At 34.6% G+C, this 72,089-nt stretch overlaps 2 protein-coding genes and 2 long non-coding RNA genes across 12 annotated transcripts; 2 read left to right on the top strand and 2 right to left on the bottom strand.

Annotated features, from left to right (window-relative positions):
• Window positions 1-8,217: 8,217 nt before the first annotated feature.
• On the top strand, window positions 8,218-9,247 carry LOC130461947 (uncharacterized). Its single transcript, XR_008922005.1, has 2 exons — window positions 8,218-8,554; window positions 8,934-9,247. It is a non-coding gene; the product is annotated as an uncharacterized lncRNA (long non-coding RNA).
• A 10,610-nt stretch (window positions 9,248-19,857) lies between these two features.
• On the bottom strand, window positions 19,858-24,671 carry LOC110794498 (uncharacterized). 6 transcript variants are annotated; one of them, XR_008921087.1, is made up of 4 exons: window positions 24,301-24,581; window positions 22,329-23,152; window positions 21,550-21,642; window positions 19,858-20,408 (listed from the first exon to the last, which is right to left on the bottom strand). XR_008921087.1 is itself a non-coding variant. In XM_021999479.2 (3 exons), exons 1-2 carry the CDS (start codon window positions 24,366-24,368, stop codon window positions 22,372-22,374), a joined length of 849 nt encoding a protein of 282 aa, XP_021855171.2. In that variant the 5' UTR covers window positions 24,369-24,581; the 3' UTR covers window positions 19,858-21,642; window positions 22,329-22,371. The 6 variants fall into 6 exon arrangements, 2 of the variants coding, with proteins under 2 accessions (XP_021855171.2, XP_056684595.1); XR_008921086.1 differs by having other exon boundaries at window positions 19,858-20,275; XM_021999479.2 differs by having other exon boundaries at window positions 19,858-21,642.
• LOC110794499 (uncharacterized) lies at window positions 21,192-22,329 on the top strand. The gene is made up of 3 exons (XR_002535046.2): window positions 21,192-21,330; window positions 21,613-21,781; window positions 21,904-22,329. It is a non-coding gene; the product is annotated as an uncharacterized lncRNA (long non-coding RNA).
• Window positions 24,672-37,857: 13,186 nt separating the features above from the next.
• LOC110794500 (alpha-L-arabinofuranosidase 2) lies at window positions 37,858-44,573 on the bottom strand. 4 transcript variants are annotated; one of them, XM_056828861.1, is made up of 18 exons: window positions 44,477-44,573; window positions 44,132-44,351; window positions 43,435-43,489; window positions 43,140-43,342; window positions 42,924-43,045; window positions 42,193-42,346; window positions 42,038-42,107; window positions 41,802-41,947; window positions 41,151-41,196; window positions 41,013-41,065; window positions 40,777-40,921; window positions 40,559-40,677; window positions 40,388-40,468; window positions 40,133-40,242; window positions 39,678-39,734; window positions 39,032-39,233; window positions 38,798-38,938; window positions 37,858-38,535 (listed from the first exon to the last, which is right to left on the bottom strand). In XM_056828861.1, exons 2-18 carry the CDS (start codon window positions 44,324-44,326, stop codon window positions 38,392-38,394), a joined length of 2,043 nt encoding a protein of 680 aa, XP_056684839.1. In that variant the 5' UTR covers window positions 44,327-44,351; window positions 44,477-44,573; the 3' UTR covers window positions 37,858-38,391. The 4 variants fall into 4 exon arrangements, with proteins under 4 accessions (XP_056684839.1, XP_056684838.1, XP_056684841.1 ...); XM_056828860.1 differs by having other exon boundaries at window positions 44,132-44,550; XM_056828863.1 differs by lacking the exons at window positions 37,858-38,535; window positions 39,032-39,233; window positions 44,477-44,573 and having other exon boundaries at window positions 38,800-38,938; window positions 44,132-44,462.
• Between the last annotated feature and the right edge of the window lie 27,516 nt (window positions 44,574-72,089).

The raw sequence follows: 72,089 nt of genomic DNA, 5'->3' as shown, positions 1-72,089 counted from the left end.
TCAAAATTAGTCCATCGCCTCAAGGCATCATACACATGGTGAAAAATTATATAAGGTACATTTCTCTTATTCATATCATAGCATGTTTTAATGTGTTATATTGTTTACTTATTAATTTAATTGTACAAGTCTTGAAATGCATTATGTGATTATACTTTCCTTATGATTTCATCTATTCATGGACTGTTTAGAGGATCAATACTTAATGAAGCAATGACATGAGCATAACATAGTCTTTTCCATGAGTTTTGTTGATTTGGAACTCCTATACATATTTAGATAAGGCAATTATGTATGATTAAAGTAAATGTGTCACACTTATATTTTGTGCTGTAAAAGGCATACTCACTTGCCCAAAGAGTATTAGAGGTCTCATAATAGAACTATATGGATGCTATCAAACAAGAAAATCCTAAGTTGCCAAAGAAACAATGGAAGAAACATTGATGGAACTAGACAAGTAGATTCCCATAAAAATATTTCTTTATCTTGCTTAATATTGTCAGAGGGAACAAACCTATATTTTAACCAACTTCCACTTATCCACACCATATGTATTCGAAGAACAACATCTTTCCACAAGACTGGTTTGTGTATTATACTACATTCGCAAAGAGTGTTCTATTGTGCCGAGCCATTAGCATTATTCTACAACCTTTGGGTTGTGTGTCCGTGCTAAGTACAATCATACTCTACAATCCAGTATTGTATCTCTACATTGTATTCTTTATTCCTATCATTAACATTTCATAACTTCGAAGATCCTTATTTCCAAAATTATCATTCCACTCATATCCCGACACTTCAAATATACTACTTCCCACGAGCTCTAAGTTAATATTCATTGATTTGTATGGTTTGATGATACATAAAGAGTTATAAATGGATGAATACATTTTGAGGGGGAAGTTTGTGGAAGAAGTGAGAAGCAAGTTTATTATACTTTATCAATTGATATTTCGAGGGAAATCATTAGATGGAGCTACACTTACAAGCTCCAAAATGAAGAGAGGAATGGTAAGGAACTCTGGGGGAATAAGGGAGGAACAAATGTAAATGATTCATATTTGGTGGTGGAACTCAAGTATGTATGAATATATTTTCTCTTTACTGTTGTACTTAAAAACTCTAGGAAAGTGCCACAACGTGTAATGACACCCTTGTTTCAAAAAAAAAAAAAAATGTATGATGAAAAAAAAAATGAAAATGAGAAAAAAAAAAAAAAAAAAAAAAAAAGAAAAAAGAAAAACAAGGGTGATCAAATCTTTATTATTTCCTAGATGACATATGATTCTGAAGACGTTTACTCATGGAATCAGTTGAAAGGGGAACATAAACAAAAATTGAAAGAACTTGATGAAATACGTTCAAGTTCCTTTTATCAGTGTGTTTCTCAAGGAAAGTTGGTGGTTGAAGAGAAGTGAACTTGATTGGTACATATCATGGTGAACGTGTGTTATGTTTAGAAGAAATTTCAAGATTGTGAGGTAAAGTGATAAACTCTAATGATTGTTAAGAACCTCACTTTGAAAACCTAACTATAGAGCACACTATCTATCTCAAAGTTCCCTCTATTCAAATTGTTCCATAAATTTCTCTCATACTTCTTTGAGCCCGATATTACAATATCATACTCTCTTAATCCATTTTTGACTTTCAAATTTGATCTATGCTTGACTTTAATTTATTATTTGTCAAGTTCCTTCAGTAATTTTAAAGTTGGATCTTTGGATTGTGAATTGGAAATTCGTGTAGCATATGCATCCTAAGTTTGAAAATTGAGCATCTTGAGACTTTTAGGACTAACAAGTGTTTAATCTTTATGGTGGTAATTGTGGCATATAGCAATATGTATATATGATTTACCTAAAGCAAATATGTGTAAGAATGTCCTTTTCGATAATGACAAAAGGGGGAAGATTATGTATAATGCTTATTGTCTAATATAGTCAAGTCTAAATCCTCTTATGCATGACTTGTTCAATAGTTTCCAGTCTGTATTATTAAGGGGGAATTAATGTACATCTTTAATGTCTAATTTGCGATAAGCATCATTTGTTTGTCATCATCAAAAAGGGGGAATATTATTGAGTAATATAGTGTTTTGATGATTATGAACAAATGATGATTATCTAACTAATGTGTGTATTGTTTAGATGTGCATGAACAAGTAATGAAGGTCAATAAAGATCATTTAGTTGGAAATTTCTGAAGATATATACAAGAAGAAGTGAAGTTCCTGAAAGGAACTCAAGAAGTGAAGGGAACTTCAGAAGAGAAGTCTAATTATATAAGTATACCATTAGACTTAGAGTTTGTGTCCTTAACTACTGCATACTTGTTTATTAGTTTAGTTTTCTTCATCTTGCTTGTATTGGTTGTCATCACTGACTTTATGGTTTTGATGACAACTAGCAAACGACTAACCTATGTTTGAGTTCCAATATGTATACGAAACAAATATAGGTTTGATGAAGAAACAAACATGAAGAGTTCAAGTCAATAAATCAAGTATCCAAGCAGCAACAAAGTTCTTCAAAGGAACACAAACAGATCAGTTCCTCAGCAGATCCTACGAGGAACAACGAGTATAAAGTTCCTGAGTAGGAACAAGCATGGAGAAGTTCCAGAGGCGGAACTATCAACATGAGGCTCTTGAGTTGGAGCATCATGAAGCATGAAGAAGAAAATAAGAGTTTATTTTCTAGGATTCATGTAAGTATGTAGAAACTTGAATAATTGAGGAACACGGTGCCAAAAGGAACTTGTCGGAACTTATGAGAAATAACGTCAGTTTATCTTCCTAGAATACTCCTAGTTTTAAGGTAATTTTAAGTGTCAATAACGTGGCTTTTAACACTCCTAGTTGTTAGGGATTTACCTTTGACTTTGAGTATTTATCTCCTAGTAAAACTCTATTTATTTATGTTTTTAAAATAAAAGATAATTTTTATAAAATCTTATTTTAGTTAGGATTCTGATTTTTATATCATATATATATTTATTTATTATTTAAAATTCGTTTTTAATAATGTCCTATTCATTCTAGGATTTGTTTTGAATATCTTTTGTAGTTTAATGTGTTTAAAATTTTATTTTTAATAAAAAAAAAATAATTAATCTTTTTGTAAAATAAAAATCTGATTGTTAGTTATTTTATTTTAATAAAATTTATTTTTCTATTTTATTAAAATCAGATTTAAAAGGTTTTGTTTTAGAAAATTAAAATCATTGTTTTACGTTGTTTTGGAAAAACTACATTAGTGGAGAAATAATAGGAGATCATGGAAAACCTGATTATGCTTAGCCCTAACTCCATGATTTTCTCTACTGACTAAAGTCATGGGATCATGCCTAAATTGAAGGGTTTAGTGGTTGTTAGTGGAGAAGATTATGGAGAAAGTGGTTGAGGTTTCTTCCTCTATAAAAGGAGAGCTTTCTCATTCATTCAAGAGTGTCTGACTTGCGTATTCATTCCAAAAAGGGTCTGGTTTATGTGGAATAATTTTACAGAAATTATATTTTGTTTTCCACGTTTTTAGAGTCAGTTCCTACAGTTCCAAGTTCCTGTCAGTTCCAAGTTCCTTTACAATTATTCATTTTCTACATATTAGAGTTTAATCAATTATCAAATGTCTATATTTTAAGAGTTGTTCAAGGGTTGAGTGAGCTCTTTTAATGGGTAATTTGTCAAGGGTTTGAGTGAATTCTTGTATAAGTTTTGGGCAAGAACTTGAGTGAGTTCCTGATGTGTATGGGGTAGGAACTTGAGTGAGCTCCTGTTGCATTTGGGGAGACTTTGAGTGAAGTCTATGAGAGAGAAGCAGATAGGCTTTGAGTGAAGCAAAAGAGTCAAGAGAGACTTCTAGGGAAGTTAGTGAGAGCGTAGTTGTTTGAGGAACAACTATTGGGAACTTGAGTTCGTAGAGGAACTCAAGTAATGCCCGAGTTTCTTATAGGTTTGTAACTGAGTTGTTGCCCTATAATGAAAAGAGTTTAAGTTGAAATCCCTAGTGGGTCGAGGTTTTCTTTCTAGCTGAGCCTAGAAAGTTTCCACGTAAAATCTCTCTTGCATTGTTTCCCTACTTGCTTTAAGTTTCTTTATAATTCCGCAAAATTGGCTAGCAAGTTCCATACTACAATTCACCCCCCCCCTCTTGTAGTGTTCCATTCGAATAACAAATACGTAGCGAGAGCCCGTTAATTCTAAGTCTATGATTAGTATCGACTTGAGAGAGCATGCTAATCTAATTAATTACTTTGTTGATTATCGTGATTGTTCAATGTCCTGGATTATTATTTGTTGGCAAACCTATACCCTAGATTCCTTAATATATTGATTCATTCTTGTTTAATATTCGTTCGTAGTCTTAGTATACAAACCATCAACCAACTTTGTTCACAATAGTCTAGATTAATTAATTGATAGTAGAAAGAACGCCTGTTTCCCTGTGGATTCGATCCTGACTTCCCTTGCTACCTAGCTAGTGGACCTTAGGTTATTTTTGATTAGGTAACACGACTTTAGCCTGTCAGTGTGGCAAGAAGTTTGATAGCCAAATGTCTAAACCATTTCTCAATTTCATGACTCACCATGTCAATAAAGCTTTATAAATAGCCTTCTAATTTTCAGTAATTTGCAATACCAAAACCCAATTCAGAAATGAGTAAGAAAAATAAATAAACCATTGATGAAACTTAAAGCTTTTCCACCATTTTTCTCTCTCCTCCGTTTGACCACCGCAGCACCGCCACCTCCGCCACCACTTTTTTCCGGCGACTTATTCCTTCGCTCGGACCACCTCAATGAACCCGGCGCCACCTTCTGTCGTCGCCGGAAGACCCGCCTCTGTTGTTGCGTGAGTTGCTGTTTTGCGTGGGTTTCATTGCCATTGCTACCTTGATTTTCTTGATAACCAAAATGAAGTATAAATGGTGAATGAAAGTGGGTCTAGGTGTTGTAAAAAAAGTAATGGACCGTGAGTTTACATAAGGAAGAACTATTTTGGGCTTTTCTCCATCAAGGTAAAGGTTTATAGTAATTATCATGATTTTAAGTGGACCTTTAATGAAAGAATCATAATTTATTATTAAGCACATGATTAATTCTTATCCTCTGTTATGATTTGAAGTTGTTATGGAGTCCTTGAAAGTTAGATGGCGTTTGAATGGGCTTTGGAAATAAATCTATTGAGGGGTAATACGATCATTAAGGAATGAGTTGAGTGTTGGAATGAGGGAATTATTATGTCTAGCATTTTATCTTATATGTCCGTATATGTTATGTAATACTTATGTCCAGCAATTATATTTATGTGCCCGTATATAAAAGTATTATATTATGTCCAGCACTTAAGTTTATATGCCCGTATATGAAATGTGTGACTCTTATGTGATTATATGTTTATTATGTGTTTTATGTGATAATTGATATGATATATGTTTATGATTATGATCATGTTGTTATGATGTTAAAGACCTTGTTCGGAAATAATTATAATATTTATAAAGTTATTTTAAAAAGAAAGACGATGTTGCTTTTGTCGGCATGGAAAAGTGAACTGAACTAGTAAATGGGCGAGTTACAGGTAGAGGCCATGTTAAAGTTAAAGTTGGGAAACAGTTCCCCCCTGAATGATGAAAGAAAAGTTCCGCCAAAGCCTGTACTTGCCAATGAGCTGTAAAGGAAATGATTCCTTGCCGACACATGTTTTCCAGATAACAAGATTAAGTTATTTCCGAACAACAAATGCTAATGATTGATATGTGCCAAATGATTTTCAAATAAAACCGTTTTGACGGGCTGGAGTAATATTACTGAGTTTTCCACTCATTTTTGGATTTTCCTGTGTTTTACTGTTTTCTATTTTTATGATGATGCACAGGTTCGATTAAGGAGCCCGAGTTGCTCAAGTCAAAGTTATTACTGGAGTTGGTAATTTATTATGGAGATTTTGAGACGAGAAATTATTTATTATGGAAATCCTATTATTGGGTTTTTGATTATGAGAATAAAGAATTATATTTATTTTTGGGAAAATTGTATTAATTAAAGTATTGTTTTGAGGAATATTTTATTTGTGGGCCCATACCCACAGGTCCCAGGATTAATTATGCCTAATTCCGCTGCTAATGATGAGTTAAGTAAGGTTTATTACCGATAATTAAGGTACCGAAGGGTCGGGGCGTTACAGTTTGGTATAAGAGCAAAGGTTCTGGACCATAAGTGCTAAACCTTACGGGTTTTGCATGTAATAGAATTCAATAGGCTTTAAGCAAAGAGTTTTAAGGAATGAGTTAAAAAGAATATGTTAAGATCAAGTCAAGTTAAAATGGAATGAGTGTAGGAACGGGATTAAAGGGATTTATTCTCATGTTATTTATGTTTTCCTGATTGAATATGTTATGCGAAATATCGATTATCAAGTTTACTAACGATGCCACGAACGAAGCTCACAAGCGCAACATTCACGATGGCGCCAACGCTAATATTATTTTAATTTTGCTCTCTCGCTTTGGATCCGAACTTCCCTCATTTTCATGTTTATCATGTCATGTTATGAGTTTCCTACCCTAGACAGACTAGGAAAAGTTTAGGCATTACTGATTTCTTGGAAGAAGTTAAGTTAAGCACGGTTCGAACTCAAAGATTTTGTGGATACGAATTGTTTTGAGGAATTTTTATGGTTATGAAATCTTTAAGGATAGTATAAATTTTTAAGGAAAAGTTCCGCTGCTAATGATGAGTTAAGTAAGGTTTATTACCGATAATTAAGGTACCGAAGGATTGGGGCGTTACCGCTAACCTAACAATCTTTATTTTGTGATCTGCGACATAAAGGTGAAGGTACACAAAATAGAACAACTCTAATTGTCAATGTTTATTAAAGACTTCCAGCAAACCAGTCCCGCCACACATTGAAGCTGAACACTAACAACTTTGCAAATTTAATTTATTTTGGGCGGCAGGGATGGAAAACAAAGAAAAGACAAAAAGAAGGATAAATAAAATTTACGTGAAAGTCCTATTCCAGCCCACATTTTCCCTTTTTCCAAGTGGTTTTTATATCTTCTATCATCAATTGCAGCAGCAACATACGTTATCCGTGGACTATAGGACGACAGTGTTAGGAAAATGACCCCCATTTCCAGCTGCCTGAGCAACAAAGATACCTGCAACAGCTGAGAAAAGCACAACATCAAAAGGATTTAGAAAGGTCAATTGTGTTGATGCTGGCAGACTGTTTGGTCAACTGAAAGATTTATTAAAAGGCGTTTATGTGCCATGTGGCCCGTTACTTATGGGTATTTCATTTCATATAAATGTCATTTAAATTTAGAAACACGGCACGTATAAGATTTGAACCTCTAACATCAGGTTTAGATAATAAAGTCTTCACAACTAAACTATAACATGTTCTATATTATCATCGCAAAAAATTTTTTGTACATTGGGATAATTTGCTTTTTACCAATAAATTAATGTTGATTGACATATAACATATTTTCAAGTTAATACTAATGTATGTATAGTATTAAATGCTAACGTTTTATAAAAGATCTTTCACACACAAGGTTCTTGTGTACAATAAATTATTGCATATGGGGGAAATTTTTTATTTTATTTTTTTTGTAACTTTTAACGTGTTTTGATTAATAATTTTTATATTATGAAAAAAAGTTGATGAATCATTTTAAAGGGTCAAATGGCTATTTTTATACATTATTAGTGATTTTAAAGAGATATTTTTTTATTATAATGAAAAAAATTATCACCAAAAAATATATAACTTTTAAATTATATTAGTGTAACTTTTAATCATTATGAGTTAACTTTTACTTCAATGTATAATATTTATTGTACACCACCTTAAAATAAGAATTTTTAAATGCTTTATTGTTCAAAAAACTAAAGATGGAAAAAAATCACATCAAATCACAAATAAAATAGGAAAATAAATGTTACTTTTTTATACAATATGCAAAAAAAAACACAAAAAATACGATATTGCATTATCTTACCCTCAAAAACCAAAATCAAGGCAAATGATAAATTTACTTTGAGAACGTTGATTTTCTTAGAAGAAATAAAATTTGTCATTGAATTTATCACCTTTACAAAAAAGAAATAAAAAAAAGGAATATAATATTCCTCTAGAAAAGGAAAAGTAAATGAATCAATAAAATATCAGAAAATCAAATCAAGTAATTAAATTTAAGAATGGAATATATTTGATCCCTGATTAATACAAAATCAATGAATTAAAATTAAGAATAAAATATATTTGATCCCTAGTTAGTACAAAATCAATGCAAAATAATATCAAGTTTTTTTTATGTTTTTTTTTTTTTTTGTGTGCTGAAGGGGATCAGATCAACTATATAAAGAGGCTAAAAGTTAACATTTTACTCTCATCTCTTTACTTAAGATTAAAGTTCTCCATCACACTAAAAATTTCGAAAGAGAATTGAAATTAAGCTATATATTTTTAACAAATGGCCGCTGGAAAGACGTTTGTGTTCATGCTAGTGCTACTAGTCATTTGTTCATGTGGTAAGTTATTTGTTCACGTATCACTTTTTGAACAGTTCTCAATGCATTCGTTCAACTACGCATTTGCTCACATGTCCTGAAATTCCTTGTTTTGCATTTTTCCAAAAAATGCGGCCCACGATCTACGACTTTGTGTTCGTGCCGGCCGTGCTTTTTATGTGCCAATATAAAGCTGTGTTTTTTTTTTGTTGGATCGGACATTGCTTTTTTATGTTGGGCCGGTTTTTCTTCGGGTCAGGCTGACCCAATGACATCTTTAGTTATACATCAACAAGAATCAAATGAGATGTTGGATAATAAACAACTCCAATATAATATCCCGCTTGCATGATTATATATGTGTTTTTCTCGTATTTAATATTTGGTTAAATGATTGCAGGTGCAAGTGCTATAAGTTTAAGATCTGACAAAATGATATCTCTTCAACATATTGGAACAAATGATAGAACTGGATGTTTCGAATTTCCCAATTGTACACCCGGTAAATGTCGGGAAACTTGTGGTGGACCGAACTTCGGGAAAGGGTCGGACTGCAGGGGCGATTCAGCCTCTGCTTTGTGTTGTTGTTTACATTAATTTGTACTCCGATCGTTGGTTACAATTACCAACGCTTTTTCAAATAATACTTGGTATTCCAAATTTATGAATATCTTGCAGTTTCCTGTGATTTATTAACAGACTACCTTTATTTCACATTGGTTGAACTATGTATTCGATTCCTAGTTTTATGGGTGACCCAACCAAGGAAAACGGTCCTAATATAAGGCAAATGTGTACTCTGTGGTTACAATTTACCAACATTACAAATAAGGCTTTATGTAAAAATAAAAAATAATTACATAATTTTCATTCACAAGAAAACTTAAATAAATTATAAATTTCACAACAAAATGGAAGATTAAACAAGTTTCAAAATACATCCGAAATTCTAGTTATTTAACCATCTATTTACATGTACTTATTAGTACAAGTACATAGGAAAACAGTGTAACAAAGTATCGATTTTGGGATTTTTTTTCAGAGACCTTGTACGGTGGCTCACGTCATACAGTTATACTGATCAATCAGATCGATTCGAATTCATCGGTCTAGTACATTTATGAACACGGTACACCCCATGTTTACTTGTTAATTTGGACGTGACTTTAAATTGGCCATCTAATCTCATTGGTCTAATTTTAGGTTAAGTTTGTTAAATGAGCATGACATGTTTTAGGGGTGCAAAAAATGAGTCGATACCTTCGTGAATCTTGTGAACAAGCTTGGTCAAAACTTGTTTGGTAAGTTAACAAACAAGATTGAACAAAACGTTTAAACTCGTTAACTAAACGAGTCAAGCTTGAACAACTTCATGTTCGGCTCGTTAATATTCATGATCAACTCTTTTAAGTTCTTTTATAAGCGTGATTATGTTCTATTATAACTCGTTAAAAACTCATTCAATCTCGTAAATATACACGACATATTATAACTATTTTAGTTTCGTTCTATATATTTTAAATGAAATCAAATTTTCGTTACTTTGGCCATAATTTTTTTTATTATATCTTATATCATTTTTGTTGTTGAAAGATTTGAAAAACTTAATAAAATTAAATGGATGCATATAAAATTTTGTTTTATAGGTAATTTAGGGATCGTTTATTTTATCAAGCTCTAATTAATCACGTTCAAGCTCGAAGTGCAAATAAATTTGTTCCTTTTACAAAGTTCGAACAAACCAAATTCTTAACGAGCATTTTCAAGCTCGTTCAACCTTGAGTTAGCTCGAACATTAACAATCCTTATCAAGCTCTGTCGAATTGAACTCGACTCGACTTGTTTGCAGTCCTAGTTTCCTACATATGTTAGAATACACTTGAAGCACACAAAGATAAAATTGTACTCCGTTTGTAACAATATGTATGTCTCTATGAGCCTATCTTTTTTTTTTTTGGTATACTTTTTCCTTCTTTGATAAAATGTTGTGCCCCATCAAAAATAAGTTTTGATAATAACACGACGCTACTATTGAGAAAATCTCATGTATTACTTACATGACATAGATTTTTCAAACATCTATATCAATGCAATATCAAATATCACCTAATAGAAGAAATAAAAAGAAGAGAAGATTAAAGTGGAATTTATCATTTACATTTGGAAAAGAATAAGTAATATCAATAGAATGGGAAGACCTTGGAGAGGACGAGGCTAGAATTTATGCATAAGATCGACAAAGTCTAATGGTAGAGATCTTTGTATGCATTGTAAGTTTGTAAAACCAAGAAACCTGGAAATTATTAGATGTATGGGAGTGTATCATGCACTAAATGTTGTTTTTAAGCCAATTGATGGTACATCTCACTTTTTCTCCTCACGTGCAGGGGGTAATGTGAGAGGGTGTTTCGTACACCCGAGTACACTTTAGATATACTTAAACCATTTTATGGGCGTACATATGAGTATAGTAATCAATTTGGTGAAAAACAATATCTAGAGTCGATTGTGAACAACCCGATCCAATTTGATTTGGAATTTTGGATAATTGGTGATCAATTTCATGCACAAAAAGTTGGTTTTAGGTAGACCTGATTAAATGTCAGACAGAGCCATGCTCGGATTGGGCCAGGCCTCCACGATCTTTCATCCAATATGATAGGGCGGGCCAACATTAAGGGTGACAATTTTTTAAGCCCCAAACTCGCTACCCGGACCAAAATAAAAGGTTTTTAGGATGGGTCAAATTTCTAACTAAACTTCCAGATTTAGCTATAGCCACCCAGAAATTATTAAATAGGACCAGGACGGGTTGGACCCAAAACCTGCCATTTTTGGGTTAGTTCGGGGTATGCTAACGGGTCAGGCTGCACACAAACATATTTAGTTTTAGGCTGTTTTCTAGCCCAACATGTCGCAGTCCAACCAATGGCCAACCCTTTGATAAAATTTATTACTTTAAATTTACAAGCTAAGGAATCTAATGATGACAAGGTGTTAAAAATAATAAATAACAAATAATAATAGTAAAAAATGAATAAATAGATCAGAATTCAGAAGTGAAGTAGGGCAATTTGGAGAATAAATCTAGTGGTGGAACCTTATTGGTACTCTACATTCGACATGACACATACTGTAAGCTAATTTGGAGAATTTTAAGTGGTTTTGTCAGTATTTCATTGTGTTATTTGTAGGTTTGGTTCTCATTTAGTTCTTAACTTGGATTATGTTGGTAGTTGGATTCTACCATCATTGTGGAATGTGGGAATATTTTCTAGACTCATATTTCAATTTTAGCAACTAAATGAAGAATAACTAGTGATTAGCCCGTATTACGGCCTTATTTAAAAATTCGGTTATGTTGTCTATTGTACTCTGTAATATATTGGAACCTTGGAGGATACAAAAAGTTTAAAACAATATAAAATGATGAGTTTTGAGTATAACGAAAATGAAATTGGAATGTGAAACCAATAAATCACTAATAGACAATCATTAGTCAATAATCTATAATCAATGATAAATACAAATAATAAATAATACCTCACAATAAATAATAATAATAATAATAATAATAATAATAATAATAATAATAATTAAATAAATAAATCTATTACTATATAGCGATGTGTTTAAGTCACAACCCTCGTTACCAAAGGCGATGTAATTAAGGTAATCGCACAAAGGGAACTTCATGTGGAATTTGGACTACCTACAACAAACGCAACACTATGTAACAATTTCTGTTTTCCATAAATCATTTGTAACATAACATGACTTACAATTATCAGTTGTTTAGTGTACTGGTGAAACGGTGAGAAAAATATTGTTTTTCTCCTTTTACAATATATGTGCAATATTTCTTCAATACAGAAAAAGTGTATGGAACTGTTAGCTATTGGGTTCAGACGTTCTTCAAAGAATTGAATCAAGCGAGGGGTTTCTTTGTAGGTTAATTTTCTCAATCAGACGCTTCCCAACACATTTGTCACTGCAATAAGTTGAACTAACCACCGGGACAAACAAGATTATATTACGGTCAAGGTAATAGAAATTTCTAATGAACATCAACGGAGTTGACCCAAACTCGGTCCAACTTCGGAGGAAAACCGTGCTCTCATGTGAAGACTTGGACGCTGACAACACTTTGGATAATCCCACCAAGGTACGTAAATTTCCCAATTAATCAAATTTATTTAAGACTCTAAATTTTAAAAACCAGCCTAAACTTATTTGTATAAAACTTTATTTCTTATACTACTTCACTCAAAGGGGATATGTCAATACGTTGTGAGAAAATCTATACTTCGTACATTGTTTATTACTAACGTAAAAACATGCGATTATATTTATTAGGTGGTACGTGCTTGTGTCGAGTATGGTAAAAAGTGAAGCAGGAAAGCACATCGTCCTGGTGATAGAACATTATTCATTCCAGGCGTTCGATATATCATACTGTTGGTATTCAGCATGGTATTCAGCCTTGCACCACACGAGCAACCAACATATCACAGCAAAGCAAAACAAGCAGCAACAACCTTGTGCACACAATGATCAGCTCAACAACTTCTAGAAGCAGTGGCTAACTGATTCCCTAGATTTAAGGAAGGTTGTTAGAGTTGTTAGAGCTGTTAGTTGATGATCTATTTATGCAATAAACTGAGAATGATGAGCTGTACATTTAGAGTGTTTTGATTGGTGGAAACACCTCATAGAAGTTAGCATACAGATTGTATAAATATAGTTCTTGCTGTAATTATTCGAATTCATTCAATGAAATAATATCTTCATTCTTCTTAAGCATTTTCTCTCTAATTCTCTCAAGAAGTTTTCATCCTAAAGAGGTGAAAACTGACATGATCAATGTCTCTCCCATGCCTAGTTTGAGGGGGGGTGTTGGTATTCAGCATGGTATTCAGCCTTGCACCACACGAGCAACCAACATATCACAGCAAAGCAAAACAAGCAGCAACAACCTTGTGCACACAATGATCAGCTCAACAACTTCTAGAAGCAGTGGCTAACTGATTCCCTAGATTTAAGGAAGGTTGTTAGAGTTGTTAGAGCTGTTAGTTGATGATCTATTTATGCAATAAACTGAGAATGATGAGCTGTACATTTAGAGTGTTTTGATTGGTGGAAACACCTCATAGAAGTTAGCATACAGATTGTATAAATATAGTTCTTGCTGTAATTATTCGAATTCATTCAATGAAATAATATCTTCATTCTTCTTAAGCATTTTCTCTCTAATTCTCTCAAGAAGTTTTCATCCTAAAGAGGTGAAAACTGACACATACTAGTGTAGTTATGTTTTTCTTTCGTTTAGTTTATTTGCCTCTATTCTTTTATTTTGTGTATTTGGAAGTTTGCTTGGGGCTTGCCCCTTTTCCCTCGCAAAAAAAATGTCTACTTGTTAATTTGGACATTTAAGTGGACCAAGATCAACCTTATTGGTCTAATTTGAGTTGAAAGTTTGTTATGAGCCTTGTCATTTGGTTGATTCTGATCAACACTCCTGAAGCCCAGAAAAATAGAATTGTACTCCGTACATAAACAATACCTATGACTCTATGAGCCATCTTTCTATTCTTTTTTGTATACCTTTTCCTTATTTGATAAAATATTATGTTCCGTAAAAAATGTTATTGGATAATAATACGGGGTTATTATTGAGAAAATCTAATGTATTGCTTGAATGATCCCACTAGTAGAAAGTTGTTTATTTGCGTCGGTATTTCAGGTGCATTTATCAATTGTTTAGTGAACTAGTGAAATAGTGAGAAAAATGTTTTTTTTTCTCCTTTTACAATATATGTGCAATATATGTGCATTATTTTTTTAATACAGAAAAAGTGTATGTAACTGCCAGCAATTGGGTTCAGACGTTCTTCAAAGAATTGAATCAAGAGAGGCGTTGCTTTGTAGGTTAATTTTCTCAATCAGATGCTCCCCAACACATTTATCACTGCAATAAGTTGGACTAATCAGTTTATTTCACTTTAATTTTTGAATAGATCATATTATTTACATGATTAATTAATCAGTTTTAATTGGTTTATTAATTAATATTGCACTAGAAATTACCTCAAGTTCTATAAGGCCCTGAGAAAAAACTATCATGATGTGAAAATCATCTCAAATGGTGATGTAACAATGTATCCACTAGACCACCCTGTTGAGTTATACGATTTTCATGTAATAATCATTCATCTTCAACCCTTTAATTCTCTGACTTTTATTATCGAACTTTTTGATCTTTAACATCATTTTAATGGAAAACAAATTGTTATGTACTTTCAGAGATATACAAATGTTTCAGATATGCTTCATCTCACGCATCTATTTGGGAAGATAAGAAGGGATGAACCCCACGCAGCAAAGGTATGCATCACTTGTATATAATATGTTCACTAGTAATTCTTACTACGTATTAGGACTTGTAGGCATACCATCTACGTGACTAATAATTCTTTAACAACACGTGCGTGAACTCATCTCGATTTGTACAGGCTTTTGTAAGCGAGTATGCAGTGGCGATCCCCAAAAAGAAAATGAATAATGGAACATTTGGGGGAGCATTAGCAGAAGCTGCTTTCTTACTCTCACTAGAGCAGAACAGGCATGTACAATTGTACATTTTACTAATTCGATTATTAATTAATTACGTAGTAATATGATAACATTTTAATCTCACCTAACTACGTGAGTACGTAATCCATATTATTGTACTAATTAATTTTCTTGTTGATCACTCAGTGATGTTGTTGAAATGGTGAGCCACGCCCCACTTTTTGCAAATCTGAAGGACAGAAGGTAATGTTTGTACTTGTTGATAAAGATGGAAGTGGTTCGGGCTGGGTTGATCCCAACTCACGTCAAACCGAGTTATAAAGGACTTGGCCGTTTTTAAAAAAAAATGCAAGTGCAACCCAAGTCTGTCCATAACTTTGGGTCCGTGTTAGGCAGGGCTTTTTTCATGCCTCATGTCCGGCCGGCCCACAACCTTCTTCACTTGTTGATTGATTACGTTTAATGACTAATAAATACGTTAAACTGATACAAAGTATATTTCTTGAATTTGATTCATGTACAGATGGAATCCAAACGCAATGTTTTTCAATTCGGAGAAAGTCTACGGAAGCCCTAGCTACTGGGTTCAGACATTCTTCACAGAATCAAGCGGGGCCTTTCTTTTGAAGGTTAATTTTATTAATCAAACCCTCTCCAACACATTTGCCACTGCAATCCGTTACTGGACAAACGGGATTACATTACGGTCAAGGTAATACAATTTTCTAATTAATACCTTTGTAATTTCTAGTCATAAACACTCTTAAAGTTACAATTCTTACATTTTAATCTTGTTTGTAGGTTGTGAACTACAATAATGTAGCCACAAATTTGAACTTATCCATCAACGGAGTTGATCCAAACTCGGTTCAACTCCGGAGGAAAACTGTGCTTGCCTGTGAAGACTTAGACGCTCACAACACATTGGATAACTCAACCAAGGTACGTAAATTTCCCAATTTTAGAGATATATTATTGTTACATATGTCAAATTATATACCTATACAATATAGTATATGTACAATATTTGTATAATATATGTATAATATATGTGCAATATGTATATAAAATATATTATATGTTTGAACATTCTATTTCAATACAAGTTATTAGATATCTTAATTATGCTAAATAATTTACCAACTACACTAACCCGACCACATATTTAAATCTAATATGCATCTTTTTATACATAAAGGTTTTCTAAATGATAGGGTAGGCCCGCCCCTAGATCCTCCATTAAATTTCCCAATTAATCAAAGACTTTGAATTTCAAAAATCAGCCTAATATTATATGTTTACTATTTCATTTAAAGGGGATCTATCAATTTATTTATTAATTTACTAACACAAAACATCTTATTATGTTGGTGGTGCCCTTGTCGAGTACGATGAAAAGTGAAGCAGGGCATCACATAGTTCAGTTGGTAGAAAAGTATTCATTCTTGGCCTTCGATATCATACTAGTGTAAAGATGGCTGTGGGCCGGCCCGGCCCGAAGCCCGACCCGACCCGGCACGAAAAAAGCACGGTCCGACACGAGCACGCAAAAAGCACGGCACGGCACGGGCACGAAGTCGTGGGTCGTGGGCCGGGCCTGGGACTTACTTTTTTGGAAAAAGCACGACTCGACCCGGCACGACAAAGCACGTTAAATTTAGTCAAATTAGCCTTAGGCACGACGGCCGGCCCGGCACGGCACGGCACGAAAGCACGTGGGCTTGGGCCGGCCATGGGCCTTATTTTTAACTTTCCGGCCCGGCACGGCACGAAACAACGTGGGCCTGGCGTGGGCCCGACACGGTTAGGCCCACGACCCGTGGGCTCGGCACGAAGCACGGCCCGGCCTGGCCCACAACCATCTTTATACTAGTGTAGTTGTGTTTTTGTACGCGCCCCCTTTTTATGAAAATTATAACGAATGAAGTTTGCGAAATTTTAATTTGTTAAATTTCTATGATTGTAATGGCAGATAAAACGCTTATGAAATAGAAAAATACATTATGGATCATTTACAAATTTACATTATGGTACCACCATGCTCTTGGTGATTTTCGAAAACATTTACTCCGTAAAAAAAAACCCGACATATATTATTCCTGAAAAAACAGCAAAATACACAAGTTGATAAGTGGTAACCCACTTGTCAATTAGCTCGTCCATACATCATGAATCAGATGTATTTATACCAATTGCTAACTGCTGTACCTGGGTACAGCCAGCTCTGGCTGTACCCCCAAAAACGACGCGCTCATATTGTTTGTTCATTCTTGTCGACTGTTTGTTCTTTTTTATTGTACCGTTTGTTCATTCTTGTTGTACTGTTTGTTCTTTTTTGTTGTACTGTTTGTTCTTTCTTGTTGTTTTTTAAATTCATCATCAAATTTTCATAATTGTTGTATTTTTTGTTCTTTCTTCTGGAATTTTATGTTCTTTTTTATATTGTTTGTTCTTTCTTGTTTATTTGTTTGTTTATAATAATCATATGGTTAATGTTCATAATTAAACTCTTCATTCATCTTTTATTCTTTCTTTTTGTATTGTTTGTTCTTTCTTGTTGTTTTTTAAATTCATTCATCAAACTTATTGTTGTAATGTTTGTTCTTTCGTGTTGGCTTTAAAATTCATCATAAAATTGTTCATAATTGTTATATTGTTTGTTCTTTTTTTTCTGGAATTTTATGTTCTTTTTATATTGTTTGTTCTTTTTTGTTGAATTATTTGTTCTTTCTTGTTTATTTGTTTGTTCATGATAATTATCTGCTTTATTATTTGTTCTTTCTTGTTGTATTGTTTGTTCTTTCATGTTGGCTTTAAAATTCATCATAAAATTGTTCATAATTGTTGTATTGTTTGTTCTTTTTTCTGGAATTTTATGTTCTTTTTTATATTGTTTGTTCTTTTTTGTTGAATTATTTGTTCTTTCTTGTCTATTTGTTTGTTCACAATAAATATATGGTTAATGTTCATAATGAAATTGTTCACTTCATTGGTCTTTTATGTTTTTACAAGCGCCTATATTGTTTATTTCCAAATAAATAAATAAATATTCATTTCCAAAATAGAAAATATTCATTCCAAATAAATAAATAAATGTTCATTTCCGAAATAGTAAATGTTCATTTTTGTAGTTTATTTCCAAATAAATAAATAAATGTTCATTTCCAAAATAGTAAATGTTCATTCCAAATAAATAAGTAAATGTTCATTTTTGTACCAGTATATTAATGTTCATTTTAAACAACACAAAACGACATCGTTTTGGATGGGGGTACAGCCAGCTTTGGCTGTACCCGGATATAGCCAAAAATTTGCGGTATTCATACTGTTTGTTAGAGTTATAGTTTATCACTATTCATAAAAGACAGGCCCAAATAATTGCTATTTAACCATAAATTATGCAGAGTAGATGACTTACATCCCTAATCTCAAATTAGATCATACACATAAGCTGATAAGCATGAATAATCTCATATACTAATTTGAATAGTGGCCATCAACTGTAAACGAACTTTGCTAGTTGATAATAGTTGATACTTGATAGTAGTAGACTAGTTGATAGATTCAACAAACTTTACTACAGTTACTTTACATGCCACGTCAGATGAGTCATCCACTGAAACAACCATTTTGGGCGGTAAAGATTTATGGGAAAGCCATGGCGGAAACCACGTGACATTCTCAGAGTGATGGAAAGTTCAACCAATAACATCTAGAAAAATATCAACCAAATTAGGAAGGAAACCACGTGACATTCTCAGAGTGATGGAAAGTTCAGTTGGTTAAAGCTTCCATCCCGGTTTTAGGTGATCTTGGAATCGATTCTCATCCCCGCCATTGTGGCTCATTCGCGCAAAAAAATTAAAATAAATGACTACTAATTCACAAATTTTTCTAAAATATAACGCTTACTGTAAGATAAAATATTGAGTAGTCTGTAGTACTAGCATAAGAGGCACGACACATATCTTTTCGGTCATTTCATTTAAATACTAGATCGACCTTCTTTTTAGAGAACTTTCAAGAGAGATAGGTCGAGATGACTACGTAATATGGAGTACGTTTTTGAGTGGAAGATAGTGACAGTCTAAAGTCGTATCACCTAGTCAAAAATAAACCTAATTCCACTATAGTAAGGGAAGTCAGGATCGTATCCACAGGGAAACAAGCATTCTTTCTACTATTAAAACTAAGGTCTAAACTATTGGGAAACAAGAAAGTTGGTTGATTTGTATATTAAAACTAAGACAATAATAAAAGAGGAATAAATAAGATATTAAGAGGTCTAGGGCATAGGTTCACCAATGAACAACAATCCGGGATGATAAACAATATTAATAATCAATAGAACAGTTAATTAGATTAGCATGCTCTCTCGAATCGATACTAATCATAGACTTAGAATTAACGGGCTCTCGCTACGTATTAATCCCAGTTCTACCTATTGACACAAGCATAAACATCAAATTGCATCTCTCGAATCTTAACTTGATATTGCTAGACTAATACAATTAGACCTGCGCAATCTAATCGCATAGTAAATGAAATCAATCAATAGGAATTAACCACAATACCAACAATCAACAACATTCAATCATCCCTTCATATTAATTCATGGATTCCCAACACCCTAGAATATAAACTACTCACAAATATTTAATTTAAACAAAGCAAACATGATTAATGAAAACATAATTAAAATTGAATAAAGAAGGAAAGAAATAATAAATACCAAATTGAAGAACAAAGGATGAAATTTAAAGTTTGAAACTTGAAAGCAATAATAAAAGTAATTAACAAAAGTTTAGAGAAAGAATAAAAACTAAGCAATAAACTAAGGTACTAGAAAAAAATAAGATCCCAAATAATACTTGCGTGCCACAACAAAGTGTTGCAATTTTTACGAAACGGAGGAAGTATGTCTAAGGGCTATATTTATAGTCTTGCCCAAAAGTAGAAGAAAAAAACCGGAAACAAAGCAAAAATCCGCGCCCAGGGGTTGTCGTCGCCCGATCGGGCAATGGGCCGTCCGATCGGGCGATCTGCTCGTCAAACTGCACGATCCCGTATCTTAAAAGCACCATATCTCCTTCGTTATAAGTCGGAATTAGGCGAGTGACCACTCGTTGGAAAGCTCTTGAAGTCTAGAATCCAACCCAATTTGAATCTCTGCATTTGGAGTAGTATAACTCGAGTTATGATCAAAAGAGTGGACGATATTCAGTTTTCTACTTCTTTCACTATTCGCTTTGCATGAAAATTCTTCCAACTCAATGTTTGCGCTCTCGAAAGTATATAATCTCTTGTATTGATTCAAATAAGTAGGAAATGCACAAAAATATGTTAATTCCTACAATGATGAACCTGAAACTACAAACACACTACAAGGAGCACATTAGTACTAAAAATCGCTCCGAAGAGCTCATTTGAGATCAAAAAGTACTAAGGGACGGGGGTAAAAACTCTATATAAAACGCATATATCAGATAGCTCGGGTATTTTATTAATTCAAGTCGATTTCCGCCAAAGTCGTAATGCGTATTATGTTGTGACTTGTGAGTATTAGAGGATTGGAATACGAGTATTTATATAATCTTGACATAAGTATTAATATTTAATTTATTCTTAGAGATCGCTAATGATATATTGTGATTTGTATAAGGATAATTTGTTAATTACTACCTATCTTATTTGAGGATTTGTGAATTACTACCTACATCTTTAAAAGTTGCAAATTATTACCTATATCTTTAATTATTGTTGTTAATTACTACCTACTTATCATTTAATCTATTTTCTCACTAATTAGTCAACTAATACACTATAATCACCCTAATTATATATTAATTATTTAAATTAATAAATTAAAATTGAAAGAACTTAAAAACAAAAACCCACAAATTTAAACATTGACCCACCCAACACAAAAACAAAAGATCCACCCGATTCTTTGTTCTTCCCCTCCATCCTCTCTGTGTTTATCTTCCCTAAAAGGCTAAGAACAAGACTTCATTGCTCTTTAATTATCTTCTTCCCTTCTGCTCGAGTTCTTCCATGAGGGCTATAATTATCATATCTCTCTCTCTTTTACTTTGCCTAGCTTCACTGTTCTTGGTCGTTCTCCCTATCTAGATGGGTCAAAATTCCGTTGTTGCTCGTTCTACTGGTACTACCTTGGTTCGTTCTCCTTCAAACAATATTCCATGGACACCAATTTCGTTAAGGTATGCCCAATTTTATGCTACTGTTATAACTTCGTAATTTAGGGTTCTTATTTAATTTAAATTGGGGGTTCGGGAAATTTTGGGGTTTTATGTGTTTTGGCCAATTAAGTATGTAATTAAACATTTTGTTTAGATTGCTCGTTCTTGAATAGTCATAGTAATAGCAAAATTCCAACCTATAAAGCAAACTAAGAACGAGAAGTATCATAATTAGCATACCTTTGTTTAGATTGGTTGATATAGTTTCTGGCATTTATCTTCATGTGCTTTTTTTTCCTCAAGGAACTTATCTTCAAGTTCATCATGGTCACTCTGTCGGTTTTAAAAGCAAGGTCAAGTGAGCTTGGACAGCTATTCAACAACAACAATCATCAAACCAATGACAGTAATTAAGAGAGTTGTACTCACTCACTCACATTAACTTATATTCTCGAGTGAAGTCTGGAACGATGTAATTGTTTACCCTCTTTTCTTTTTTTTTTCTTTTTTTAATAATTAAAGTCCATTATTTCTGATGTCCCTCTACCCAACCTTTCTCCCTATATTGACACAATATTTTCTGCATTTATACAGGAGCAATGGGTTTATACACAAGAAGGTTTATTGTGTGTCCCGATTACACAAGAAGGTTTATGGCGTGTCCCGATTACGATGTTGATACAAAGAGGAGGGGATGCATATACTTTATATGGTACGAGGAGGAAATGACATTTTGGCAAAGGGACATAATTTGGGGTTGCTGGATCAGAAGAACGAGCTGAGCAAGGAGAATGATGAGAATGGGGTAGATTTAGGGGTTTGCTTTATGTATCAGTTTAGTTGTAAAAGTCATTGGATTTTCTGTTTTATTGGTAAGAGCATTTAAGGCTCATACTCGGGTACTAGTATTAGGGTAATAGGGTGTATTGCATTGTAGTCGGAATCGGGTAGGGTGATAAATATAGATGTAACAAGCTACTTTATGGCAAGTAATGAGAAATGAGAAATAATTTTCCTACATATTTGTTATGTTCTAGTACAAGATGCAGACATAGTATATTGTCACACATGCCCCTCATTATGCTTCTTCACAGCATGCACATAGTCCCAAACCCTCTTGTATTGCTCGGCACCATCCCCGTACAACATCAATTTTGACCTTGCCCTAGCCCTAGCCCTAGCCCTCCACAACTTGTAGTAGTCACAGAACGAACCCGTTTCTCTCAACACTCTCTCACCAAACCCTTTGACAAGGTTCCAACCCGGGTCAGATCTCCAATCCTCAAGGTATCTGTGTGCTAAATATTCAGCAGTCACTTTCCTATTCCTTACTTCAGTTCTACAAGTGTGTTTAAGCCTTATGCTCCTAATATGGAAAGAATCCTCCAGCTTAACCTTCTTTGCCAACACTTTAAAGTTACAAATCACCTTTCCACAAGTGCATTTACTCCTCTTAGACCTTTTAGGATCCCAAGGGCACATACACCTATATTTACGGTAAGCACTCACTCTTTTCTTGCCATTGTGCAGCAAATAGTAGTCATACTTCTTATCAATAGAATGATCCCTCAAAGCTCTCCTGAATACCTCAACTGAAGGAAACTTCAACCCCACCATCAACCTAATTGGATGGTCAAAATCAGTTTCTGGATTGAACACGGGGCTTTGATCTACCTCCCCATCTGATCCATCTAGGCTGCCAGGGTCTTCTGAATCATATTCAACCTCATCGGCTAGGTTAAATCCCTCTTTCAGTTCCTCATCAAGCCTAGCTTCACTTCTAGTCACTCTTGGGACCACCTCTACACCACCTACATCTCTCTCAACACCCTCAAGTATATTCCTGAAGCCACCAGAAAACAAATCATCAAATATTGTGTCTTCAATGTCCTCTTCTTGTAATGGAGGCTCAGAATCACTCTCTTTTTCTTCTACTATAGGGTTATAAGTTGAATCTACTCCCTCGTCATCATTATCAAATCATCATATATTGAACATATCCCCTCCCACAGATTTTTTCTCTTGTTCTTGCTGATTTTGGAAGATGTAACAACCCCCTTTTCTTTATTACAAGCTGTAGGTAATGTGTCTTTGTTATATAACTCTTTTTCGAAAATGACACACGTATCTGTGTCAACGGGGTAAGAAGGAGCAGTGGACAACTTCCTCCTCACCGGAATCTTTTGTTGTGGTTTTTCAGGGGGTGGTGTTGTTTTGGGGGGCAAAGGTGCTTTATGGATATTGTGTTTGGGGACAGAAGCAGTAGCTAAGTAGCACTTATTCTGTTTAACAGAGAGAAAGGTTGAAGGGTTTGATGGGGAAGAGATTGTGATATCTGGTTGGGATAAAGCAAGGGCATTAACAATGGGTGGAGTATGACTACCTACCAATAATGAGTGAGATTCTCTGGGGCCCACATTACCGACACCCAAATTAACCTTATTTTTCCAGCCATCACCTTCAAACACAACATACACAGTCACCATATCTGCCTTATCGATACTTTTAACCAAATCTTCTATATCACTCTCATCAACCATCACCTTCCTCCCAGTTGTAAGATTTTTCCCGTACTTCCTATACCAAATTTTGTACTCTCCTACCCTAACCTTTAAACTATTCATAACAAACTGATTCAAGAAACCGATTGTAAATTCTGTATTTCTTATTTCACCCTTTAAAATCACTTTCCCCCCTGACCAAAATGCATTAGAGTTCCTAATGTAAAATTTCCCCCCATAATACAAGCGCAAACCAACAAAAGCAGGGATTGATTTTTCTACAACCCTGACAAAATAATTAGGAATAAATTAACAACACATAACCATTACTATTATTTTCATGCTTTTTTAATCAACGTAAAGTAGTAAAAATTCAAAGATTCAATTTTTAGGTCAACAATCAATATTTAATTCATCAAATTCTACATGTATTGTGAAATTAGCAATTAAGTAACAGTTTCTTAATAATAATTTAAATACTGTAACAAACCTCGATCCAATTAAGCATGGAACCGCCAACTTTCTCTTTGGTCCTCCTCCACTGATAATCGCTTTCATACTATGACAATTAGTTAAGTAGTATGCTTAATGTAGGGGATTATTTTTTAGCCCTTATGGAAGAACTCGAACAGAAGGAATAAGAGAACTGGAGAGCATGATTGAATAGTAGTGAGTCGTTCTTAGGGAAGATGAACACAGAGAGGATGGAGGAGAAGAACAAAGAATCGGGTCGATCTTTGGTTTTTGTTTTGCGTGGGTCATGTTTAAATTTGTGGGGTTTTTTTAAGTTCTTTTAATTTTAATTTATTAATTAAATAATTAATATATAATTAAGGTGATTATGATATACTAGATTTAAAGCCCGTGCGATGCACGGGTTAAATATATTTATTTTTGTTTGTGAGATTTATTTTTTAACTTTACCTTGATGAATTCATATGAGAATCAATTACGTGTGTCTTTTTATCACAATACATAACTACTTAACATATGATTGATTTGATAACATTTGTAATTCTATTTTATTATTTTAAACGGGATAAATTATCTTTTTCTCTTATTATTATCTTTTATCGGGTCTTTTTTTATTATTATTATTATACAAATAATTTTAATAATGCATATTGAATTGTTTGTTCATATATGTCTATTATATTTGAATATATTATTTTATTTTATGTAAATTTTGGTTTTATTGTTAACAATTATTCAATCGTATAGCTTAGTTACCTATTGCATGTGTGTTTATACACCCGTAATACGCTTAAGGAAATGCAAATCATCATTGTGATGCACTGATAATTTTTTTGGAATCTCTAAAATCATCATTGTGGTGATGCACTGATTTTTTTTTGGAATCTCTAAAATCACCGCAAATGACTTGCTCGGTGTTGTCATCCTTCTCATCAATCGAAAAATACGTTATCCTTCAATACCAACTTCCTATATACTCTTGATCGAATTACATGAGAAGTTAAGTTTATATATAACCAAAAAAAAAAATCCAGTGCATCAAAATGATGATTCCACTAATTGCAGGTGTTAAATAATCCAAAGTAAAAGAATGATTTTGACCACAAAAAAAAGACAATAATACATCGTGAAAATTTTGAGATCACACCTAAATAAATTAGGATAAAAAAGCAAATAGCACATGCATATATGATTGTAACCGGTAATTCAAAAAATTGTAATTCCAAAACAAAAACTCAATAAGTCGATATACAATTATATTTTAAGTGAATATCCAAACATACCAAATATTTACCAGATTATGTACAATCATCTCAATTTCACGCTCATCTTCTGTAGTTTTCTATGAAGTTCTCGCATAATCCTCGATCGTCCGAATCTAATCTAATATATATACTTTGTATTTTGTATGTGATACGGAGTGTACTGTATTGAACAACCTGGAACGAAAAGAAGAATATCAATCAACAAAAGTTTTGCCATATCATTGTACATATAATAAGCAAGCAAGTTACATAATGTGATGGTGGTTTTATGGCGTGGTGTGGTTCCACAATTGAGATAATCACAGATCATCTTCTTTCCCAAGGCATGTTTGATTAATCTTTATTGGTTTAGATATATATAGATCATCAACAAAAAAATACCGTATATTGAAAGCTGATAATTATAGTTATCTTTTTTTAATTTGCAAATTTTTATCTTTTGTTTATTTTTTAAATATTATCTTTTTACAAAATTTATCTTTTTGTTTGTTGGACTCAGATTTGTAAACGGATAATAAACTATTTCAAAAGTTATTTTTTCATTTTTATTTGTATCTAATATTTATTTTAAATTACACTTAATGACATGGCAATCCTATGTGGCACTCCAAAATCTCTCCAAAAAACTCCCCTTTATATATATATATTAGATTAGTTGACTAATTGGTGAGAAAATAGATTAAATGATAAATGGGTAGTAATTGGCAACAATAATTAAAGAAATAAGTAGTAATTTACAACTTTTAAAGATGTAGGTAGTAATTCACAAATCCTCAAACAAGGTAGGTAGTAATTCGCAAATTATCCTTTGTATAACGATAAACAAATTGTTTCCTTCCTAATTTGGTTGATATTTTTCTAGATGTTATTGTTTTTCTAAGATTTTAAATGACTGATATTTATTTGAAGATATTTTGTTTTTTTGTAAAGAATAAAAGAAAATATAAACTTCATTTTTCTTGAAGATGTTTTAACACTTAGGCTCTGTTTGGTAACCACTTTCGGTCACCTTAAATGAATAGGTGCTAATGATTTAAGTCATCTTAAATAATTAGGAGCGTTTGGCAAAGAACTGAAATAAGATTTAAGGTGGATATATCGGCTGAAATAGAGACGTTATCTAGACTAACGTTTAGATATCAGGCGCTGAAATTCATTTTTCATCCGTAAAAAAAACAACAGAATGCTCCCAAAGCATTGCGATACGCCGAAATACAGAACTCTTGTAGTGTAGAAAATCTTTGTTGCATCAAAAAGCTGCCGAACTTGATAATGTCAAAAACCCAGAAAATTCCCTTACTACATAAGATATTGCAATCGTGGGTGTCTAATTTTTTTTTAAAATGAAGAGAACCAGAAGGAACTATAAGAACGAAAGGGAGAGAGGAGATTCAAGTACTGCTGGATTGGGGTGGGTACGTAGTGGGTTTTTCATATACTTGTATTTTAGGAGTGGTAAAGTGAGTGTCATTTCTTTTGGATTGTGCTTTTATTTGTTTTCAAGGAATTGTTGTGTTTAGTTTTTAAATTCTTGAACTGTAAAATGATATTCTAGTTTTTTTATTTGTAAAATTGAATAGATGTCCACAATACAAATTTACGATTACAACAAAAAAAACAAAAAAACTACTCCACAATGAAAATTGTAGGAGTTAATTGAGATTGAATTTTATTAGTAATTAATGCACAACGAAAATTTTACATATGATATAAATATAAATACTCTCTCCGTCTCTTTTTGTTTTTTACGTTTGGTATTTTGCACGCGTTTTAACGACTAGTTAATGTGCATTGAGATTTTTCTTATTTATAATGTTTTCACTCTTATCAAAAAATCTAATATTGGGGAAATGAGAAAAAGTTAATGTCTCAATGGAAAAGTGAGAGAGATTAATGACCTAATGTATTTAATTGGTTAAAATAATAATTGGACACAAATTTTGATAGAATATTAAATTATTTATGTGATAATATAAAAGGAAATGTAAAGAATATTTTGGGACACCCAAAAAGGAAAACGTAAAAAACAAAAAGAGACGGAGGGAGTACTACGGAGTAAAAAATTTCGGGTACTTAATAAATAAGTTTTACCAAACATTTAATGAAATAATTATCTTATCAGTTTCAGCACCTTATCAGTTTCAGATGTTATCTTATCAATTTCAGTTACCTTATCAGTTTCAGCTGGAGTTGCCAAACAGAGCCTTATAAAGTTATAATTAAGGTGATATTATTTAATATTGCATTGATAATGTATTTTAATTTTAGGGCTTTAAGACTATTTATATGCCAAGGCCCGTTTAACGGACATAGCCTAAACCTAAACCTAAACCTAAACCATTCTTTTCATGAGATTTCGTTGATGTGATGTAAACGAGCTGTGCCTACCTCCATATCTATTGAGGATCGTTTACACAAATATACCCCTTGCCGGTGGGTTAGAAAATTAAGCTCACCGACAGGATTTACAAAACGTTTGTCGATTTTTCTCTCTTTCAATTTTTCGCTGCACAATTTCTTTGTTTTATTTTTTTTCTCTCGTTGCTCTTTGAAATTATTACTCCTTTTGATGTTCATGGCCGGAGTGGTTTGCTCGATTGTTTGTTATGTTCGTCCAATTATGCCTAACAATATGGCTAGCTAGTGGATGATTTGGGTATTAGTAAGGTTTTTGTCTTCGTGTTGGAGTACTACTAAAACTCCACGAAAGTTGTCACAATTTATCGGTTCTCCATGTGTCGTAAGACATAGACAGTTCTCCATATGTCGTAAGATATGGAAGGTTTTTCATGTGTCGTAAGACATGGACGGTTCTCCTTCTGCCTTGAGAGAGGTTTTTCATATTGGCAATTATTTTTCCTTGTACGAAACAACAGGACTCCTTGACACGACAAGACAGGCATATACTGAAGGAAATAATGCCCTTGGTCCAAGTATGCATTCTATGTTAAGTCTAATAAATGCGGTTCAGTATTAATTAACAAGTTAATAATTCAGTGAGATCAAGTGAGCTGAATGCCTAGCTAGAGGCCGCTTCAGTTCAAGTGGAATTAATGATATTAATCCACAGCTTACTCTTGACTGAACCCGTAGGGTCACACAAATAGTACGTAAACGGATCAAGTATTTAATGGCATTAAATACTCCATCTATGAATATTCGGAACCGACGGATCTTGGTTTCAGTGGGAGCTAAGATCGTCACAGGCAAGAAATGAATACTCCGGAAACGATGATATTGCCGGAAACGGAAATATGGATCGTATCGGAAATATAAATATTATCCAAGTCGTAGATGTTGCCAGAAACGGAAACATGGTACGTATCGGAAAATATTATCGGAAATGGAAATATTGCCAGAATCGGAAATATTGCCGGAAACGGAAATATTGTCAGAATCGGAAATATTACCGGAATCGGAAAATAATTCCGGAAACGGAAATATTAAATATTTGTTCGAAACGGAAATTAATTCCAGAATCGGAAATATTAAATATTGTTCGTATCGGAAATGAATTCCGGAATCGGAAAATTTAATCGGAAGCGCATCGTACGAATAAGCATCGGACGAGGCCTGCCGGACGAGGCCCAGCACGAAGCCAGGCCATCGCCCAGCAAGCCAAGCGCGCCGCACAAACAGCCACGCCAGGCCCAGCGCAAGGCCAGGCCCAGCAGGCTGCGCAGCGCGCACAGCGCGCGCAGCGCGCAGCGCACGCGGGCGCTGCGTGGGCTGCTGCTCGCGCGCACGCATGGGGGCCCATCGTGGCTGCCGTGCGTGTGTGTGCAAGTGTTTGTGTTCGTGCACGTTTCCTAAAACATGCAGAGTTCAGTTAATGATTAAATTCCTAATTCTATTTGATAAATTAATTAAATTAGAGTTCTTGTAGGATTCTAGGTTTAATTAATTTGTATCTGAATAGGATTTCGATTCCCTTTCCATACCCCTATAAATATGAGGCTAGGGCTCACAATTTATAACAAGTTTAAAAGTATTCAAAAGTGAGTTTTTTGAGAGAAAATTAAAACACACATCTTGCTCATAAAAGTGCCGAAATTTTCTAGTACCTTAAGGGCGATTCTAGTTGGTCAATCTTAAGGCGGATCCGGACGTGCTATGGACTATCTACGGAGGGACGACACTTGGAGTCCTAAAGACTTGTTCTTGTTCGGTTCGGGCGCAGCTAGGGAGGGCACGCAACAAAGAGTATGCATCTAAATTATGCTATATGATTATGTGTAAATAATATGTTGTCCTGGGTTAATGGTTGTTTCCGCATGATCTATGTAATGTCATATGTATTAAATGTTAAATGCTCTGATACCACTGTTATATATGTTAAATGTCATAACCTAACAGTGGTATCAGAGCATTCCAAGTAGGCATAGACATGATTATGATTATGTGTAAATAATATGTTGTCCTGGGTTAATGGTTGTTTCCGCATGATCTATGTAATGTCATATGTATCATAACCTTACATATACCATTTTTTTCTCTTGTACGAAACGACTGTACTCCTTGAAACGACAGTAACGACATGACTCCTTGACACGACAAGACTGGCATATGACATTTTTTTCAGGACTCCTTGAAACGACAGTAACGACCGGGCTCCTTGATACGACAAGACAAGCATATGGCATATTTTTTATTTCTCCAATCGCAACGTTCGTGAAACTGCCGTTCCGATTGCGGGAGGGTATTGAGGATAACGCAGTTATCCTATATGATATAATATCGAATATAATAGAGTTATGTTATAACTAGACTATATGATATAAAATAGAAGTCTATATAAATTAGGAAACCTATGAAGAGTAGGAGATCTAGTTTGTATTATAAATAGACCCACGTATAACACAACACAACATTATATTTTCCATCAATAATATATTTTATCAATATCGTATGATTAATATTGTACCATTCTTTTAATAATAGTCCAATCCAACCCTAAACCCTAATTAACCTTATACGGTTGTACCCTATACAAATAAATTTGTCCACAAACAACTATAAAACCCTAAACTCTAAAAGCAACTCAAACCAAAGTACGTAGCTATGGCGAGAAGAAGAGGAGGAAGAAGGAAAGGGAGAAAGCCAAGACGAAGGAAATCAAAAATAAAACAACTCCCAAATGATGTTTTACTCGAAATATCTTCCACAAATTACCTTTCAAATCTGCGGTTCGATCCAAGTTAGTATGCAAACAATGGAATTCCATACTCTCTATTCCAACGTTTATGCATGACCATTATAAACTCGTTAGCAATCACTTCATCTTTATGGTTGAATCTTTTATGGATTAATGTAGGGGGCGTTTGGTTCGCACGGGATAAAGGGAATGGAATCAACAAAGGGAAAGAAAGAGAATGGGAATAATTCCCTTTGATTTAAAATATTGTTTGGGTTATCATCCCATTGAATTAGCAACTCCAATTCCGTGCACAGATAAATTTCGTGGTTGCCATTGTTGCATGACAAAACAACAACATTTCTTGAATTGGATTTTACCGTCACCTTCACTCTCCCTTTCCCTTCCACTAATTCTTTCTCCTCCATCAGCAGACCTATCATCAATTCATCACCACCAATTGCGATCAAATTAGAGCTTTTTGCCGTGAATTGACGAATGTGATACCTCATTCGCCGGATTTTGAATGTTGACGAAATCATCAACACTGTCGGATAGATTCGCCGGAGAATCAGAGTCAATTCTTTCCGGTGGATGGCGGAGAGAGGGTCGATGGACGGAGGTGGTGGAGGAAGCCGGAGCAGGTGGCGAAGAATGAGTGGCGATGGACGGTTTTGCAGGTGGCAAGAATGGTTGTGGGTTGAAGATCTAGTGTTAAGAGGAGGGAGATAGGGGCTGGAGAAGTGAAAGGGGTAAAGGGAATGGAAAAGTCTTGGGGGGGTGGGGAATGAGTGTAGAGGGTTTTAGGGTAAACTCAAAAATGAAAAAGGGTAAAGGGAATTATTAAATAGGTCTAACAAACAACAACAAAGGGAATGATATCATCAGATTCCCTTTCCCTTTGATTATTACCCCCAACCAAACGCCCCCTAGATATTTATGCGTAGAACTCCATCGATTTCATCAACAACATTATTATCATCAATGTCTCCTTTAAAAGATCCCCACAAATGGTTTCCTTCGGAAAATCCTGATGTTGATCTTGAGCTTATGGTCCTAGGTTCGTGTAATGGATTGGTTGCGTTTGGAAGCAAACGTAGCTTGATTTTGTGGAATCCTATTACCGATTGGGGTGATGATAAAGGTCGCAAGTTGCGATAACATTTATTTGTCGCAATCTTACGTGTCGGAGTTTAATTGGTACATATAGGCGCTACGTAGGCTATGAGTCATCATAATATTTTTACTATCAATGCAAAAAATTTAATATGAAAATATGTAAATAAGGTAATCGGTATAAAGAAAGAACCAAATTAGAATATTAAGATTTTCCTACCTTTATTTTAAACATGTATAATAAGATATATAAATTAAATATTTTAGATTCCAATTTAAATCATGACACATAAGCATGTCATGTCATTATTGTGACACGGCTTAAAGGTCGCATGGTGCGACCTTTATCATTTTCCTACCGATTATTACACACGTGTACCAATGGATCGTGCTTACTGGTTCTTGTTCTTTGATCCTAGGGATTATAGTAGTTTCGCGTCTCGTTATCTATGGGGACTTTGTTACGACTCTGAACACGACGAATATAGTGTGGTCATAGCCGTAGAATATCAATCTCCGCCCACCTCGCCCACACATTTCGATGCTGGAATAGAATATGTAGTTAGAGATGTCTACGTTTTGGATCATAAGATGGGTGGTTACCGGCATTTAGAGAGCGATGCTCTCCAAAACAGACTACTCCACCGTAGATTATTCGAAGGAGACGTCGGGAAAGTTATATGTGGTATTCCTCATTGGGTTAGAACACCAGACCTCTTTGTTACAACTTGTGTTATTTATTTTATATAAAAATTTATGATATTTTTACAATAAATAACAAATTTAATAGAAGTGAATGCAAAAAATGGGAATGATTATTCAATTTATAAATGTATAGTTATTACTTTTCTAGATTAAGCCTTAAAAAAAAAAACTCAAGGTAATAGAACGTAATAACGAGATGTGGTCGAATAATTATAGAACATATTACATGCACTCGGGGTAATAGAGCGTGGAGTTTCAGCTTGGGAAGGTTGTTAATCGACAGCTGATATTGTGTGTAACCCCGTAACTCTATAACGACCGATCATCTACATGGACACATATTTACAACAAATAAATCCGAATAAAAGTTAAAACCCGGGGCAACGCCCGGGCCACACACTAGTTTACTTTGATAAAAAGGATGAAAAGTTTAAACAGATGGCGGGGCCAAACGATCAAGGAGACAACAAAACAATGCTCGGTCTAGCGACCATGGAAGGGGAACAGCAACTTGGTGTCGTGTTACATCATTTGAACACGTCCACTTTAGAGGTGTGGGTGATGAAAGAGTATGGAGTGATGGAATCGTGGACTAATTTGTTTGCGATTCCATATCTAAGCAATATTATTGGTGAATGTTTAGATTCAATAGATGTGTTAGGGTTTATGCCAACTGGGGAACTTTTGATACAATGTACGGTAAGTATGAGATTATTCCTATGGGCTTATGATGTTAAAAATGGCACGTACAGGGAGATTCCATTGTGGAACGGGAACAAACGACTAATCTCTACAAGAATGGTTGCGTATGAGCCAAGTTTGATTTCACCCCTAAATTGGAGAAGGAAGAACGTGACTAGTAGTAGTGAGTAATGCAATTAAGTTTTTATAGTTTGATTTTGTCATAGATATTAGTCGTAATCTAGGCATTAGTTCATGTTTATTAGTTGAAGACGGTTTATATATTTTGTTTTCATTTTTTATTAGGAAATGATGTTTTGCTCACCCTAATAAATCTTGTGATGTACTCCCTCCGTTTCTTTTTGTTGTATCCGTTTTCTTTTTAGTCGTTTCATAATGTTGTATCCACCTAGAATCTTTTCTATTTTTTGACATATATTTTTTCCTAAAATACCCTTACATTTCAATCTAATTACCATAATACCTAAAGATTCTACCCATATTCCCACCTAATTTTCCCCACCCATAATATTTAATCAATTTATTTTCCCAAAAATAATTATTTAATTCATATTACCTTCCCATCACTTTCACTCTCTCTCCTCCCTCATATTTTCACTCTCTCTCTCCCTCCTGATTTCACGTCCCTCCCTCCCTCCTGATTTCACGTCCCTCCTTCCCTCCCCTCCCTCTTCTGATTTCATTTTCTCTCTCCTCCCTCAATCTCCGATTCTCCTCCCTCAATCTCCTCCCTCAATTTTTTCACTCTCTCTCCTACCTCAATCTCCTCCCTCAATTTTTTCACTCTCTCTCCTCCCGAAACCTCTCCGCCTTCACCACCACACCTCCGCCGCCTTTGTGCCTCCACCACCATCTCTGGAAAAAAAAAACTCTATATTAAAGCTTTAGATGGTGAAATTCGACCATAAAGATTCTAGATCTAGAGTTTTCATGGTCGAATTTGACCTCTAAATCTTCAAAATCTTGGATTCATGGTAAAATTGTTGATTTTTATTTTATTTTGTTGATTTTTTAGGTTCGAATTTGGGTTCGAGTTTTGAGTTTTTTGGGTTTGAATTTCTGGGTTTGAATTTCTGGGTTCGCGTTCTTGTTTTTTGGGTTCGAATTCTCGAATTTCTGGGATCGAATTGTTGATTTTTTTGTTCGATTTTGATTGGGTTTTTGTTGTTGATTTTCCGGGTTGATTTTTCGAATTTTCTGGGTTGAGTTTTCGAATTTTTCTGTGTTTTTGTTCTTGTATTTTCGATTTTTTCTGGGTTTTTGTTCTTGAGTTTTTGAATTTTCTGGGTTTTTGATTTTTTTGTTGATATTTATGTTCGAATTATTTCTGGGTTTTTGTTCTTGAGTTTTCGAATTTTCTGGGTTTTTGTTCTTGAGTTTTTGATTTTTTGTTGATATTTTTGTTCGAATTTCTGGGTTGAGTTATGTTGATTTTTCTGGGTTGATTTTTCTTGATTTTCTGGGTTGATTTTTCTTGATTTTTGTTCGAATTGATTTTCTGGGTTGATTTTTCTTGATTTTCTGGGTTGATTTTTTGTTCATATTTTTTTGTTGTTGATTTTTGTTCGAAATTTCTTGATTTTTTTTTTGTTGATTTTTGTTCGAAATTTCTGGGTCGATTTTTTGTTCATATTTTAGTTCGAATTTTCCGGTATATAAATCCTTTGAGTAAATCTGATTTGTTTTAGTAATAATAATAAATATCTCCATTGTTTTCTCTCTCCTTCTTTTATTCCAATCACTTACACACAATCATTTCTCTTACACCCAATCATTACACTTATACCCATACAAACCAAGATTCTATTTTTCTTAAAAACCCCCCAAGATTCCAAATGGATACAACATTTAGAAATGGAGGGAGTAATATTTTGCAATGAGACGTACTATCAAATAATCGGATCCGAATTTAACACCGGATAAAAACTAGTTATGGTTAATAATATCATGGATATCATTCTACTAGTACTTCTATTTGTTTGATGAGCCTTTTAGTGCTCTTGATGCTCATACAGGCTCTCATTTATTCAAGGTGAAGTATGCATTTAATTTCCATTTACTTGTACTATCTGCAAAAAAAAGATTGTATTATTTTCTAGCAGAATAACTGCTGCTTAGTTCCAAGAGAAGTATTGGATGCAGAGATTTTGTATGCCTTCCTCAAGAGAAGTATCACGATTAAGTCGAGTATGTGAAGGTCCAGTTATTCAATATTTTACTGAAACAGTTTCAGGATTAACAACTATTCGGAGCTTTGATCAACAGTCCAAGTTCCAGCCAAACTATATGAAAATAGTAGATGCATATTCTCGCCCTGCATTTTATGCATCCGCTTCAACGAAGTAGCTAATGTTACGGTTGGATGTATTTACATCCTGCATGGTACATAATAATACTTCAATTATGAATATTGTTATGGAAAAGATATATTAATGTTATAATTAAAGTGAATCTTTTAATTTCCAACGAAGTATAATTAGAAAGATATATTAATTAAAGTGAATCTTTTAATTTCCAACGAAGTATAATTCTTCATCTTTTTTCTAGCTTCATAATATATCTAGCTAATCTTATATGGAGTATTATGTGTTTTTCATATATAGCGATTATATTGCAGGCTTAGCTGTGACATATGGGCTCATAGGCTATCTGATCATCTGATGTGATATGGTGTTTATGCAATTTGGAAAACGAAATTTTATGTGTGAAGAGATCGAATTCTTCCATATATGACCGTTCCTAATGGAGTTCCTCTTATCTTAGAAGAAAACAGGCCATATGCTCTTTTTCCAGTGAGCCTGGTGATCGAGAGTGCTAAATGTTGATGGTGAGAGGGCTGAATGCTAGAGTGATGGCTTTTTGAAGATATTGATCATCAGATATTAGGTTAATAATTGAACTTTTAGGTGAATTCGATTTTAATTAAATGGTTTAGAACTATTTTTGTTGTTGCGATATTTCTTGTGGGTGTTACCTACTGGATAGTTGGACTATAGAGTGTACACAAATTCTTATTTACAAGGGTTGTACAATAATTATTGTACAACGGAGTAAAAGTTAACTCAAAAGGCTTAAAAGTTATGCTTATATAGGTAAAAGTTATCTATTTTTTAGTGATAAATTTTTTCATTTTAATAAAACTTATTTCTTCAAAATCACTAATAATGTATAAAATTAATCATTTAATCCTTTAAAATGTTTATCTATCAACTTTTTTGTACTAATATAAAAGTTAATCAAAACTAGGTTAAAGTTACAAAAAAATGGGTTAAAGTTATATTGGGATACAATAAATTTATTGTGCACCTTGTGCGCGCAAGACCTTTTGTACAATGTAAACATTGAAAGCTGAAGGACCCTAGCTTGAAATTAGACACTTGATTTTCTGTCTACTGTGTTAGATTTGCCACGCACGTCATGGTATGAGGTATCCCCTTCCTCATGTCGTGTTACATCTATCATAAGAACGCGTCCACTCTGGAGGTGTGGGTGATGAAGGAGTACGGAGAGTCGGAATCGTGGACTAATTTGTTCGTGATTCCATATCTAAACAACATTATTGCTGAATGTTTAGGTTCAATGGATGTGCTAGGGTTTATGCCAAATGGGGAACTTTTGATACAATGTAAGAAAAGTATGAGATTATGGACTTATAAGGTTAAAAATGGCAGTTGTAGAGAGATTCCGTTGTGGAACGGGGACAAAGGACAAATCAATATAGCAATGATTGCGTATGAGCCTAGTTTGATTTCACCCCTTAAACTTAGGAAGAGAAAAGAGCGCGCTAAGGTGCACAAACAAAAGACGGGTAATATAATGCAAGCTTAAGGAAACACTAGTTAATGGTGACTAGTAGTAGTGATTAGTGAGTAATGCAAGTTTTTATTGTTTGACTTTGTCATATACTACCTCCGTTTTAAAAAGATCTTTACAGTTACTATTTGCACGGACTCCAATGCAATATTTAACTACTTATATATCCAATTTCGTGTATGAAAAAATTATAAAAATTTGATATTCTGAAAATATATACCGAGACCAATCTAACAAGATCTTACAAGTAACGTTTTGATGTATATAATGGTAAGAATTTATGGTCAAAGTTTTTATACTTTGGACACATTTTCCTAAGCGTAAAGAACTTTCTGAAACGGAGGTAGTATATATTAGTCGTAATATAGGCATTTGTTTTTGTTTATTATAGTCGAAGAAGGTTTGTTTTGTTTCATTTTTTTTATTAGGAAATGAATTTTGCTCATCCTATTGTGATGCATACTTTGGAGGTTGTTTTTTCGCATATCAGATATGTGTGGAAACACACATATCAGCTAAAAGACAAATAGCTAAAAGACAAAATAGGAAGTACCATTCTGTAAATAATAGTACCATTCTGCAAAAAAAAGTACCATTTAATTTCTTTTTTGTCTTTTTTCCTATTTTGTCTTTTGCTATGATATGTATTTGCAAGCACATATCTGATATCCGAAAATACTTCATCGCATACTTTGCATTGAGACGTACTATCAGATTATCGGATCCGAATTCAACATGTATGGGATAAAATTAGTTAGGGTTAATATCCCAATTGCGTGCAAGACCTGAGATTAGCTTGTGGCTTCGAAATTTGAACATGTAATACAATAAATTTAAATGTTTGCAACAAATAAAACCATAAAAATAAAAGGAATTGTAGTTGAGTTTATCATTTACAATTGGAAAACAAAAAGTAACAATTATTGCACAAAATAGACAATGAAGCTAGAAATTTATGCACAATTAAAAGAAAATCTAATGGTAGAAATCTATGTATGCATTGTAACTCCTGAAAAACCCCGTCTACACACTACAAGAAATTATACTATTAACGACGGGAAATCCCGTCGCGAAAGACCAATAATCGTTGATTAACGACGGGATTTCATGTCGCGAACCCGTCATAAAAGGAGGCCGTCGTTAATAGAAATCCCGTCGTAAATCTGTCGTAAACCCGTCGTAAAAGAAATTTGTGACGGTAATTCCCGTCATTGTTTGGTTGTTAGCCCTGTCGCAAAAGGCTTTTGCGACGGGATTTTTAACCCGTCGTAATTAGGTTGTCGTTAAAGATACAAATTCTTGTAGTGACAATTAATAGTTGAAGACTATCTATTTTTTCACCAAAAAATAGGGAATTTCGATCAAATTACATTTAGGAATTTGGAACTTGCTTAGCTTCAAGGCTCGGACTTTGTCCATTATTTATTAGATCGAATGCTGTGAACGAGTATGGTTCGACCTCTACAACAATGTCTCTTCCGATTTCACTTTTGAGCAAACTTGATATTGGCACCACCTGAGAAACACATGTTACATACGTATATTAGTAACCAATTTGATGTGAAAACAATGTCTAGACTCGATCATGAACGACCCGACCCAATTTAATTTGATTGAGAGAATTAGTGATCAATTACATGCACAATGACCCAGTCCGGTTTGGACTGGGTTGGGCCCTGTTACCTAGCCCAACATGTCACAGCCCAACCCATTGTCAACCCTTTTATAAATTAAGGAATCAGATGATGAGGTGTAGACGTGTAGTAGAGTGCATGTACCTTGGTAGGATTATCTAGTGTATTATCAGCCTGCAAATCATCACAGGTTAGCACGGTTTTCCTCCATGGTTTAACCGAGTTTGCATCAACTCCATTGATAGATATCTTCAAATTTGCCGATACATTGTTGTAGTTCACGACCTACACGATTAAAAAAAAATTCCAATTTTAATTTATGAGTACGCGTTATTGATTAGTTATAGAAAATCGATAATATTAGAAATAGTTGATAACCTTGATAGTTATATAATTCTTTTTCTCATGCTTGTTAGTCCAACTTATTGCAGTAACGTATGTGTTTTCGAGCATCGAATGGTTGTGGAAATGAACATTCAAAAGCGATGCTCCACTTGATTCTTTAAAGAATGTTTGAACCCAATAACTAGCAATTCCATACGCTTTATATGTATTGAAGAAAATCGCATCAGGATTCCACCTACGGTTAAGAAAAAATATACTTCGCATCAATATACTCCCTCCGTCCCGGAATACTCGACCCGGTTTGACCGGCACAGAGTTTAAAGCACTTGAATTGACTTATTTAATTTAATAGGTAGTAGTTGATAGTGGGGTATTATTTTAATGTAGTTAGTGGGAGGTGGGTTAAGAGGTGGGGTTGGAGGAGAGTAGAGGTTGAATTTTTAATTATTTTTTGTATGGAGTAGGGGTAGGCGAGTTAATAGGGGTGGGGTGAGAAATAATATAATATTGTTAGAATATTTCCATTTTTAGAAACAGGTCAAGTATTAAGGGACGGCCCGATAAGGAAAACAGGTCAAGTATTCCGGGACGAAGGGAGTATAAAATTTACGGTATAGGCAATAATGTTACATACTCTGAGTAACGAAATGTAATCGATAGATCACTATGCCGTACTTACGTTCTGTCGTTCAAGTTTACGAAAAGTGGGGCGTAGCTCACCATTTCGACAACATCACTGCATTATGATCAGAATAACAATAATATATTAGTCATACATTATTACGTTAATATAGATTACTTAGTTGAGGTTAGACCTGATTTTAAGAATTTTAAGAAAAAAATTGGGCCGGCACGGGCTACGACCAACAAAATTGTCCGTTGGCCTGACCGGGCAAAACTCATACCATTTTTTCTGCCAAAAAACGTTATTTCGGGCCAATTTTTTTAACTAAAATTCCAAATTTGTGTTGCTCAAAACCCATCCAATTTTTTAGAATTTGGACCGGGCTAGGCCTAAAATGCTTCCAAAAAAACACTATTTTTTACTGGGCCTAGATCATGATGATCAAATCTAGACGTCTAGTTGATATTAAAATGATGACTTTTTTTAACGAACTAGTAAGATGTACATACCTGTTTTGCTCTAGTGAAAGCAAGAAAGCAGCTTCGGCTAATGCTCCTCCAAATGATCCGTTCTTCATTTTATCTTGGGGGTATATCACAGCATACTCACTAACAAAAGCCTGTCAATTAAGATTATAACACGTGAAGTACTATCTAAAACTTTATCACGTTGATAATGTAATTTTTTTTTACCCAACACGAGTCACATGACAACTAAATTAGGGGTAGCGTCATAACGCGCACGTGAAAATATGTGATGCATACCTTTGGTGCGTGAGGATCATCCCTTCTTATCTTCCCAAATAAATGAGTTAGACCAAGCATATCCGTATCATTTGTGTATCTCTGAAAGTACAACAATTCCATCAAAATATATCATATCCTTAATTTTTTGTTAAAAAATGTTGTGAAGGGTTGAAAGTCAAATAATATTACATGAAAGTCATATAAATCGGCTGGGTGATCTAAGGGCTTCTGTGTTGCATCACAATTTGAAATTACTTTGATGTTAGGATAGTTTTTCTTCAAGGCTTTGTAGAACTTGAGATAATTTCCTGTGCAATAACAAACCAATTAAAACGATTAATGAAATATATATGTAGTATGGGGTGTATGTGCTAGTACAAAAATTATGTAAATGCGCGCAAGCACACCTGTATAGCTCTTTAAGTCACAACCCTCGTTACCAAAGGCAATGTGTCTGAGGTTAAATGGCGTTGGATGTCCCAATTTTGCACGAAGGGAACCCCATGTTGAATTCGGACTACCTATAGCAAACTCGACACTATCCAACATTTCCTGTTTTTCCATAAAACCACTTGTAATTAAGATAATGCAACATACAATTAATTATCATGTAACGTTTTGGTACGTTGTTAAGATACATTACTTGCACAAAAGGCCCGATTAGATGAGTATCAACTTGATCCTGGAGACCAATTCCTGAAATAAAATCATGTTGTTTTAGTTCCGTGAAAAAGAAAATTATTAGCCTAGAGGGTAAAAGGATTTGAATGTTTGTACAAACCATTATTAACAACCCACACGGGCTCAGCACCTAGATCTTCTGCTAGCTGCGCGCAAAGATAATTCCATTATACCGAGAATCTATACTAATATATTAAAAGGCTTCAGACCTCAAGTGTGGAAGATAACTCTCATTACCATCTTAACCAACAACCATTTGTGGTATATCTTTTCACATTAATTTATAAATGAATGTTAACATGAAGTTTACAACAACTAAACTTTTATGTGACTTTTTATTTTCTATTGACTATTTAATAATTAAAGAATTAGGACAACCATGAATAAACATGATGTCATAAGTCTCATAAGCATCAACTACAGAAATGTCTTGCATGACTGCATATGTCTAATTTGGTGTTTGTTAATTTTGAATCACTTATTTTCACTAGAAAACAAATTATAAATTGTAAGATGATGCAATTGAAAAATTATTTCTCATGATAAATGACTTAGTGTGTTTGTGTAGTTGACGAACTTGATGAATGCTTTCATTTAATGCTATACATGTATCTTATCAAATATTTTGCTCAAGAAAAATCTAAACTTTTAACTATTCAATGTAGCAATTGGGACATCGCCCGAGCCACACACTAGTGTAATATATAAAATGGTGTGAAGTGCCGGAGTACATTAATTGTTATATAATTACCTGAAGATATTCAAGGTAACCAAGTCCGTCATCACTCCAATAGTTCCAAACATCACCAAAATGTCCTGGCCTTTCTTCCCATGGACCGACAGTTTCCTTCCATCTAAAAGCATTACTTAACAATCTTCCCTCAACATAACATCCACCTGCAATTTAAACTTGAGTATTTACACGTCCAAATAACATCCAGATGGGACAAACAAAGATAACGAAGGAGACAAAAAAGAATCAAATACCGGGAAATCTAAGGAACCTAGGCTTCAAATTGAGAAGCATTTCCATCAAGTCAGTTCGAAATCCATGACCCTAAACAACAAATTCAAGTTAATATTAATTGACTCAAATTTAATTCTTTACTCCCTAACAATAATAATAATAAAAAAAATGTCACCTTATATGTGTTATTAGGCATAACAGATACTTGATCAAGCCAAATTGTTCCTTTTTGGGTTGTAGTAAACTGAAATCTAGCATTCTTGTATGATGCTCTAGCTTGTAATGTAATCTCCAACTTTGTCCAATCTTTAACTTTCGCGGCATCAGCCCTACAATAATAGTAACATAATACTCGTGTAGTAAGTAACTAAACTGTTTCGCGTAAGGTCAATTTGTCTATAAACTTTTTCGTGTAAGGTCAATTTAAGTCGAGTCATATACAAGTATATACTAAAAAATAATTAATTTCATGAAACTTCAATCAATAGTTGTCCTATTAATTTTGTGACATCATGTCTAAACGTTGGGCCTATATATTGGGTTAGGTACATTCATACAGTCGTACGAGTCAATTTTGACGGGTTTAATTAGAACACATCACCTGAAAATAATATAATGATACTTCCTCCAGAAAAATATTGTTTTCTTTTAGTTGCAACGAACTCTTTTATATTGGGACGTTTAATTTTTTGCTTACAGCCTTTTTTATTTTTAGCAACTTTATCCACTTGACTTTACCAAATTACCCTCATTCATACTCCGTATTCAATATCCTATATTATTCCTTATTATATTAGTAAATAGGGGTATAATGTAATTTACTGCTCCGAGTTATCTACTTGTATTGCAAAAATTAGATTAAACAGTAATTGCAACTAAAACCGAACAGAGAAAGTATGTACTTACGTTACCCGCTGGAAGGCAAGAACTTGTGTCCCATCTTCGCTAACAAGTGACATAACACTGTCAAGTGGTCCGGTTGATTTAATGTGGAACACCACTTTGTAACCGTTTCCTTCTTCAATATTCTAAAAATCAAACATCAAAAACATTATACTAAAATAAATTAACTAATTAATCACATAAGAATTGAAATAAGGTTCAATTAAGTTAATTAATTACCATTCCCCAATAGCCAGGATTATAAATTCCAACTCCACCAGGAGGACAAGTTGTTTGATCACAATGTATATCCATTCGAAGTGCGACCGGGTTATTTTTAAAGCACGATGATAGCTCTGTTACTATTGATATTGCTTCTTCGTCTCCGATTGCGCCCCATGGACTAATCATTGATGGTATATGTCGACCTCCAGCTTCGAATCCTAAATTAGTTAACATTCATGTCATTTTAAAATACAATGATCGAGTTTAAAAGTGTACGACCGTCGTATTAGACGAAAATTAAATCACTAACCTCTATTGCTTATCAGCTCTGCCCACAAACCACCAGCCCCAGCATGATTAATCTCCTGATTAGGAAGTTTCAATGAGAAATGTTAGTCTCGTCTCGTATGATTAATATTGTACCGTTGTTTTCATAGGTTAAAATAATGTCGGTGCAACTAAGGGCCTATTCCATTACACTTTTTAGTGGCTCATTTTAGGTGTCGTTTGGTTCACATAGGAAGTAGAATTTCACATGAAATGCAAATTCATAGGAAACGAGTTCCTTAATTAAATTCATAAGAACTTTATAAAGTTGTTTGGTTAATAATGTGGGAAGTAACTTCCCATGGGAATTTCAACTTACTTAGGCGACTAGGTAAGCAAATTCCTCCATTTTGTGGTAAGTTGAAATTCGTAAGAAGTTTCACTTCTCCCGTTTCATCAAAATTTTGTCAACCAAACAACACACAAACTTAGCAATTCATAGGAATTCTAACTTTCCATGTTTTTGTATGCCAACTAAACAACACCTTAGACTAAACAAAAGTGACTTGTATTCATTTGATTTTCACTTTTTTTTAATACACTTATCTTATTAACTTATTTGAACTTATCATTTCTGATACAGTGGACTTCATGTAATCTGATAATAATAAATTTAGAAAAATAAGTCGAATATAGGATCGAGTACGTGTTAAGTACTTCGTATATATTTACATACGTACCTCAAAAAAGATGCCAAAAAAAATAGGAGGTATTTGACGTCCTCTAGAAATATCAACGGAGAGGGATGTTGAGGGATACTTGTTGTCGGTAAGGCTATGGTTATGGTTATGAGCCGAGCAAACTCGAAGAATGGTAAAAGCTCCGACTAATAACCAAACCATTATATGATCAAAATTAGGCTTAGAAGAAGCCATATTCTTAACTTCTTCTCGACCAAACCTATAAAAGATTTATAGAAGAAAATAGATTAACTACAATGCATATATTTAAACTATATATATATAAGGGAAATTGAGATCAGAAAATGCAAGGAAATGCATGAATTTATATATAGGTGGATCAACTTTAAGGCAAAGGATATGTAGCGTCATTGATCGAACAAGTTGATTAATAATGCAGCTGGATAAAGATTTTCTTTATGGATTTATTTTGTCAGGGAGGTTTATATAAATTTGGACCACATGGGTATAGTATAAATCATTAAATAGTATTATCAATGTACCAAATATGCTTTTAATTTCTTTATACGGAGTACTTTGTTAAACGACTTTAATGAACATCATTTGCTTTTTGTGGCTCTCTCTATGCGCCCAATGAATCTAGCTCCAATGAATCTAGTCGTTTTGCCTGGATTCTCGCAAAGATGACACTAGGTCGGGTTGGCCCAAGACACGACGCACGACATGGCATGAAGTCGTTGGTCGTGGGCTAGCTCGTCGCATTTTTAAAATTAAAACACGATAAGACACGGCGAGACAAAACACATTAAATTTAGTAAAATCATGCTTAGGCAGTAGGCTTTGGCCATGCCTGAGCCACCCTTTCGAAATTTAAACCACACGACCCGTCATAGAACAAACGAGCTTGATGTGGACCATGCAAATTCAGGCCCATGACCACGTGTTTCAGCACGAAGCAAGGCTAGGCATGTCCCACTATCATTTTTAGTTCCTTTGTCTTTAATTATGAACCTAATTTACCCAAAAATCATCCATTTATTATATAATTGAGAATAATGTGAAGGACAAAATGAAGTAGTTGGAATAAAAACAAGAGCAAGTTAACGTATACTTGTGTAGACATTATGTTAGGAATCTTCAAGCTAGAATAAGATACTCCAAAATATAATGATTTGGTCTCAAATATGTTTTCTTTACTGTGTTGTTCACATTATTCATATTAAATCTTAACTGTAACAGCTCCATTCGATAGATGTATGGAAATGCTTTAATGAAAAATATTTTTTTATGAAAAACATTTTTCAGAAGAATCGTACGTAATTGTAATTAGTTTTCTATTATTTGGATCTTACGATTTACGAAGAGAATTAGGGTAAAAAGGGAGAAGATAAAGCATGGATGGGAACGACGAGCTGGGAATAGAAAAAAAGTAAGAGTCTCAAAGTATTAAAGGAAAATATTTTCCACCTTTTGAAAATAAATTTCTCTTGAAAATATATTGTTCATTATTTACAAAATGATAAAACGTACAAATAATATTGAGAATATGAGGGTGCATATCAGTTGCCATGTCATCAATGAATCACATGTAGATAGTCACATGTAAAAGATTACATATTGTATAGCTTTTATTGTTTTTTGGTCTTACTTGATCCTAGGTACCAGATTTTGTATTGATCCTAGGATGATTATGAGCCGTTATTTTGTCTGATGGGACAGCTGGCTCTAGGTTAGTTTATGCTAGCCTTTGTATATAAGCTGCATAGAGGAGGAACGCAGCCACAGAACACAACACACAGAAAGCGAAATACAAAGAAAATTGGTTCATATTTTGAACCTAGAAAACCAAAACCTGTGAGTTCTTGTTTTTCTTCATGGTATCAGAGCAATGTTAAGAAATCTTGCGTTGAAAAGGAAATACAGGGGCTCACACAAACCTGAACCTAAGAAAGCTTGAAGCTTTTTCAAAACCAGAACAAGAAAATGACTGAAACAAACTCAAACACAAACCTTAACCCTTACAAAGATCCTCTCTTTATTGCTGTGAATGAGAATGCAGCAACATCCTTGGGAAGCATACTTCTTGATGGAAACAACTTCATGAACTGGAGCAGAAGCATTAGAATTGCGCTTGGTGCAAAGAACAAGCTTGCTTTTCTTGAAGGAAAACACCCAAAGCCCACTGAAGGAACAGATGAAATACAGAAGTGGACTAGATGTGACTATATGGTCAGATCCTGGTTGCTTGCCACAATGAAACCTGAGATTGCAAGTAGCTTAGTGACTATGCCATCCACCAAAAGGTTGTGGGAAGAGATAGTCGAAAGGTATGGTCAGACTAGTGCACCTCAGTTGTTTCAACTGAAGAAAGACCTGTGGTTTCTTGAACAAAACAATCTGAGTGTGAGTGAATACTATTGTAAGCTGAAGGATCTTTGGGATCAGATAGCAGAGCTTGAAGATATACCTGACTGTTCTTGTGGAGCACTAGCAAAGTGCACATGTAGCATTGTGAAGAAGCTGCTTGAAAGAGAATCAACAAACAAGCTTCTGAAGTTTCTCATGGGTCTGAATTCTGGTTATGACCAGATGAAGACCAACTTCCTAGGGATGGATCCTCTCCTCCCTGTGAACAAGGTGTACAACTTGGTGATGCAGGTTGAAAAACAGAAACAAATCACTGGTGAGATCAGTCTTGGGGCTGAGATGAGTGCTCTTGCTGTGAATAGACAAGGTCAAAGCTTGGGGCCATTACTGAGCTTTGACAAAAGAGAATACAAAAGGAAACAGAGAGAAAAATGGGAGAAAGAATCAAAGAAGTGTGACCACTGTGGAATGAAGGGACACCTGAAAGAAGAATGCTTCAAACTGGTGGGATATCCAAAATGGTTCAAAAACAACCCTAAGAGGAAAGGAACTGAGAGACAAGCTGCAAATGCATCAAGAGAGGAGAACATGTCATGTGAAGACAATCCATTGGATTTCTCATCTCATCAAGGAGAAGGTAATGGAACTAAGAATGATAGTAGTTTTATTTCTTCTGTTGTTCAGGAAGTTATGAGAGCCATTGGAGAGAAGAAGAACACAGGAACCAACAGCCACAGCCAGAGCAATTTTGCAGGTAAGGAAGTCTTGGTTTTGTCCTGTGATGGAAATTCTGATGGAATTGGTTACTCAAACACATGGCTTGTAGATTCTGGTGCTAGTGATCACATGACTGGAAATCTGAACATTCTAAAGAACTTAAGGAACTTAGAAAAATGCATAAGAGTGGGGTTACCTGATGGGAGTGTGAAAACTGTGAAACAAATGGGTAATGTGAGGTTGAATGAGAAAGTGATTTTGGATGATGTTTTGTATGTGAGTGATTTCAAACATAACTTGCTTTCAGTTAGCAAACTGCTGAAGAAAAATAACTTAAGCTTGTTGTTTGATAAACATGGATGCTCTCTTCAGGGCCTTTCCACTAATGAAAGCATAGCACTGGGAAGGAATGAGCATGATCTGTACAAATTGATCATGGAAGGGAGAGAATCTGGAGAAGGAAAGGGATGCTTGACAGCAGAAGAGAAGAAAGAAAGAAGTTCAAGGAGTTGTAATAAAGTAGAAACCCTTGATTTGATTCATGCTAGACTTGGTCATGTATCAATTTCTAAGATGAAACATCTGAATTTTTGCAAATGTGATGAACTTAAGAATTATTTTTGTGATACATGTTCTGTTGCTAAGCATCATAAGTTACCTTTTGCACCTAGTAAATCTATTTCAAGTAACATATTTGACTTGATTCATGTGGATCTTTGGGGACCATATAGAACAAAGAGCATTACAGGGGCAAGTTACTTTCTGACTATAGTTGATGACTATAGTAGGGTTACTTGGACACATTTGCTGTCCAACAAGGAACAGGTAAAGGGAATATTGAGCAATTTCTTAGCTCATGTAGAAAATCAGTTCAACACCAAGGTGAAAGTGCTGAGAAGTGATAATGGAACTGAAATATTCCAAAATGATTGTGGACTGATTCTTGCTCAGAAAGGAATCACACATCAAAGAAGTGTACCAGGTGTGCCTCAACAAAATGCTAGGGTTGAGAGAAAACATAGGTTCTTGCTTGAGACAGCAAGAGCTTTGAAATTGCATGCAGGTTTGCCTAACTATTTGTGGGGTGAATGTATCCTTGCTGCCACACATCTCATAAACCTGTTACCCACTGCAGTGCTTAATTGGGAGACTCCATTTAAGAAATTGATGAAGAAAGAAGCCACTTATGATCACTTGAGAGTGATAGGTAGTTTCTGCTATGCTAGTCCCCACAAGAAACCAGGGGATAAGTTTGCTGCAAGAGGCATAAGGTGTGTAATGCTTGGGTATCCTTACTGTCAAAAGGGGTACAAGGTGTTGGATTTGGAAAGCAGAAAAATATTTGTTAGCAGAGATGTTGTTTTTAAAGAAAACATATTTCCCTTTCTGTTGAAGAAAGGAAATCATGACTTCATGTCTTGTTTAACGGTTTTTTCATGAAATGCCCTCGAGGTTTGCAAAAATGCACCAAATACCCTCGCGTGTTTCGATTCACATAATATACCCCTATTTTTTCGTACTGTTCATGAGATGCACTTGGAGCTAACGGACGTTAGTCTACCGTTAGTTGCAATTTACCATTTTGCCCTTAATGATGTTTTTCGACATAAATTCCAAAAAAATCTCAAACTTCTTATCTTTCTCTCTCCTCTCCCCTGTTCTTCCTCTTTCTCTCTCCTCTCCCCTGTTCTCTCCTCTCCCCTGTTCTTCCTCTTGCTCTCTGGTCGGCGGTGGTCGATCTCCTTCGCGCGCCACCGCAATGTTCTTCGGTGTAGATCGAGATCCTTCACGCGCCATCAAATTTAAATGGATTGTTCTTGAATTCACTCCTCCCTCAATTCTTAATTGTGCTCTCTACCATTGTTGACCAAGGTTGGAAGCTTTAACCGTGATGACAAGTAATCTCTCTCCTCAACTCCTCCCTCGATTCTTTTTCACTATGTTCTCTTTGTGATGTTTTTGTGTTGTGAAATTGGGGGTTTCTTTATAAATTAGGGTTCTCTTATTGGGGGTTTTAAAAATTAGGGTTCTTCGATTGAAGGATTGGTTAAACTAGGGTTGTTTTATTGGGGGTTTTTCGAAAACTAGGGTTCTCGACTGGGGCTTTTTCGGTAATTGAGTGTTGGTAATTTGGGTATATCATTGTCGATTTAGGTAGTAATTAACAAAGAAAGGGTTGTTGATTGGATTAGTATATTAGTGTTGCAGGTTAAATTGTGCCCATTGAAATTTCGGGCTTTGACAAAACAAGAACTAAGATACTAAATTACTGAATTACCGGGGCTTTTTTGTGTGTTGCAGTGCCGCACCTGCTGCAAGAATGGGTTTAGATCAGAGAAGAAAGGTCGGGAATGGAGAAAAACAAGACTGCAGAAGAGAAATTAAAGGGAAATCGTATTGATAACCAACCAATGAAACCAGCTTGCATTCGAGAGGCTAGACTATCCCAACCACAAAGCTGCTAAAACATGATTTCTGAATGGATCACTTCTCTTTTATCTCCTCTTGTAATTACATTTCTCAGTGGCATACAAGCTGACTTTCCAATCCCCATAGTGATGCTACATTGCTAGCAGCAGCAATGTCTCCTCTTTTTCTTTTGTTTCTTTTCCTTGCATTCACGCCAAGTGCATCCAGGCTTCCAGGTAGGGCAATACGCAGAGTGAATAAAGATTTTCAAAGGCTCCTAACAGGGGATGTAATAAAGCACTCTTAAATGCTATATAAATCTTGTTATTCCACAATTTTATTTGATTATTACTTATATTTCTGTTTTAGGTTTAACTTTTAGGTTGATTAAATTGATTTAGGTGAACGATTTGTGGAAATTAAATTCTGCAGTTTAAAAGCAGTTTGGGTATTTGGTGCAACTTAGTTTCAAAATAGGTGTATTTTGTGAATTATAAACACAACTTAACGGAGGACTAACGGAAAGTCGGTTTAGGGGTATTTGGTGCAAACTTGGGAAAAAATAGGGGTATATTATGTGATTCAAAAGACGCGAGGGTATTTGGTGCGTTTTTGCAAACCTCAAGGGCATTTCATGAAAAAACCGCTTGTTTAAGACAGAATCTGTCAGTATCTGGAACTGAAAATGATGATTTCACTAACACACTCACTGAAGTGATTGCACAGGAAACTGTTCAAGTGGGAACACAAGAAGAAGAAGAAAATGGAGAAGTTGTTGGAGAAGAAGAACCACAAGCTGAGCCAAATTCAACTCATGTTGAGCAAGACACTGAAGTGTTCACAAGAAAATCCTCCAGAGAAGCAAGAATACCTGGAAGATTCAGAGATTTCATTGTAGACATACCTGGGAGAAGAAAGGAGCAGCATTCAGCCAACATGATAGTTGCAAGGCTGATAGACTCAGAGTATTATTCTGAGGAATATCTAGCTTCTTTAAACAATGTTCTGAAGGTAACTAAACCAGCACACTATGGTGAAGCATGTAAGGATGAAGGATGGGTTGAAGCAATGGAAGAGGAATTAAAGGCCCTAGAAGATAATGACACTTGGGAGATGACAGACCTTCCAGAACGGAAGAAGGCCATAGATTCAAAGTGGGTGTACAAGATTAAGTTTCTGCAGAAAGGAGAGATTGACAAGTTGAAGGCCAGGTTGGTTGCAAGGGGAGACAAGCAAGTAAAAGGCAAGGATTATAAACATACTTTTTCACCAGTGGCAAAGTTCACTAGTGTGAGAACCTTGATTGCTCTTGCTACTGCTCTTGACTGGAAAATCCATCAACTAGACATCAACAATGCCTTCTTGCATGGATACTTGGAAGAAGAAGTGTACATGAAGCCTCCAAAAGGTTATAAAGGTGGAAAGGAAGGGCAAGTGTGCAGGCTCAAGAGAAGTTTATATGGGTTGAAGCAAGCCTCAAGACAATGGAATCTGGAATTGACCAAATTCTTTTGTGAGCATGGATACACACAATGCAAAAGAGACTACTCAATGTTTTCTAAGATTGTGGATGGAAAAGAGACCATTGTGCTGGTATATGTGGATGACCTTTTGGTCACTGGAAATGATGAAGCAGAAATAGCAAAACTCAAAGTGTGGCTGGATGACACTTTCACTATAAAAGATCTTGGTGAAATGAGGTACTTTCTTGGCATTGAAGTTGCCAGAAACTCAAAAGGGACAATGTTAAATCAGAGAAAGTTTATTCTTGATATCTTAAAGTCAACTGGAACTCAAGACTGCAAGCCTACAAAGTTTCCTTTTCCTAAAGGAGTTAAACTTTCCATTGAACATGGAGAAGTGTTGGAAGATCCAGAAGTGTACAGAAGAATCATTGGAAAACTCCTATACTTGAACCTGACAAGGCCAGACATCTCTTACAGTGTGCAGCAACTTAGTCAGTTTATGCATGAGCCAAGAAAACCACACTTACAAGCTGCAATCCATGTGATCAAGTACCTAGCTGGTACTATGGATTGGGGATTGTATTATCCTGCACATTCTGAAATTAAGATATCCTCTTATTGTGATTCTGACTGGGGAAGCTGTGCATACAGTGCAAAATCCCTTATTGGGTATTGTGTGTTTCTGGGAGACTCTTTAGTCTCATGGAAAACAAAGAAACAAAAGACCACCTCAAAGTCATCTACAGAGGCAGAATACAGATGTATGTCACACACAACAAGTGAAATTGTCTGGTTGAATGGATTATTGGAAGAACTTGGTTTTGACGTTCCCAAACCCATTGATCTATTTTGTGACAATAAGTCAGCCATTCACTTGGCTCACAATCCAGTTTTTCATGAGAGAACGAAGCACCTGAATGTGGATTGTCATTATGTCAGAGATCATCTACTAAATGGCACACTCAATGTTCTTCATGTTAAGTCCTTCCTACAGTTGGCTGACTTAATGACTAAATCACTCAGTGAACAACAACACAACCATTTGTCTTTCAAGTTGGGCATCGTCTCCTCAGCTCCAACTTGAGGGAGGGGTATTGAGAATATGAGGGTGCATATCAGTTGCCATGTCATCAATGAATCACATGTAGATAGTCACATGTAAAAGATTACATATTGTATAGCTTTTATTGTTTTTTGTCTTACTTGATCCTAGGTACCAGATTTTGTATTGATCCTAGGATGATTATGAGCCGTTATTTTGTCTGATGGGACAGCTGGCTCTAGGTTAGTTTATGCTAGCCTTTGTATATAAGCTGCATAGAGGAGGAACGCAGCCACAGAACACAACACACAGAAAGCGAAATACAAAGAAAACTGGTTCATATTTTGAACCTAGAAAACCAAAACCTGTGAGTTCTTGTTTTTCTTCAAATAATCAATTTTTCATAGTATTAGGCGATTTTAAAGAGGGGCATACAACTCACAAACTAATCAAATCAAATCAATATGTAACAAGTTTTCCCATCTCATAAATAAATTGTAAAAGCATGTCTAACCTTAACCTTTAGACTATGGAGTATATAAGAAGCTCGTGAAACAGAGGAGGAAAATAAGAAAGTAAAACGTATTTTTTTTTTAAGTGGACTAATTGTTATATAAATACATGAGAGGTATTTATAAGTAAAATAAATAGTAAATTCACTTTTATTTACTAATGTTAGAGTAAATTACTAAATACAATGAAATATGCTAATTAGGAGAATGGATAAGATCATAAGATAACGTGGCTTGATATAATAGTCAAATAGTGTGTTAACCATCCAATAAATATCAAAAAAAAAAAAATTGCCAACAACGAGAAGTTTATTTAGTTATTTACTTTTCCTCTCTCTTCTGCGAAAAATACTAAAATCCAAAATAAATTTAAATAATTGTTAATTAATTGGCCAAATCTAAATAGACAAGCGCTTAATAAACAACACATACCTAGCCCACTGAAAAATGGCCTCAAATTATAAAGTATAGTAAGACAATCTTATTAAAATCATTATACATGATATAGTAGACTACAATACCGCTTTATAAAATAAAATGTTTTCTAAAATCGTACAATCTTATTGTATACATGTATTCATGTAAGATGTAAGACGCTTAAAAATTTCTTATTCGTTCGATCTATTACTCCGTATATGTTTTCATAGATTTATATATAAGTACATTAATATTTATCATAGAATCAAAATCTCGTTCCAAAGGGTGCATATAATACGTTGCAATACATGCATTATTTTAACCTATTATATTGCATTATTGAGAAATAAAACATTTTTGAAAACAGAAAATTTAAGTATGTGTGATGATCCTAGTGGGGACAAGAGAGAGACTAAAGTGCATGTTGCCAAAATGAAGACTGAAAAAGTTCACTAAAACGTGTTAGGCCATGTAATCCAAAATTTAGTTGGTTGGAACATTGTTGTAACTTGTAATTAGAGCATCATTATCACAGAAAGAAATCAATGAGGTGTTCTGTATTAGCCTAGTGGTTAATAGAAGTAACACTGAGCATATATGTACGATATGTTATAAGTTTAAATCTCCCACGTACACTTATCTATACTATATTTTAAAACAGACAAATTTGTATGTCACTTGTCACCCTCTTTATTTTTTAAAACAGACAAATTTTACTTTATTTTTTAAAAGTAATAAAATCTTTCACAATCTTCTCTGAATTTATAACTAAAAAACCTTTAACATTCTTAACCTCTCGATTCATAGTTTGGTAAACTGTCCCTTGAACAACTACATGTCAACATTTAGTTAATTAATTTATTAAAAAATAAAATTCGTGCATCGCACGGGCCAAAAACTATTTTTAATTCGTTTATCCTTATACTTTATGCTTACGGAAAAAAATTATTATAGAAAGAAAAGTTTATCTCTCTCTAATGAAATAATGGACCGGGGTGTCTAATAATAAAGCATGACTAAAATTTATATCCAAAATTATAAAAAAATTAGCATTTACTTCCTTATGGAGTATATATTTTTATTAGAAAAATGACCTTAAAATTATCATTTGCATGTAGTAAATTACTAAAATGTTCTTATTTTCCACCATCAAGATTTTTTTTTAAAAAAAAAGGTGCATGGGGAGAAAAGTTTTCATGATTGGAATACACACATTTGTGGCCAATCAAACACAAAGAAATACAGTAATACATTTGCTCTATTTAATAAAGCAAAGGAAGCAAAAGCTAAATAACCCAATATTAAAAAGTTGTGGTTCACTTCAAAAAGGAAAATTTATTAGAAGTCTTTTATTTAATTTTCTGACAAAAGAATTTATTAGAAGTCGTGAGTCTATTTACTAAAGAATTACTACTGCGTAGAATAAATCGGCAACTTTTTGAGGGGTGTGTGTATGGAGATTAGAGAAGGTCCCCTACTTGGCCCGAATTCCACATTCAAACCGGGCGCATTATAAAATAAGCTCCTTTATAACTTTGTGAGTTGAGGATTAGGTCCCCTACTTGGCCCAAATTTTTCATCTGGACTGCATTAGCAAATAAGCTCCTTTGTAAATTTGTCCCCTACTTAGCCCGAATTCATTCGAAGTGTTTTTAGTTTTACAAACTTGGATTTCATCTTTGAAAACATCCTTTCCTTTGAGTAAGTATTTTTTTTGGAATCATTTTAAGAACGATGGGAATGTTGTAGGCTTGTAGCCCGTCATTTAACTCGTCTAATTCCTGTTTAGAGTCTAACGAATTTGGGGAAGTTGTGGAGATAGTAATTAGAAAAGTTGAAGTATTTCCGTAATGGTTAAAGTATTCATGATAGTAATTGGGAATGTTGAGATATTGTTGTAACTGTTGAATTGAAGTACTGATGATAGGTTGTTGAAGTATTGATGAGGTATTAAAAACTTAACATTTATTTCCTAAATCAATGTGATGCATAGATTAGTTATTGGTTGCCTAGGATATTTCTTGTATAAATACTCTTTGAGAATAAAAAATATATTCAAGATTTGAGCCTTCACAAAATATTTACAGAAGTCATTGTCGCAAATCATAACCGATGTAAAAAAGCTGCAATACTCCTTATGTTTGCGTAATTTTATTTGTACCACTCAACCCCTCATCATATCTAATTATTACATATAACTAGGGGTGTCAAATCGGATCAACGGATCGGGTTTGGGTTGTACTCATCGGATTCGGGTTGAAACGGATTAATTTGGCTAACGGGTCGGATCGAATCGGATTGAAAACTTAACGGATCTGATCGGGTCTGATTTTTTATGCACGGGTTCATATCGGATAGGGTTGTAAACGGATCGGATTGTAGTCGGGTTGTGTACTTGTGTCGAATCGGTTCGGATTGGAACATGACGGATTGTTAACGGGTTTAGCAGGAGTATAACGGGTTCGGACTCATATCGGATTCGGATTGTCACGGATCAGTGTGTTATCGGATTCAGATCTTAATCGGATCAATATTAACAGGTTGGGTCGGAGTCGGGTTGAATACTTGAATGTAATCGGACCGGAACGGATTTCGGATCTTAGCTCGCGGGATCTAAACGGTTCGGATTCTAAACGGTCGGACAAACCCATCGAGTTCACTGGGTCGGATTGAGAATTGACACCCCTACATATAACCAGTGTGAGACCAATTTTTAATTAAATTTGTCAATGTTAGTCACTAGCCGTGTATGAGTGTATCTAACATGCATCATCAAGCACTTCCTTTGTAAAGAGAAAATCACTGGTCTTGGTCATTTCTCCAACCAAGAAGAAGGTGGTTTAATTGATTTGAGCAGATATGTGAATCCTCCGGTGACTCTTTCAAACATTTTTATACGGTTTCTTTCTCATGTTCATCTTCTTTGCACGCATCTCGAACTCTAATTTTATAGGAATGATTTATTGTCATTTTGGTTAGATTTTGAGCTCTGAAACTTGAGCTTAATGAAGCTGATTTTTGTGGGGTTAAATTGAGTGGTTTTGAGCACAGGTGGTTGCAAACAGAAGGACAAATGCCATTTTTTTAATTGATGTATTTTTAGAACAATTATACTGTCTATTAGATAGATTAAGGTTTATGTATGATTGAGTGATTCTTTGTTTAAATCAATTTTTATATTTTATATTTTAAGCTACTGTTGTTGTTAATTGTGATTTGTGAGTGTGTCATGTGATTTTCTTTATTTTGTACAAGTAATTTATTTGTATTTGGGAAATCAGACGTTGGAAATTAGTTATTCTTCTGTTGTTGCAAGAGGTAGCTCATACGTAGTACAAAAATATTGCTTTCACTTTACATAAATCACCAAGAGTTCATATTTGGTCTTATTTGATATGGAAAAGTATTATGTTAATTTTTTTTCTTATATTGTTTTTGTTTAGGCATAGTGTATGGAAATCAAACAAAAGTGTATCAATTACAAAGGTGGTGTAAAATATGAGGTACACAAACCATAAGTTGCAGTAGATTGACCAAGTGTGTGTTGGCCTAGTGGAAAGGATTCCACCTTCCAACCTTTGGTTCAATCCCCACTAGGGGCACTTTGAGAGACGGTTCCCCTTATCACTCCCCACTCTCAAAGTGTCTAGCCTGCTAACCTGGGCGGGTTGACCCGTGCGGCGACCCGATAAGGCTATTAATCTTACCTTGCAAAAAAAAAAAAAAAAAAAAAAGTTTAAAATCTAATCAGTTCATCCCAATATAATTTACCTCCACAAGTGTATCTTATACATGTATTTGACTTGCAATTAAGAATATAATTGTTTGGGCTCCCAATTGATTCTCAATTGGGCCACTAAGTCCAAAGCCCAATGGCTCTAAACAAACAGCATCAAACCCACCAATGGCTAGTCAGCCATCCATCAAGGCCCAAGGCCCAATAGCAATAAATGACCTATGGGCATTTATTATGCAAACACTATAAATAGGCCGCCAAGGCTCACACCTCAAGGTACGTCGAATTTACCGCCTTAAGACTACTTTTCTAGAGAACTTCTCTCTAGAATCCGAGCATCATTCTTACTTAGGCATCGGAGGGGCTTTCCTCGGAAACACCCCCGAGGCTAGTAACTTTGCTATTGTGCAGGTGAATTCGGACTCCACTCATTCAAACAAGCAAGATCTTCAACACATACAAAAGGGCCTTCATTCGAAGCCCATTGTTTCCATCTTTACAACACCGGAACAATTTGGCGCCGTCTGTGGGGAAGAACACTTCAAAGCCTTTGAAAGACATCAATCACCTCTTTCCGCGAAAATGGTGAACGATGTTGTTAACAACAATGACGACGATATGATGGTGCGGTCAGATTCAGAATCTGACCAAGAGGGGCACCCTCAATCGATGGCGAGGTCACAGCCAAGCAGAGCTACGACCGCCACAAATGCAGGACCTCCGATTCCAACTAGGGAAGAGCTCACTGCGGCCATGACCATCATGCAAAACTTCCTCTTCAATGAGAAGCAGCAAGGGCTGGCAAATGACCGCAGAGAAGAGAGGAGGACCAGGCGAAGGCTGAACGAGCCACCCAGTGTGGAAGTGTCCAGACCCGAACGAGAACTCCTTCCCTTGACAGGTACACACTTGACGTCGAGGTGGATGGAAAGCACGTGGGACACCCAAAAAAGGGCACAACAGCAACCAGATTGGTTTGCGAGACCATCGCCTACTCCAACAGCTCTCCAAAGCGAATCAACTACTCGTAACACTCGGATCCGAAGCTCGGTGCTCAGCAGGTTGAGACCCTCGGTCCATTCAAGGTTAAGACCTTCGATCCATACGAGACTCGGGGTAGGTGAGTCGAGCAGGTCTGGCGAACAACCACTCCGTCTTCCAGTTATGATCAGAGCTGAGGTAAGGGTAGGCCGTAATATAGTTCGGCTCCCCCTTTCTTCGGGATCTTTTGTTGATAATGGTCCACCAACCATACCCATCCCCCTTGGAAGCGTGGTTGAAAGACAGATCGTGCAGATCCCGAAACACGGCAACAGAGCATGGAAAGTTAATAAAATCGCACACCCATCTAAATCCGATGATGTGCCTCATAGATTTGGGGGTAAGCTGGGCCAAACTGATGTTATACGACACCAGGAGCTCGGATATGAAGGGATCCAAAGGAAAGCGGAGGCCGTTCTCCAAATGATGAGTATACACAGAGATGAACCCCCTCGGCGGATGAGTCACCCGAGGACGCTCCTGGTCGGGAAGCTCGCACCAGTACCCCAAGGCGTGCTGGATTCCGTATAACTCTTCGGCCCTCCGATGGTAATGCCCCAGCTTCGCCTCCACCAACCAGTCACCACTGACCGATTTTTCCAAGGGACCATCGATCTTAGTGGTCTCATGCAGAATCGGGGCATACTTACCCTGCGGATCAGCTTCAGTCCAATGAACTGGAAACTCAGGGTAGGAGCGGCGCACACCCGAAGAGCCAGCCTTTTTACCAGAAGTTGCGCGTTCAGACACGCTAGACCCGCCAACAACATCATCTTTCGAAGCATCCCAACCAGTCGAACGCCTCTCCACTGGCCTCTCCGAAGGCCGACCCCTCGAAGTTTTCGGTAACCTTCCCGAAGGCACGTTCTCCCTCTCACTAGAGGAGCCAACGACGAACTTGCTCTTGCCCCTATTCTTTGCCATGGCCGCGAATTCTCGGTCTAGGGTTGAGATTGAGGGGTAGAAGGAAAAACGAAGAAAAAAGGAGAATTCAGAAACAAATTACCTTTTTCCGAAGCGGAATTCGCCGATAAAACGAACAACACAAGTTCCCGAAGTCCAAAGTTGGCCGAATTTCGTAGATCTGAAGAAACAAATTGCACTGCGATCGCCGGAATTTAGAGAGAGAAAGGGTTTGAAAGAAGGAGTAAAAAGTTCGAAAAGAGCAATGCACCCCGTATTTATAGAAAAGAAAAGGGGCGCATCAACTTCCTCAACCCACGATCTCCACGGCACAATACAACTCCCAACACTTGTCATCAATGCAAATCATCCCTTTTCAGAAAAAGAGAGGGAACTTTCGGACTTCTGACAGCTGGAAACCCACCCATTTAATTCTAAATGGACCGGGTCTGGGGGGCATGTTGTTTGGGCTCCCAATTGATTCTCAATTGGGCCACTAAGTCCAAAGCCCAATGGCTCTAAACAAACAGCATCAAACCCACCAATGGCTAGTCAGCCATCCATCAAGGCCCAAGGCCCAATAGCAATAAATGACCTATGGGCATTTATTATGCAAACACTATAAATAGGCCGCCAAGGCTCACACCTCAAGGTACGTCGAATTTACCGCCTTAAGACTACTTTTCTAGAGAACTTCTCTCTAGAATCCGAGCATCATTCTTACTTAGGCATCGGTGGGGCTTTCCTCGGAAACACCCCCGAGGCTAGTAACTTTGCTATTGTGCAGGTGAATTCGGACTCCACTCATTCAAACAAGCAAGATCTTCAACACATACAAAAGGGCCTTCATTCGAAGCCCATTGTTTCCATCTTTACAACACCGGAACAATAATCATTTCCTAATTTTTAATGTATGCTATTATCATGTATTTTATAGGCTTATAACAAATAACTTAATGTGTTATGTGTAACGCACGTACTTCTAACCAGTTATTATTAATATAAAGCGTTACGATGTTGCCCGAAAAAATCCTCGTGGTTCAAATTTCTAAAATTTCAGATGGCTAGCCGCGTGGTAGTTATTGTACGTGTTTCGGCCTTATGGGCCACAATGTAGCCAACTTGTTAACAAGTGGGGCCAATGTATAGGTTTACGTGGTTAGTCTCTAATTTCACATGGGCCAAATCTACTTGCAGTTGGACTTTGCTGGTGGGCCATCAACAAGGATCCCTTTGTGGTTATAAAGTCCATTGTGTACTTTTATGAATTTTGACTACAACTACTGGTCTCTTAATCCTAGTTGCGTAATGAATGCCATAACTTAGACTACATTCTTATCGCGATTTCTCTTTATTTTATCAAATATAATCCCAAAAAAGTAACCTGTTAAAAATTGACCCGATCCAAAAATTAATCCGAACCGAAAATACTGTTTCCTGAACAAGATTTTGTGACTCGTAATCCGATTTTATCTGAACCTGAGCAACCCGGAAAGAAATGGGTCAAAATCTGACCAAACCCGTTTTAGACCCGATCGATTGTAATAAATGAGATTATGAAAAAACTAAAGCATAATAGACACGTTGTTTTGTAATATGATTTTAATTTGAGCCATTTTATGGTTGAATTTGACTAAACGTAAACTTGTGTAGGAAAATTTGTTAATTTGTGCCCATATTTTGTTTATTTATCACCTAAATTAATGAAAATATAATGCGCGTTTTAAAATCTCTCAACCCGTTTGGTCGACCCGAACCCGAAAGTTTTGTGTCTTGAACAAGCATTTGTAAACCCAAACCCGAACCCAAAAGTGACCGACTCGATTCAACCCGAACCCGAAAATAATTTTTTACAACCCGACCCGACCGACCCGTTTGACAGGGCAACCAAAAAGCATGAAAGAAGAATCATGAGACCCTTCTCTTAGGCTCCATTTGTTTCAACTAAAACGGAAAAAAGTACGTATAAGTCAAAGAGGTACAAGTTCACTAATATCGGATCGTATTGCGCGCCACTGTCAAATTGGGTAACCGGTCGTTTACGGATCAGATATAATCGGTTCGAGTAAAATCGAATAATTATTTTGCATGGAATCACCAATGGACATAAAAATACCCTTTGATCCATTAATAATTTTCACTATTGTTCCTTTTTCACTATTACTCAATGCCCAAACTAAAAATTTATCATACTGATAATATAACTGTATAACCATTTTTTTTATCATACTGATAATTCAAAACTTTGAGTAAAACTGATCAAATATTTGATTCCAATAATACAAAAATTTAAAGTGCAGGACTAAACCACAAGGGAACAACAATATGAAGATCGCATATGGGTGTTACATCCCACATCCAACGATCGGAATATCTTATCACTCAATGTCTTCCGAAAAACGGGTTTGGTGTCGGAATAATAATATCTTTGATCATCGGTAAATTAAGTAGGACAATGATAGAGTGACCCTAAGGGTTGGTAACCCTTTCAATATTGAATTTTGATTGGTTACAAATACATTGAAACTTTACATACAACACTTTCTCTCTCCAATTAATTATGCTTATATATTACTTTATGTTATATGTATCTTAGGGGTTGCCAACCCTTAGGGTCAACCAAACATTTTCCGGTAAAGTATGTGCAGTAATGCTCACAATTCCCATAAAATGCATATGATTATTTGGAACTTAATAATTGGGTTATTATCGGGCGAATTGAAATTTTTGTATACTCCCTCTGTCCCTTCTGCTCCGTTTGGTTGGATGTAAAATATTTTCAGTGTAAAATGATTTTGCATGGAAAAAAATTTCTAAAGAAAAATACAATTCCAAACTAGTTTTTCTTTGTTTGGTTCCTTAAAAGAAAATTTTAGAGGGAGTTAAAGGGGAAACACAAATTTTTCAGAAAGAACGATCTACGATAATTTATTGTGTGGCGGCCTTAAAAGAGGAAGGTTATCCGCACATGTTCTGTTCTTTTTGTTACCCTTATTGATGTTATAAGTTTTCTTTATTGTACGTAGTTATAAGTTACCTTATTTTCAAGGCTTTTAGCTCAAATGGTAGAGCAATGTACAATATTGTACATGGTGTGGAGTCAAGCTCCACGTATCCTATTTCCTATATTACACTTATGTATTGGTGTATATTTTCATTGTTGGTGTTGTATTGGTCATAGTTATAACTTGTAACAAGCATATCACTTTTGATCATGATCACTTCATTGTTTATTGTTAGGGTCGCATTTTTCAATAGTTAGGGTCACATTTATCCTTGAGTAAGGTAACTTTAGTCCTCGAATAAGGTCACTTATATCTTTGGTCTGGTTTACTTTTATATTTGGATGTACAGTAAAATACCGTAGATCGGGGGCACACAAAAGTTTTTGAAGGAGAAAAAGAGAAAATGTGGAAAAATTGTTTCCTTCCATTTCAAATGGAAAAAAGTTTTTCCACCTTTGAGGCAGTTATGGAAATTGTTTTTCATCTCTTGCCAAACCAAACAACGTAAAATGATTTAAAAGGGGAAATTCGTTTTCCATGAAAAAGTTTTACAACCTACCAAACGGATCCCTAATACTCGCACCGTTTTGACTTTTTGTACTATTCACATAATTCAATTTGACCCTATTTTATTTCTAGTATATGAAAACAAATTTTAGTATAGGAGTAATATATTGCTGGCTTCATCTTAATATATATTTTTATAAGTTGTTATAATATGTAGTTAAAGATATTGGTGGTCAAAGTTGTGCATTGGCAAACGTGTCCAATCAAAACGATGCGCGTATTAAGGGACGGAGGGAGTAAAATCATAGCATCTCTGAGATTCTAATGTTTCCAGCACACGGAAATCAGGTTTTTCATGGTTGTTGTTGCTAGGGGTGAGCAAAAAGTCAGGGTACCCTGAATCGAAACCGGAACCTGCGGTTCCGGTTACGGGTAACAAATTTGGGAACATGTTGCAACAGGTTCTGGTTCCGGGTAACAAGTTTTTAGAACGGGTACCCTGTTGGGTACCCTGTACACACTAATTAATTTTAACGTGGAGTAGTGGAGTACCCAAAATAAGGAACTGGGCCATATGAAAATGCTTCATATGCCCAAAATATAAAACAATCCAAGCTAATTTTTGAAAAATATTAATATAAAATTGCAACTTAAGCCAAAACTATAAACCAATCAAAGCCCAAACTATAAAGTAGATAGTTTTTCAATAAAATATAATCCGTAAATATTTTACTTAAAATTTCAAAATTACAGGGTACCCTGAATCGGAACCTATTGTAACAGATTCCGGTTCTCATTTTCAGGAAACTGTTGCAACAGGTTCCGATTCCGGTTCTCATTTTAAGGAACCTGTTGCAACAGGTTCCGGTTCCGGTTCCTGGAATTTCAACAGGGTACCTTGTTTTGCTCACCCCTAATTGTTGCATAATTTGAAATGCATATGAATGAAATTAGGGTTATCAATCTCGGAGCACCAAGATTTACCAACGCACCTGAATCTGAGTAGGATTTTCTCCGGTAGCCTTCCGAATAACTCCCTCCATAACTCAACCGGTAAATCCTTGCATTTCTGTAGTTCCTCTTCCCATTTTCTCTTTCTTTGGCCCCCAAACATTTTATTTGGAGTTGCACGTGCACATAAACCTAGGGTTGAGAAAGGGTCGGGTACCCGAACCAATAGTATTATCAGATCGGGTAATCGATAACCAATAAGGCTAAAATTGATATCCATGAACCGAACCGTTAAGCTCGGGTACCCAAACTTTCGGTTCGAAAATCGGGTACCCGTTATGATATTCAATTGGAAAAAAATAGACCTTATAACTAGATTATTGTAATATCATTCAACACTAAACACCAACATTAACACATGATTTTGACTACATTACTAATGTTACTCAAATTATATATTGATTATTAACATTTAGGATTTTGTGTTCTCGGGAAAAAATATTTAAATTGGGAAAACCTTAATAAAACTGCTTATCGGATCGTTATCGGGTACCCGTTATTTATAAAATGATATCCTTAACCATATTCATCAACCAAATTTCGGATCGGGTACCCAAACCGATAACTATATCGGTTCGGGTACCCACTTTTTCGGATTGGATACCGGTTCGGATTTCGGGTTTTTGGTTTTTCGGATAGTTTTGCTCAGCCCTAGGGATGGAAATGGGTGGGATTTGGGTCGGGTGGAGCATCACCCGCATCCATCACCCGCTTCCATCCGCTTCACCCGGTCCATCCGTCACCCGCTTTACTCATCACCCGCATTTCGTCCATCCATCACCCGCGGGTGAATCGGGTGATATTCGGGTGAAAATTATTAACTACTAAAAATTCACCATCTAATAATATGCATAATAATTAACGAAAATAAAAAGGTTACATACATTCACTTATTTCCGAAATATATAATTAGTTCTTATCACGCATAACTTATAACCAAAAAAGAAAATTAAATAAGCACTAACTTTAATAAATAATGGACTTATCAACACATTTTATGTTTAAATATTAATATAAATAATATATTTAAAGTAAATGGGTGACGGCTCGGGTGATAAACGGATGATGGATCGGGTGATGGATAAAAAACATCACCCGTATCCGACCCGCATCCATCACCCGCTTCACCCATCACCCGCTTTTCATCCTTTTAATTCGGGTGTTCACCCGTTTAATTATAGCGGGTGATCGGGTTAATGGATCATCCACCGGATATTTCCATCCCTACTCAGCCCTACATAAACCCATTCACAAGTCAGACATTTCATGAAATTGAATTAGTTACCATAAGAAGAAACTCCAATGTCAAATTAGTTTGTCATGGCACCTAATATATTAAGTTAATTTACTTTCTACGACTTTGTTTGGTAGGAAGGAAAAGAAGAGAAAAGAAAAGAAAATTATGGTTTCCCGTGTTTGGTTTCAAAAATTAAATGGAATTTGATGGGAAATCAAGGGAAATGGAAGAAAATATCATTAATAAATCTTCAATTTCCTTTCCTCCCAAAAGTGGGTGAATTTGGTGTTAAAAACAAAAAATAAAAGCTTTCAAATCATTTTCCTTTCTTTTACTCTCACTTCCTTTTATCAAACCAAACTTAATGGAAAATAAATTAAGTTTTCTTTCCCTTCTTTTCCCCTCCCCTTCCATTTCTTTACTAATGTTGTACCAAATAAAGTCGTAATCGGGGTGTTCATTGGTCCAACCCAGAGCGGACCGGACCGAAGACCGGAATTTTGATAATTCAAGACCCGGAGACCGGACCAGTAATGCTTGCATCGGACCCAGACCGGATCGGACCGTAAAAATCGGTCTAAAACCTGAACAGGACCTGTTGTAGACCTATTTCTATATAATTTTTATTTTTTTACAAAAGTCGGTAAAAAAGAAAATATATATATAAAAAATTATTTATATAAGGCCTTTTTGGAAGTTAAAATAAAATATATCACAATATAGTTATTTACAACATATTGGAGGGAATTAACTTTTTAAATAGCTTATATTATATTTTTTTAAGGAAAAACCAGTCCGATCTAAAACCCGATTTTAAAGGGTTTTGGATCGGACCAAAACAAAGACCGGAAAAAGATATTTCTCGACCCAGAGACCGAACCGATTGTCTCCGGTCCGGTACGGTCTGGGTCAGTCTGGTCTAGTCCATTTTTGGGTTCGGACCAATTTTTGCACATGTAATCTAACGGGAAACTAATTTATCAAATTAGATTGCTATTTAATGTATTTCACTTTTAGATTAATTTAATTCAATTTTAGTTATAATTCTTTCCCAATTGGACAATTTTTTCCCAAGGAAATTAGCTTGCCAAGGTTAATTTGTTTGGCCAAGCTAATATATCAAAATTCAAAAGCACTCTAATAGTTAAGTTAGTAGCTAGCTTGAGACTTTTTCAAATTGCAAGCACTGTCACTAACTACGTGCAACCATTGGAATTGCTCTAGAGCATAAAGTTGGCATTAAAATTTGATCAAATGGCGGGAAGTCAAGTTGATGGATAGGCTATAGAGTGTGTGAGTTCTTAATACAGATCAAATTGTGACATTATTAGTTTAAATGCAAACACGAACACTCAATAACTATTAACTGTTTGAATCAAAAAAAAAAAAAATAACTATTAACTGTGGACATATGAAATAAACAAAACTTTTATTTCCTATCAACCGTTAATTTATCCTACCGAATATTGTACAAAAGTAAAATTTAAATTACTCGTTAATTAGACAACATAGCTTATTCTCTATTATATTTTCTCACCAAATAGTCATAATTTATAATCAAATTGTTATTTTTTCTAATGTTGACATCAGCGATCTTACGCGTATGTCGCTCTCATAGGTGACCTATTGTTTGATTTAACAAAATGAATATTTTTACTTACTTTACCAAAATAATAATATAACAAAAAATAAGGCATGATATTTACCTAAATAATTAATATAACTATAATTAACATATATTTACCAAAAAAAATTATTAAAATAGAACATATAAAATCTATAACATTTATCATAAAAATAACGATTGTTGTGAAATCGCTTTGAATGAAAATCAATTAAAAATAATACTACCCCCATTTCAAAATAATCTTTACACTTTTCGTTTTAGTCCGTTTCATAATATTATTTACACTTTGCTTTATTCTATTTTTAGACATGAAAATTTCCTATCTTATCCTTCTTAGGCCCTGTTCTTTAGAGTTGAACTGAACTGAACTGAACTGAACTGAACTGAATTGAACTGAACTGAACTGAACTGAACTGAACTGAACTGAACTGAACTGAATGCTCCTGAACTGAACTGAACTTAACTTAACTTAACTTAACTGAACTGAACTTTACTTAACAGAATATATTACCGAAATAAATAATAAATAATAAATAATAAATAATAAATAATAAATAATAAATAATAAATAATAAATAATAAATAATAAATAATAAATAATAAATAATAAATAATAAATAATAAATAATAAATAATAAATAATAAATAATAAATAATAAATAATAAATAATAAATAATAAATAATAAATAATAAATAATAAATAATAAATAATAAATAATAAATAATAAATAATAAATAATAAATAATAAATAATAATAAATAATAAATAATAAATAATAAATAATAAATAATACTAATTAATAAAAATAATAATAAATTATATTAATTATTAATAAATATTTAGTTATAAATAATAATAATAATAATAATAATAATAAGTAATATAATAATATAAGTATAAATAATAAGTAATATAATAATATAATAATATAAATATAAATAATAAGTAATACAATAATATAAATAATAATATAATTATTAATAATAATATATTATAATAATTATTATTATTATTAAATTAAATTAAATTAAATTAAATTAAAATAAATTGAATTGAATTGAATTAAACTGAATTAAACTGAACTGAATTTAATGCTCCTAAACTAAACTGAACTAAACTGAACTGAACTGAACTGAACTGAATGCTCCTGAACTGAACTGAACTGAACTGAACTGAACTGAACTGCCAAATAAGTCCTGAAGCTGAAATTAAGCCAAAAAGAACAGTGTCTTACAATCTTATCTCATAATACTTACAATTTTTTACTCATTTTCTTCTCACTTTATTTTTTTTCTTACACCCCCACCCTTTTACACATTTCTTAATTTGTCCATATTTTATTATATTTAACCAAAATTTCTACTTTTGTTTTAATATTTATGCAAATAGTAACCGTAAATATCTTTATGAAAATGAGGTAGTAGTTGTTAAAAAGATTGTAACAAAAAATGGTTTGAGACACTAGTATTCCATACAAAATATTTTGACAAATTTTACAAAGAATAATAAAGTACAAAAACATTTTACAATATCTAAAAATAATTTATTTTTTAACATAATGTAATAATTGAAAGTATCATAGAGAAAGACAATTATTTTTGAAAAAACATAATATTCAAGCCATATACTACTCTGTTTCAAAATAGTTAAAACATGTTGCTTTTGCACTGTTCACATAATCTACTTTATTTATTTTGATGATTTATATTTTAGGAAAAACATATTCATGTGAGATCTCGTTAGATTTGTCTTCATGTACATTTTGCGAAATTTTGCTTCATAATTTTTACTTATCCATACAGAGATATTAATTGTTCAATTATGCAATGGTAAGTGTGAAAAACATGGACAAGAAATATTCGGTTGAAATGAAGAATATATAAAAAAAAAAGTTCATTGTTATGATGAAAATAATCATAGAGAATAAAAACAAAAATTAATTATTAGTATGCTGATAAGTTTTTTTCCCCCACAAAATCAATTTAGAAAACAATATTTTCAATGTATGAATTTGATTTCAAATCAACTTCAATATCAAATTTCACATCATTAAAATATTTTTAATATATTTGTCATAAAAGAAACTAATGACATAAAATCGTTTACGAAATACTTTTTATTTTATTAAATCTTAAACTAAAATAATTATCAAAATTTCAAACTATTACGTATCATTTAGTAATCAACGTGCGCTATGAGGGTCTTAAAATATTCTAAGAATAAGATTTTCTCATTGTTTCTCTCTTTCTCATCTATCAACAAAGTAAGCAAAATAATATTTTTCCTTTTGAAGATTATCTGAAGTCAAATTATCCTCTCATTTTTTACTAAAATTATTTAAATAATAATTCACAAATAAATTATGTTTACGGGCCTCAACTATTTAGAGATGAGTGAAACTATTTACGAGACTTCTAACACCTTTGTTGCTAAGTTTGACACAACTAATATTATTATCTAATTAATTAATATAGAACATCATGTTATATAATTAGTAATTTTTATTTGTGGTATATTGTAAATTAAAGATTATCTTTATGTTTACAATTATTTTGGAGCGTTTGTCTGACTTAACTCCAGAATGGCGTGCGTCTGTTTGGTTTGTCCCAAATAGCGCCAGTCGGGATTGACCCCATACAGCTTATTTTTGATTCGATTCCAGACAACGTCTTTCGGGATTGACTACAAACAACACGCCTATCTGGATTGACTTCAAGCAGACATGCGTCTGTCTGGCTTGACTCAAAACAGATGTGCGCTGGTCAATGACTGGATTTATTCTCCACAAGAATCTTGGCAGTTGAATAAGCCGATTTTGGTGAGGCACTTGGTATTTACCAAGGTGCTACTTCCATATCCTAAATACTTGACGAACAGAGAACTACGACTTGGTGTTTACCATGTGCTACTGCATAAGGACCTGACTAACAGGGGACTACGACCTGGTATTTACCAAGTGCTACTGCATAAAGACTTGACGAACATGGGACTACGAGTCCTTGTTCTGTCTCGCATTTTGGTTGCGAAAAAGACATTCAAATATATCAGACAGACTTACAGCGCGTATAGAAGTCTAATGTTTTCTGGTGAGACAAAGACATTCAAATATATCAGACAGACTTACAGCGCGTCTAGAAGTTTAATGTTTTCTGGTGAGACAAAGAGCATAGGTGCCACATTGGTGGTCATGAGCGCCTTTACAAAAAATTACAAAATATAGGGAGGAAATACATTTACGGTGTTCAACATTTTGATCGATGTTCCTATATTTTTTTCCCCACTTCAAGCGTGTTTGATAAAGTGGCCGCGAGAGATGCAATTGGGACATTTGCAGCATGCGACTGAGTTCATTTATGTTGTTTAGTTTTTGAATACACTGAACTTTGTTCTAAATTTATTTGGCTAGGTCATCCCAATGAAGGATGTTTTGTTTTTTTTGCTAAATGTATGGTTGTTTTTTCCCAAAGGCGAGTCCCTATTTTGTGTCGTCATTTCTGCCGTGAACACGTCATTCAGATCTATCAATCGGACCTGCAGCGTGTCGGAAACTTTAATATCTTATGGTGGGGCAAGGACCGGAGGTGTCACATCCGTGATGTGGATTGGAACGCATTAAAAAAGAATTACAGGGTAAGAAGATGAGACAAAGTTATTGTGTTCAGGATTTTGATTGGTGTCTCAATCTATTTTCTACACTTCACGCGTAGTCTAGTGACTACGGAGGAGAAAGTGGCCACGAAATATACCATTGACACATTTGCAGCAGCCAAAGACTAGATTTGAAGACAACCTCAGATTATGAAACCTTTAGTTCTTCATTTGTTTGATATGCCTGTAAATTATACTCTCACTACTTTCCCAGATTTCCTTTTAACTTTTGTGTTGGCTCTCATCTTCCATTGTTCCATAAGATTCACTATTTTCCCCACAATAACACTCGACTACTCTTACTGTGTGGAAATGTTGACCTGTTTAATTAAGTCAAATGCATTGAGCTGTCAAGCAGTATACCTTGTTCCGAATTTCCTTGGCTAGGTCAACCCAATGAAGGTGTTTTTTGTTTACCCAAATATATGGTTGTTAAGGCTTATATTGTTACAAGCTCCACCTAGAGAGTCCTTGACAAGTTGTGTGAGCTTGGAATTTCGGTAATCAACCAGGACATTGATACAACTGCTAAGTTCAAGAAGTGAGCGGTTTAATATTGACACCTTCTACTGATCTCAAGGTTCTCTGATTGGTAGTTAGGGCTCTCTCTGATCTTGCTAAATCAATCAAAAAAAGTTATACTACATGATTTATCTTCAATAAAATTTCCATTGGGTAGTCCTTGAGCATGCATTTGAATTTTGAAGTCTGACAAACAAAGATATTGGCTACCCTCACTCCCCCACCATACTTCAATGTAGTATCAGAACATTCCGAATTTCCTTCACATCATGTTCTACAATATATATTTGTCAAGTTTCTATATATAGTATGGAGTAATATGTATCAAAACAGCTAAAATGCAGCAAATGTAAATGATGATGAAGTGAAAGTAGTGAAAGAAATCATAATATATGCGAAGTACTAATAGCCTACCTTCCATTCTCAGGATGCCAACAATGCTTAGATCTCTGTCAGCATTCCCAGGGTGACATAATAACCTAATGATATTAGCTTCATGACTGACGAATAATTCCCGATGTACCTGAAGCTGCACATCTTCCTGTGCCATACTTCTGCAGGACCTACTTCTATGTAAACTGGTTTGATTCCAAGCACTTGTGCATCTCTGAAAATATCTTCTATAGAACCCATTTGAAAGCTAAACACAATCGGATTATTACCAACAGTAAAGAAAAATCAGAGCTTTTTCCTAAACTGGGATTGATTTTGAAATTTTAGTTTTCACTTCAGAGCTTCATATGCAACCTCATCAAGAAAATCACCAGCTTTCATAGGCCATATTCGTCACTTTGCTAAGTCATTCATCAACTAAAGGATTATTAAAGCATATCCTGCAGAACCACATAAGAGCATACGAATTCTTTTCAGCTTTTCTCCAGCTCTTTCTAATCACTTTTAAAGCCCCAAGAACGTTTCACCTCCTCTGTCGTGCAGGACAACGTTGTTGTCAGTATTGCTATGGCTGCTTTAGTGATAAAACCTTCAGCCATGATTCTGTTTGAGCTTGTCTTTGAGAAGGAGGAAACTAAGGTGTGAATGAAAACCAATTTGAGTTGCTAATTTGTTTTCCTTTGACTTATATAATGATAATTGAGAATTATGTCACATTGTCCCTTTCTTTGACTTCCAATTTTTCGTTTCAGGGTCAAGAGAGCCACAAAGGTGAAATTTTGTAGACGGGATTTGATCCCTATGTTGTAAGTATCACCCGTAAAGACTTTAACCAACTATGCTAACTGACAATCCCTTTCACAATTTATTGACTTGCATTGAGTACGTAACAATCTATTACTATATACTAAAAGAGACATCAGGAATGACACGTGTCAATTTCTGGTGCAATTTTTTCCCGCTAAAAACCCCTTTCTAAAAAAAAATATATCTACTTTATTCTATTTTTATTTTGTTTCCTTTTGTATAAATATTTATAAATAGAATAAATTATAGGATTATTAGATATGACATTATTAGACAATTTTGGTAATATTTAGTCAGATTCCCATATCAATAATAGAAAACATTCTTACTCCATATTTTGTTCATATTAAGCATATCAAATATTTAATTTGGTCAAATCATCATATTAAACATATAAATTATATAATACGTAATAGAACGAAAATTGTATATTGTTATATAATAAAATGAGTACGTTCGAGATTTATTAATCACGCAATAGATTTAAGGGATAGATATTTCAGTTAAAAAAGATGATCAATTAATAACTTTTAAATAACCGTACATACACGGGATCTAATCTAGTAGTACAATACATCCCGGTTAGACATTTCGTCAAACAGGTTATGGGCATAACCCAATTCTAAGG

The sequence above is a fragment of the Spinacia oleracea genome, chromosome 5 (assembly GCF_020520425.1).
Source record: "Spinacia oleracea cultivar Varoflay chromosome 5, BTI_SOV_V1, whole genome shotgun sequence".
Classification (NCBI taxonomy): Eukaryota; Viridiplantae; Streptophyta; class Magnoliopsida; order Caryophyllales; family Amaranthaceae; genus Spinacia; species Spinacia oleracea.
The sequence above is the reverse complement of the archived record's forward strand: the minus strand, read 5'-3'. Positions and strand labels throughout refer to the sequence as shown.

Bases quoted from the DNA above. Each gene is read 5' to 3' on its own strand.
- LOC110794498 (XM_021999479.2), bottom strand. From the start codon at position 24,368: ATGAAAGCGATTATCAGTGGAGGAGGACCAAAGAGAAAGTTGGCGGTT. The intron at 23,153-24,300 runs GTTTGTTACAGT...TGGTGGCTTCAG, and splicing joins CCATGCTTAATTGGATCGAG to GAATATACTTGAGGGTGTTG.
- LOC110794500 (XM_056828861.1), bottom strand. From the start codon at position 44,326: ATGGCTTCTTCTAAGCCTAATTTTGATCATATAATGGTTTGGTTATTA. The intron at 42,347-42,923 runs GTAAGTACATAC...CTATTATTGTAG, and splicing joins CTTGCCTTCCAGCGGGTAAC to GGCTGATGCCGCGAAAGTTA. The intron at 41,197-41,801 runs GTAATTATATAA...CTTTGCGCGCAG, and splicing joins GTTACCTTGAATATCTTCAG to CTAGCAGAAGATCTAGGTGC.